Source organism: Mercenaria mercenaria, unplaced genomic scaffold (genome assembly GCF_021730395.1).
Source record: "Mercenaria mercenaria strain notata unplaced genomic scaffold, MADL_Memer_1 contig_1880, whole genome shotgun sequence".
NCBI classification, from domain to species: Eukaryota; Metazoa; Mollusca; class Bivalvia; order Venerida; family Veneridae; genus Mercenaria; species Mercenaria mercenaria.
The window spans coordinates 16,065-78,417 of record NW_026459894.1 but is presented as its reverse complement, the minus strand read 5'-3'; the positions used below and the strand labels follow the sequence as shown (position 1 = coordinate 78,417).

At 34.4% G+C, this 62,353-nt stretch overlaps 1 protein-coding gene and 1 long non-coding RNA gene across 3 annotated transcripts; one reads left to right on the top strand and one right to left on the bottom strand.

Annotated features, from left to right (window-relative positions):
- Nucleotides 1-9,843: 9,843 nt before the first annotated feature.
- On the bottom strand, nucleotides 9,844-12,880 carry LOC128551970 (uncharacterized). Its single transcript, XR_008368933.1, has 3 exons — nucleotides 12,514-12,880; nucleotides 11,543-11,641; nucleotides 9,844-9,952 (listed from the first exon to the last, which is right to left on the bottom strand). It is a non-coding gene; the product is annotated as an uncharacterized LOC128551970 (long non-coding RNA).
- A 14,613-nt stretch (nucleotides 12,881-27,493) lies between these two features.
- Nucleotides 27,494-47,342, top strand: LOC123534072 (uncharacterized). Of its 2 annotated transcripts, none has more exons than XM_045316121.2 (2): nucleotides 27,494-27,628; nucleotides 43,647-47,342. In XM_045316121.2, exon 2 carries the CDS (start codon nucleotides 44,176-44,178, stop codon nucleotides 45,028-45,030), a length of 855 nt encoding a protein of 284 aa, XP_045172056.1. In that variant the 5' UTR covers nucleotides 27,494-27,628; nucleotides 43,647-44,175; the 3' UTR covers nucleotides 45,031-47,342. The 2 variants fall into 2 exon arrangements, with proteins under 2 accessions (XP_045172056.1, XP_053388919.1); XM_053532944.1 differs by lacking the exon at nucleotides 27,494-27,628 and adding an exon at nucleotides 37,726-37,842.
- Nucleotides 47,343-62,353: the final 15,011 nt, after the last annotated feature.

The window sequence follows — 62,353 nt, the reverse complement described above, 5'->3', positions numbered from 1 at the left end:
CTAGTAACAACAACATAAAACAAAGACATGGCCCATACCATCTTCCAATCTAAAATAACCAGAAATTAACAGTCCCTCTTTTTGTGATGAATGTATTTTTGTTTTTTTTTTATGAAGATACAAATGTATAAATTAACATGCTTTCTTTCTGTTGTACAAGAGTACAATAATATATCTGTTTTGTGATAAATGTAACTTAGAACTGCATGTTTTAGCTTTTTTTAAATAAAATAAAATAAATTTTATTTAAATATCAACACTGACTATGCGTGGTTTATTTCAATAAAACCCATACTGACTTTAAAAAAACAAACATTTCGCGTCGGTATTAAAAAAAAAAAAAAAACAAAAAAAAAAAAAAACAAAAAAAAAAAAAAAAAAAAAAACATGTTTGAACTATTACGTCCCGTATTTTCTTACAGACTTCAAACCAAGAAGTCGGTTTTTAAAATATGAAAAAAAAACTTGTTTTCCGAGGAATCTACGGGCATTTATTGAAAAATGCCAACTACAACATTTATTGCAAACGAGATGTCAATTAATTTTGCAAATAATTTTACCGTTGTTAACAGGTTATTCATAGATACATTTTATCGTTTACCCCAAAAAAATCAGTGACGGGTACAAAAATCGTTCAAAATAAACCCGAACAAACCAGATGTCTGATGATGATCATAAATAATGAAACTTAGATCCATACGATAGTAAAGTTATATCTCTTTACAGAAATAACTTTATAAAATTCTGTCAAATTTTTCATTTATCTTAAATCTTATTGCGCATAAAAAATGTTATATAAGAGTCAAAAGAAAAAGTTTAGGTGGGGCAATGAAATTCATCACGAATGTGCAAATTTCCCGTGCGCTCACACAAAAAACGTCTTGCGCGCACGTATTTTATTTACCTTTTTGTTAATGAATTATTTTTATATTAAATACGAGCTAAATTCCCACCATAAATTTCCCACAAAAATACCATTAATTTAAAATATAAGGCGCAGTTTGTTTATGGAAATTTCCCCTGCCCTTTTGCCAAATTTCAAAACTCGTATAAAAACGTTTTGCGGGGAACGTATTTCCATTTTCCCTTTTTTAAATTTATTATTTATGTTATAAAACGGAATGAATTCTGCTAAAAAAAACACAAAAGTACGACTTACTAAAGAAATACGGGTGCATTTCTGCTATGGATATTTCCCGTGCGCTCGCCGTATTTCAATCTCGTTATAAATCGTTTTGGGCGGAATTTATTTCATTTTTTCCCTTTTGTATGTTAGTTATTTTTTTATATCATGATTGAATATTGTTAAACACCCAACAAAAATACCTTTAATTTAAAAAATACAGGTTTTTCCTTTTTTTGTTGTATTCCGGATTAATGTGTTGCCGTCTCACATTATCAAGTTACCAAATACCATTTTTATGGTGGCGAGATGGACAAAGTTTTTGTCCAACAAATTTACCATTTAATTAAGTGGGTTTTAGTACACTTTCTTCTAACGCGCGATGACAAGAAAAATTCTGACTTCGAAACATTTCACAAAATCAACCTGGACATCAGCATAGTGTATTTCAAAGAAACGCAGTAAAATACATTCCCTCAAATTTTGTACGAATATATAACATAGCTTGTAATTATTGGTGCTGGTTATGAAGCTTTCATCTAAATCTAATCGGACACAAAAATTTTTAATAAAAAGTCTCATAAATGTCATATAATGCGTTCAGTACAAATAGATATTAATCTTCCAATACTTAAGCGGCTTCGGTATCCGTAAAAACAGCAGGAACGGGATTGTATTCCTGCCTTCGTATTGTTTTCGTAATTTTTACTTAATTCGTTGTTCTTTGACATGACCCTTTACCCTTGTTTTAAGTCTATTTTCCAATTCAATGGACTTTCTGTATTTACTATACAATCTAGTCTATATTCGTTGTCCCTCTGGAAAGTTCAGAGATCGCTTGGATGTAGAAGTTCCATCCGTGTTAAAAGATCCTAGACTCGACAGTCCTTTGACCCCTGGTGAACTACCCTCCTGTAAAATTTCACAAAATGATTTTCGGAGTTCCACTTTTGAACGCGTGCGTTGCTAATTTCAAAAATCTGTAGTAATTTCGCTCTGTTAGGTCCACGTAGGTATTCTCATCATCAAGAAAACTTTTCCAGTACGAAAAGTCTCTGTAAAAATGGTATCTCCGATTTCAGGAAATGTTCGAATTCAGTATATCCCATTCCAAACAAATCAGCATAGTTGCAATCTATCAGAGCACATCTTTGCGTCCCGTGATATTCGTAATGCACTTTAATATCAACAGGATCACTTCCCACAAATTTTTGAAGAAGCCATACTGCTGATTTTCCTTTGCATAAAATGGGCAACTGCGACTTACAACTGACGCATTTTTTTTATCAAGTGACCCCCCCCCCTTTACTGAAATATCAAAATTTTACTCCTTATCTGATTGGACCGGCAATGTTCACAGGTACAGCTCTCAGTGACATGTTGGCAGATACCGAGATCATAAAGGGAAAACGGTTGTTTAAAGTTTCCGAAAGTGAACGAGTGCAAATTTACAAACGGGAAACATCTTCTTAACGGGTAATAATAAGAGATTAGTTCTTACGCTTTGTACTTCCTCACGTACTTTCTTGAATGCCCTTTAGATGTCGAAAGGTATTAACGGGAACAAGGACAAAATTCACACATTATTCAAGAGAGTTCTGGTTCTCGTGGTTAGACTTTTCCCCCATTACATGGGACTTTCTTTAAAATTTCCCCATATTTTTGCAAATTAAAACGTTCAGGGCAAACCTAATATGTATGAATTTTCTAAAACTATTAAGACGAATTTTTTTGGGTTTTTGAGGTAACATTATCTGACGACTGGAATTCGATATATCCTTCCCCCCTTTTTATTGAAGCAGTCTGAAAGACGTTATATCCCCACCGCGCTATGGGTAGTGAAAAGGTTGATAGCATTGAATATCAAGTATATTTTATAATAACCTTGACCTTGAACCCTATGGTTGACCCATGGGTTTTGCGAATTATCTCAATAAGGTGAACACTTGGCTAAATTGCAAGAAAATCCTTCAAGTGGCTTAGCGAAAAGGAAGGGGCAGGATATTGAACATTTTAGTTGTGATCTTGACCTTGAGCTGGCACTGTTGAATTTTGAATTTTGCACATCGTATTGATAAGTGAATATTACAGCCAAGTCCCTATTAAAATCCTTCAAGTTGTTAAGTAGATACAGAGCGGACACAAAACGGAAGGCTCAAAAATTGATCTTAGAGTTGTGCCTTTATCTTGAGCTGACATTTCTGACATGAGTTCTGCACATCGTCTTGATGAGGTGATCAATTGACCCAAATTTCATGAAAATCCTTCAAAGGGTTTAAGTAATAATGAGCGGACTCGATTGTTTCGGACCAAAGAAGTATAAAATACACAGAATGGCAACTGGCTGTAATCTCGCGTGACCTCGTGTCAGAGCGTGATTCGGCGTTATCTTACTAAAAACAAACATCGGGGAGCATGCAGTTACAATTGTACCTTTAAAACTACATTAAAATACATGTTAGCTTTTAAAACAAAATTAGTTTAATGAGAAATGGTCTTAAGACACGAAGTACAAAGGGGTTTTTTTGCCATCGAAAGAAGCGTGGTCATACGGTGATAATTATTTTAAACTGATGAATAATTGCTTTCGCATACAAAAAGGCGCGTGGAAAAGCGCCACTTCCGGTAACGAGATCTTTGTTTTTTTTTTTGTCACGGGAGGTTGGCGAGATTTGCTCTATATGCCTTTCAAGTTGCCAATCTATTTTTTTTAAAAGCTCTTTGTTCGGGCGGACTGACGGACGGAGACCATTCCTATAGCCCGCACAACCCCCAAACCCCCGCCACCACTCATGGTGGGAGGATTAAAAATGTCAACTAGCCATGGCTGCGTAGCTCTAGTGAGCAGTTTTGGAACCTACAAACAAAATAACTTAAAAGACATCGTGAAGGCGTTATTGCACAAAGCATCATTCACTTGATAAAATTTCCACTTTTGTACATGTATCTGGGGAAATTTAAGTAAAACATTTGAGATTAAAGAATCTTGAGTGTTTAATTGTCTTTTCCTTTAATTCATCTTATTCAGAAGGTAAAGTTGTTCTCGTTAAAATTAATACGCCAGATTCTAGATTTGATGAAACAAAAAGTTAAGGAATACTCATCTTTATATTTTTATATTCAAAATTGTTTATTATGCCAACACAAACAGATAATTTAAAAAATAAAAGGAAACACATATAAAATTCTCTTTTAAAAGACAAGCAATTTTATTATTATACAAATATGACAAAATGAATAACTTCTTAAAATCTATCTTTTAAATTTTCAGACCTTTAAAGATATGCATGCTCATTTAAGCAACATTGCAGAACCTTTTCGCGTATCATATACTTGTCCGAGATAAAAAAAAAGGGCCATCACATAAAGTTAGACCGACAGAAATTGTGCTGAATTGTCCCTTTTTTAAAATTGAAGGCACTGACCTCCAAAAAATTTTTCTTTCTTTACCTCGAGTAAAGCGTAACAAACGCTTTTCGATTTTCATCGTAAAATTAGTAAAAACAACTATTTCTCACATGTTTTCATGATAGTCTGTCAGAATTAAGTTTCAAAGCATTTTTCAAAACAGAGCATTAAATTTTCCCGATATCTAGCAAAAACAAGAGGGCCATGGCCCTTTTATATCGCTCAAAAAGTTTATCCCGGCCTACTGACCTAGTTTTTGACCCCACATGACCAAGAGTTGAACTTTGCCTAAAGATACGTCACAAACATATTGATAAATTTCATTAAGATTTGGTTACAACTGTGGCCTCTAGAGATTTTTACAAGCTTTTCCTTTGATTTGACCGGGTGACCTAGTTTCTGACCCCACATGACCCAGATTCGACCTTGACCTAGAAATGATTAAGACAAACATTCGACCCAGTTTCATAAAGATTAAGTTACAACTGTGGCCTACCGCCTCGGGAGCCTAGTGGTAGAGCGTCCGCTTTGAGTGCGGGGAGGTCGTGGGTTCAATCCCCACCGCGTCATAAACCCAAAAACGTAAAAATAGTACTAGAAGCTTTCTCGCTAGGCTTCAGCATTAAGGGGTAGTGCTAGACTGGTCAGCCCGGTGTCAGTATAATGTGACTGGTGGGTTTATCATGCCACGTTATACGGCGTGATATTCCAGTGAGGCAGCACTATAAAGTTAGGCAAATTTTGCTCCCTACTACCAAGTAGACACTGTCTTTATGTTTTTTGACCCCACATACCAGATTCAAAATTTGACCTAGAAATCATCAAATCAAACTTTCTGACTATGTTTCATAAATATTGGGACAAAAGCTGTGGCCTTTAGAGTGTTCACAAACTTTTTATTTGATTTGACCAGGTGACCTAGTTTATGATCCAACATGACCCAGTTTCCCAAACGACCTAGAGATCATCAAGACTAAAAATTCTAACAAAGTTCATAAAATGGGTCCCAAAATGTGGTCTCTAGAGTGTTTTACAAGGTTTCCATTGATTTTACGTACTGACCTATTTTTTGATCTAACATTTACCCAGATTCAATTTTTGACCTAAAGATAATCAAGACTAACATTCCCGACCAAGTTTCAAAAACATTGGTACAAAAAAGTTGCTTTTCCTTTGATCTGACCCCGGTATCTAGTTTTTGATCCCCACATACCAGTTTCAAACTTGACCTAGAGATCATCAAGACAAAAATTCTGACCAAGTTTTATAAAAGACTGGGTTAAAAATGTGGTCTCTAGAGTGTTAACCCAAACGTTTAATTTTGATCTAACCTACTGACCTAAGTTTTAACTCCACATGACCCAGTTTCAAACTTGACCTAGAGATTATCAGGATTAACATTCTGACCAAGTTTCATAAAGATTGGGTCATGAATGTGGCCTCTAGAGTGTTCACAAGGCAAATGTTTACGCAAGACGCACGCCGGTCATTCACAATAGCTCACCTTAAGCACTTTGTGCTCTGGTGAGCTAAAAAAATCTTCTTTTTTTTCGTTGTTGTCAAACGGTCTCGAACCCAGGGCCATGATTCAATATAATTTCACGGTCACACATTAAACCGGAATCCACCTAAAAACCGGAATACACCGGAATACACGTTGAATAACCGGAATACACCTGTATTTTTTAATTTAAAGGTATTTTTGAAGTGTTTTTGATATAAATCAATCATATATATCATAAATAATTAACATACGAAAGGAAAATAAAATACGTTCACGCAAAATGATTTTATATGAGACTGAAAATCGGCGACCGCGCGGGAAATTATCGTAACCGAAATACACCCGTATTTTATTAAAAAATGGTATTTCTGTAAGTTTTTTGATATAATTCAATCAAATATATCATAAATAATTAACATACGAAAGGAAAATAAAATACGTTCACGCAAAATGATTTATAAGAGAATGAAATTCGGCGACCGCGCGGGAAATTATCGTAACCGAAATACACCCGTATTTTATTAAAAAATGGTATTTCTGTAAGTTTTTTGATATAATTCAATCAAATATATCCTCAAGAATTAATATACGAAAGGAAAATAAAATATGTTCACGCAAAACGAATTTATAACTTAATTATTTACTTTATAAACGCAAAACGAATTTATACGAGATAGAAATTCGGCTAACGCACGGGAAATTTCCATAACTGAAATGCACTCGGCCTTTCTTTTTAAAGTAAATAGTATTTTAATATATGAACAATTTTTATAATTTTTATAAGATGTAGAACGATGCTTAATCAGATTAAACATGAATGAGAGAAGTTAATTCTGTATACGAGATTATAACTCTACGATCTTACGGAAATAATGTACGCTTACGAGAATGACCCTAATCTAGAGTATACATATCTCCAAGAAAAAAAGTTTATTTATTTATGATCATCATCTGGCCTAATCGGGGTTTTTTCTGAAAGATTTTTAAAACCGGTCAAATGCTTTTTAGGTAAATAATAAACGTTGTCATGCATTCATATTGACTGCAAGACCGATTCCAAATCGGCATATTTTTAGAAAAATTCGATGCACTGATTCTTTTTGATTCTAAATCATTTTAGTTGATCATTGTAATTAATCGTCCGTCATAAACAAATCCGTTACAATCAATTAAATTACCAGTAATTGCAACCGGGATGTAAATTAAAAAAGTAAATTCATAAAGCGAAAGTTGTTTGCAAATTAATTGACACCTCGTTTGCAATAGTTGGTAGTTTGTAATAAATGCCCTTAGATTTTTCTGAAAACAATTATCTTTTTATTTATGATTTAAAAACTTTTGGTTTGAAGTCCATGACGAAATACCGACATAATAAGTTCAAATGTGTTTCTTTTAATACCGACGCACGGCTGCTAATTGCTGTCTTGTAATCAAAAAGTGTTGACACGGCAGTCTTTGAATTGCCGACTGCTGTTGGTCACATGAAACTGCGGGTCTTTGATATGGTAAAAAGTTACCTTAAATGAGTATTAACACCCCCTGATAATTTCTCAGCTAAATCTGTATTTATACCTAGCATTTCTCCACGCAATTTACCATTTTGGTAAACCATACGTCTGTGTATAAAACTATAATTGTTCTTGTTGCTAAAATATTCAGAAATATGGATCTATGTACTTTATGTAATAAAACTTGTGAAACTAATAGAATCAAATGTGACTATTGTCAAAGGTGGACACACCACACTTGTTGTGGTATGTCCAAGGAGGATGCCAAATCTTGGTCTCCTGCCTCTTTGAAATTTGTGTGCAAATCATGTGGATTTAATGGCGACAAGTACGATGTCAGTGCTGCTCTAGTTCGGTAAGTTATTGTTTCATATATCTTTCAGCTTACTAAGGTAACAAATTGGATTACGCATGAAATGCTCCGTTATACCTATATAATGTTAACTGAAAAACTTTGAACCCCTCAAAAATAATTACCTGGGAGAGTTCGTAGCCATTTTACAATTACAGATATAATTATTTCTTCAAGATCTGTTACAAAAAACGTGTAGAAAAGAAAAATTCTAAAAGTTTAGAAATTATGGATGGAAATTGCACGTGCCCCTGCTCAAATTACACATTAACATTTTACCGATTAAGAATATTACCAAATTGATACAAGTTGGATATTTGAAATATAATTATGATAAAATATCGTGCGACTACGCACGCGAAATTGATTTTGTGGCATCATTTTTTGTTACAGTATTGGTATTGATCACGTGTCATTACCAAATATTATGCAATCAACAATACAATCGCGGTGATAAGACATAATAATTGATAACAAGTGTCAACCGGCAATCCAATCAACATGTTCATGAATACCCGTCAAAACGTAGTCGGGCAGGGGAGTTATATAACTTCGCCGGGTGTTGTACACACCGACTCTTTACAACATTTTATTATTATTATTATTATTTATTTATTATTTATTTACTATATTTTAATTTATTCATATTCAATACTTCACTCCATATTGATTTGTTAATTATGTAAATATTATGTACTGTAGAAATACTATTTCTGTTGAAAGTATGTTTGACGAAATAAAATGAAAATGTTACTTGTTAAATGTGTGAAATAAAAATGTTAAAAGAGGCAGTTTCTTTCTTCATTTGTAAAAAACTGACGAAATCAGTACAATGATACTTGTACTAATTATCATATGCTTCTTATGGTACTGTCCAACTTCATCACTTTGGATGATGGTGTAAGAACAAGGATTTTAACAACTCAGTATTTATGTAAGTATCATTATTTATTCATTCTTGGCGTTAAAATAATTCCCGTTATCTGAAATATGAAATTTAATTATAAATACATCTGCGCTCGCTTATATGATTACTCTATACTTCATAAAGGAATATTATATAATACCATTTAAAGACTATTTTGAAATAATTTAAACCAAAAGAATCAAAATTTTAAAGAAATTTACCTACCTAACTTAAAAGCTAACAAAATAATAACGATTGTAGTTCATCCACGAGTGCGCAAATTTCACGTGCGCTCAACACATTTTCAACTTCGTATGAAAACGTTTTGCGTGTTTTAATTTGCTTTTTTAAATTAATTATTCATTTTAGATATGACTGAATTCTGTCATAAACCCTAAAAATGCGATTTATTACAGAAATACTGGTGTATATTAGAGAATTTTAGGACATGGAAATTCATTCACGAATGCGCAAATTTGCAGTGCCCTCGCAGATTTTCAATCGTGTACAAGATGTAATGCGCAAAATTATTTTAATTTCCTCTTGAAAATAAATTATTTATGATATATATGTTTGAATTCAGTCATAAACCACTTCAAAAATACCATTTGTTGAAGAAATACGGGTGTATTTCGGTTAAGGTAATTTCCCGAGCGGTCGCCAGATTTCGATCTCGTATAAAATAGTTTTGCGTTAAAGTATTTTATTTTCCTTTTTTAATATTGTTATTTATATTACACAGGAATGATTTCTGCAAAAAATCTCTACGAAAATACCATTTATTAATAAAATACGGGTGTATTTCGGTTATGAAAATTTCCAGCGTGGTCGCCGATTTTCAGTCTCGTATAAAATCATTTTGCGTGAACGTATTTTATTTTCCTTTCGTATGTTAATTATTTATGATATATATGATTGATTTATATCAAAAACACTTCAAAAATACCTTTAAATTAAAAAATACAGGTGTATTCCGGTTATTCAACGTGTATTCCGGTGTATTCCGGTTTTTAGGTGGATTCCGGTTTAATGTGTGACCCTAATTTCACGTTGTTTTTATTTCATTTGTTTTCATAGCTTTTTTTTGTTATTTCTTGTACTCCTCAACATCTTTAGATTTGGGTAACCTCCAATTCTGTTGCCGTCTGCTCTGAAGAAGAAAATAACAGGAAGGAGAGTTAATCAGAAAGCGACAACACCAAGTTTAAAAAACTAACATGTCTTCATACTGAAAAAGGACAAACTTAAAGTCTCCCTCACATTGGCAATAACTCCAGAATAAATAACCGGATATAGAAGTCTCGATAATATGCAAATGTCCACTTCATGCTGATGGTGTATATGAAGATTCATTTCATTGGAGGAATAAAAAGAATAAATGGGACATGGTAATACGGAACTCATATCATAAAGAAACATGTTTTGCCGAACTGATTCCTTTATACCTGATATAAGTGACTTCGGTGTGTTCGTATCACATATAGTCATTAAGCCTCTACCTTTAATTCAGTTATGTTAGGAGCGGAGAACATCAAGTACCGATACAGAACCCAGAAACACTGTTGAGTGAATACATTTAATACAGACCCTAGCTTTATTCTATTTTTTCGAAAGTTAGAAAATGCATGCGGGCTCTTCTAATACAGTTCATGTTAAGAAACGAAGAACAGCAAGAACCGGTACAGAAGCAAGAAATAGTGATTAAAGTTACATGCCTCCAGCTTTATTTCATTTTTTTTCGAAAGTTAGAAAATGATTTCATTAAAAAAACACTTCCACAGTGACGCCGTTCATATTTCAGAAGATTTTGTTTCACAAAAACACTCTTTAGTGAATAAAATATATAGAAACTTGTGGCGCTAGAACTGAAATGTGATACAAATAGAAGAAATTAAGCTGTACATTTTTTTCATTAACATTAAAATGTTTCAATGGTTAATCATTTTTATTTTCTCAATACTAGTTAAACATGAGAGCCAAACTGTCACAATATACACCCGTCACAAAACATTACTTTTGACTTTTTGAGTACTATTCCTATTCAGCTGACTAGTTGTCAGTTTTCTAAATGTTGACGGATTCCAGAGCCTCGAGGACTATTCTGTTTGTTATTGAACTTGGCCAATATAACATGCCCATAAACATTATGCCTAAGTTTGATTAAGATTGGATATGATAAACGAGGGACACTGCCAATATTGCGATTTTCTTGTTAAAGGGCTATTATTCCAGAGTGCCTTAGAGTATTATTAGGTTATCGAATTTGTCTGAGATTTTATGCTCATTAACATTGTGGCAAGGTTGGTGAACATTGGATAAAAAGTACCTAAGTAACACTCAGTCTGTCAGATTTTTTTTTAGTTTAGTTTAAGTAAACCATCGGCCGTGATACAACAGACACAGGGATAATCCAGCTGACTGTCAAACTTTACCGAGTTATGATACCAAGATACACTGTAACGTTGGATAAGAACTGCTCAAGTTAGAAAGCGGACAACTTTAGTGATCACATAATACGTCCCGTTTCGAAGCGGGGGTATAAAATGATATTTTGATGTTATTCATCCTTCAGTACGGCCATTTTTAGTTTTTTTCTCCATAATAAAACTAAATGCTGTTAAAAATATTCATTAAAGCAATACTTAACAAACGCATACTTAACAAATGCAAAATGCTTAGAACGTTCGTTCTTTTAAGAATTATCTAAAGGCTTTAACATATTTATATAAAACATACACACCTTGTAGATATCAAAACACCAGCACTTTGTGATGAACTTTCAGGTACAGTATCCAAATGTCTCCACAGTTCACGTGAGACAAATGCTGACCACAGTGCTCTGAAGAAGAAAAAACCCTGTAAAATACATACCAGGTACTGCAAAACACCAAAATTCGAAGGCACAAAGAAAATTTGACAGATATTCATGGCAGGTTTCAGATAAGAAAATGTCATACAGTAGCGAAGTGTTAATCAAAATGTGCACACTGAATTTCTACATGTAATTGTGTATATTATATATTTTTATTAACACTAAAAAGACAGTGAAAATGTCCTTGTAATGCTAATCTGAAAATGCTGACTATTTTCTCTGAGACACTTTAGTAACATCCTTTGTCCTCACAAAGTTTCTTTCAAATCAAGCAGTTTCTCCCCAAAACTCACTCATTTAGTTCAATACTTATAGTAGGGATCATAGCACAAATCTACTGATTTTGGGTTTTTGAGTTCGATCCCCAGGCGGGGCGTATGTTCTCCGTGACGATTTGATAAATGACGTGTCTGATATCATTCGTCCCCCATTTCTGATTCATGTGGGGAAGTTGGCAGTTACTTGTGGAGAACAGGTTTGTACTGGTACAGAATCCAGGAACTGGTTAGGTTAACTGTCCGCTGTTACTCTGAAAAATGGCGTTGCAAACGAACATACACTTAAATATTTTGCACAAATCTTTTTCGGAATTTCGTCTGAAACTCTGCAACCAAGTGGAGGAAGGAGATGGGAGAGGGAAGGAGGTAGGACACGGGTTATCTAGCACTGGATCGGGCTTGCCACTCCGCTACCCCAAACCTCCCCTACGTAAACTCTCCAGAGAATGTAATGAATATTTGTGTTTAATCAGCCCCATATCATGACAATACGTTGGGTGAGGTCATACTTTTGTTTACATTTGAAATTAACTGAATTATAATAGCTATAAGTGTACTCACATTTCTCAAAATGTTCAATATCATGTCTCCTTTGAATAAGCAATAGTAGTCCAACTAATTTGACGCGATCCTAGGAAATATTGTGATATTTTTCATATGGGCAATATCCCCATTTAGATTGCCCGTCAGCGTCACAAATATAAAACAATACATGTATGAACGTGTAATTATTTCGACTAGTACTCAGGTGATGACATAATTCTGTTCTGTAGGCTATTTATAGCGCGCTATTTATATATCCGATTAAAGGTAGAGTCTCGAAAAATATACTCATTTTACTTGGATTCAAATAGGAATATATGGTGTTTAGTGCGGTTACCGGACGTGTAGTCTTAACACTCTCGGTACAGTTCGTGTGTTTCCGTAAAAGGGGTTATCTCCACCTTGTATCATAGCTCGGTGTTTTTTCTTAACAAATTTGGTGCAGGTAAATCGTATACACTGAGTACAGGGTGCGGTAACTAAAAGTGTGCAGGTATTTAATACCCGCACGCTAGTTACCGCACTGTTGGATAGGAAAGTATGCCAGCATGTCTGGAACAGTAGACAGCGATGTGCATCTTATTGATTTTCTGCTCTCGCATTGGTTTATTTTACCTGGGCTTTACACATTTGTAAAGCAAGGAATTCAAGTACTCACTGAACTGCTGTATATGGCAATGTGGAACGCCTGCAACTACCATTGTATCATAGCTCGGTGTTTTTTCTTAACAAATTTGGTGCAGGTAAATCGTATAGGCTGATCACTACCAAATAGAATGTAAGCCTCCGCAGGTCTAGTCACAAGTAGTCCAAATATAAATAGTACTAATCTTTTTTCCTTTCCTAGTGCATTTTCTCGGCAGCAACGTGCTTACTTTTACCCTACCGCGTTTCAGTATGTATCACTTTGCATTCTTTTGAAATCAGCATGTTCCTATTGCATGCTAGATAAAAATGGCGGCGTAAGAATTTAATGTCACGAAAAGAGAAATTGAAAGAAGCGAAAAGTAGTAAATTCAGCGGGTTGTATTTAACGAACTGTAGTTTTCTTATATAAAAGTTAACACCCCATTTTCTTTTTGTTTTTCTAAAGTAGCGATCTAGTTCTTTATGGGAATATAAGTCTCTGAAAATCTGATATGCTAGAAAATGTCGAAAAACCGTTATGAAGTGAGGGAATTTTATATGAAATAAAGAACAGCTGGATTTAGTGGTGTTCAGCCTATAAGGGGCAATACATGGTATTTTCTGAAACCCCTCGAAAATGAATGGAAATGCCATTAATCTATTCTATATGATGTAAAACGGTAACAAATGGCTAAAAACGCTTAAATTTCTTGTGTTTTTGGAATTAAGATCAAATTTTCGACCAGGTGGCACTATTTTGGTTCGTTTTAAGACCTAGTAAATGTCTATTCTCGATTTTAGCACTTCAGTTGCCTAAATAATATTGAAATTAGCATGTTTCTGAATGAAAATGACAAACATCGTAACGATTAAATGGATGTTAAATGTAAATTCCACGAATAAGGTAAAATAAATTGAAATATTGCCTGCACAGGCCTAAATTTTGCATATTTTTAGGGATGGGGGTGACCTGTAATGAATTGTCATTTCTCTACATGTTCTCAATATTTTGCACCAAAACTAAGCAGAATCATTGTAAAATAGGTGTACCTTGAAAATGAATGCGAATTCATGGAAAAATCAAACAAAAATTTTCTCTTATAGGCTGATCACTACCAAATAGAATGTAAGCCTCCGCAGGCCTAGTCACAAGTAGTCCAAATATAAATAGTACTAATCTTTTTTCCTTTCCTAGTGCATTTTCTCGGCAGCAACGTGCTTACTTTTACCCTACCGCGTTTCAGTATGTATCACTTTGCATTCTTTTGAAATCAGCATGTTCCTATTGCATGCTAGATAAAAATGGCGGCGTAAGAATTTAATGTCACGAAAAGAGAAATTGAAAGAAGCGAAAAGTAGTAAATTCAGCGGGTTGTATTTAACGAACTGTAGTTTTCTTTTATAAAAGTTAACACCCCATTTTCTTTTTGTTTTTCTAAAGTAGCGATCTAGTTCTTTATGGGAATATAAGTCTCTGAAAATCTGATATGCTAGAAAATGTCGAAAAACCGTTATGAAGTGAGGGAATTTTATATGAAATAAAGAACAGCTGGATTTAGTGGTGTTCAGCCTATACACTGACTACAGGGTGCGGTAACTAAAAGTGTGCAGGTATTTAATACCCGCACGCTAGTTACCGCACTGTTGGATAGGAAAGTATGCCAACGTGTCTGGAACAGTAGACAGCGAAGGGTATTTTATTGATTTTCTGCTCTCACATTGGTTTATTTTACCTGGGCTTTACACATTTGTAAAGCAAGGATTTTAAGTACTCACTGAACTGCTGTATATGGCAATGAGGAACGCCTACAACTACCATATATGGAAGGCTATGATACAAAACAGAAAGAACATTAAAACTCTCGGGTAAACGATTTATACTCGGGGGGCTACGCCCCCTCGTACAAATCGTTTACCCTTGAGTTTCAATGCTCTTTCTATTACTATATGGATGGCTATGATACAAAACAGAAAGAACATTAAAACTCTCGGGTAAACGATTTATACTCGGGGGCTACGCCCCCTCGTACAAATCGTTTACCCTCGAGTTTCAATGCTCTTTCTATTACTGAACAAGAATTTAAGAATGCACTGAAATTATTTCATAACCCAGCTCCTTGCAATCACATAGTTAAGGAACCGCTTAAGTTGTTTTCACCAAGAAGTATACACCATTGACGCTCCAAGAAGGCACGATGTAAGTAACCACTAGTTGAGTATGATGAAGTAGTATGTCAGATTACAGCATGTCCGATAGCTAGATGTTATCTTCGTCAATAAGTATACAACATTGACGGTCCAAGAAGGCAAGATGTACGGAACCACTAGTCAGTATGATGAAGTAGTATATCCGATTACAGCATGTCCGAAAGCGAGACGAATATATGAAGCAGGCAAAATCAAATCAAACTGAATATCAAATAAAGGCATGTACATGTAAGAATGCAAGATGGGATTCCGAATGTCAAAATCAAGCAGTCAACTTGTCAGACAGAGACACGTGTATGCAAAAAGGCAATATGCAATTTTTGCCTTAATATTGTTCCAAAGAAATCTAAGCAAACAGTTTGAATTGGAAAGTTAGCTTAGCAATGAAACGGAATTATTCTGACGGAAGCCTTATTTCAAAAACATTACAGCATTATAGATACAAGAGCTTACTTAACCATGAAGTACGTTTAGTTTCTTGAAAACCATAATTCATTTCTTACTATTTAGTTCATAGCATAAAATTTTAAATAATTTAGTTCGTAACATATCTACATGAATTCATTTGCTTGACCAGATTAATAATAAGACATGTTTAGTTCTTGAAACAACTATTTTTAAACACCAACATTCATTTCAAACAAATCATTAAGCTGGCATAACATATCAATCTGTGGTATATGCGGTTCGTCTAAAATTTCAAATATTTGTTGTTGTTTTTTTTTAAATAAATCAGAGCAAACATTTGTTCAGTCGGCTAATCTATGAGACAAGTTTAGTTTCTTGAAAACAATAATTCAATCTTTACTGTTTATCTAAAAATAGTAAGGTATAGAATAATTTGTGATCATAAATGAAAACACATGAAGGTTCAAAAATACAAAAGTAAAAATGAGCTAAAGTTTGTTCTGCCAGCTTAACAATGAGACATGTTTAGTTTCTTGAAACAAATATGGCAAAAACCATTATTCATTTTTTTATAATCTGTTAAACTGGCATAACAAATTAATTTATGGTAAATGAATTGGTCATAAATTTTCAAATAGACAGCTTGTTACAAAAATGAACAAAATAATAAAAATGTAAGCTAAGAAATTAATTTGTTATACATGCACTTCATATAAAATGTCAAATACATGTATATAGTTCTGTACAAATATAAATAAGAGTTGGATTATGTTCAGCTGGCTTACACGTATCTATTTATTGAAATAGTAAGAAATGAAATAATGCGGGATACATGAATTCATATAAAATTTAAAATGAACAGTTCTATACAGTAAAAAAAATAAATAAACAGAGCTAAAATTTGTTCGGCACGCATAGTTTCTTGGAACAAATATGGTAGACACCCATCATTCATTTCTTACAATTTGTTAGGCTGGCTCATCAAATTAATTTATGGTACACGCTTTTCTCATAATCTCATAAAATCTCAAATAAACAGCCTGTTACAAAAAAGAAGAAAAGACGACCAATTTAACAAAATAATTCGTTATAGTACTTCATATAAAATTTCAAATATATAGTTCTGTACAAATATAGATAAGAGTTACATGTATGTTCAGTTGACGTACCAGTAATAATTATGTATAGAAATAGTATGAAATGAATGAATTCCTGATAAAAGAATTCATATAAAATTTCAAACAAGGCAGTCTGAAAGACAGCTATATCCCCCGCCGCTGTTGGTCAGACACTGCTATTAATTTTTCCATAGGCTTACATTGTAAGAAATGCCTCTGACCCACTCAAAACTTTTGTTGACACATGAGGTGCCATTTACCCTGTCAAATAGCCTTCCAGATACCAAAAAATAACATTTTTACATGGGCATGCCCGATCCATTTTTTTCTATTTCCATTCAAAGACAACCACCCTCAACTGTGCATGGAATTTAGTGGTGAATTCCAACAAGTACTTACTTCACTAAATTGCTAATTTCAGAGTTAAATATATAGTCAGGCAGCTATAAAATACTTCAAAATGCACAGAAAACATTACATTTCAAAATTTTAAGGATTTTGTCATGATTCAAGGCAACACATTTTTAACCAATCAGCTGAAGTCTCATTGAATGCTATGGGTTTCCCTACACATGTTTCAACCAATACAAAGCCGGCAAATAATAACAACATTTGACCTGTTATGGATAGTAAAAGAGTTGATAGTATTGGGTGGAAGCATTGATATTGTTAAATATATTTTATTCTCCATTTATGAGAAAATCAATGAATTTGGAAATACTTCAAGGGGTTTAGGAGATACAGAGTAAACACAAAATGGAAGGCTCAAACATTTGAGCTTTAATTGTGACCTTGACCTTGAGCCAACATGTCTGACTCATGGGTTCTCACATTGTCTTGATGAGGTGATCATTTGACACAAGTTTCATGAAAATCCTTCAAGGGGTTTAGGAGATACAGAGCTCATACCTTTGACCTTGGGTTGTGACCTAGACCTTGAGTCAACACGGCTGACATATGAGGTTTGAACGTTGTCTTGATGAGGTGATCATTTTACTAAAGTATCATGAAAATCCTTCAAGGACTTTAGGAGTTACAGAGCGGACACAAAATGGAAGGCTCAACCCGTTGACCTTGTGTTGTGACCTTGACTTTGAGTCAACACGGTTGACATACACGTTCTGCAAATTGTCTTAATGAGGTGATCCTTTGACTCAAGTATCATGGAAATCCTTTAAGAGGTTTAGGAGATACGGAGCGGACACAAAATGTTACGGACAGACGGAAGGACGGAAGGACGGATACCATTCCTCTAACCCCCCAACACTCGTGGAGTGGGATTAATAAACAGTTCTATACAGCGACCAGATTAACAATTAGACACATAGCTTCTTATAAACAAATATGGTAAACACCCATCATTCATTTCTTACAATTTGTTAAGCCGGCATAAGCTATGGGTATTAATTCCCAAATACGCCTTTACAAAATCAAAACACGTTTAACCATGACCTTAAACAGAGGCTCCAAATTTTGTAGTCTGGCTCCATGACAAAATTTAAGTATCTTTGCATAACACATACCATTTCTGTTAATCTTAAGAACTCTAGCACTGACAGAACTCGCAGATAAACCAATATGATTCATAAATATCTCATGTGATGATGTAAGAAAATTAAATGAAAATAAAATTCACCAAAAACACTCAAATAGACCCAGTCAGCTGTAACAAAATGTCAAAGGTTCATAGCCTTCTAAAGGGAAAATACAGTCCCTGGCTCGCGGATTTTTCAATGTCCGCGCTTTCCCGCGATTCGACCCTAGCGCGGACACTTTTATGAGCCGCGGGGATGCGCGTTTTTTCCTGCATCCCCGTAATATATTTTACAGCTTCCAACGCGACCAAAAGCAATAAATCGATTGCGGTGTATTGCGAAGACAAATCGCAGCGCATCGCGGTGATGTGCCGGTGGTTCGCGGTGAATTGCGGTGGGTCGCCGCGATTTACAGGTAAGGAAATGGCGATATAAATGACAATATACTGTGTAGAATGCATATAAAAAGAAAGGAAATTTAACATAAATTATTTAGAGGAAAAATAAAAAAGTAAATGGCTTTTCATCATCTTCAATAATAATAATTTCAAACATATTTTGCATAGATTATTTCAGTTACACATATTTTCATAATATAAAATTTATCTACTAACAAGATTTGATAGCATTAATCTTTATATAACGAATGCATTCTTTGTCTTACTAGTTATAATATCATGTTAAGTTTGTTTTGCGTGTTTTGTTGTGGCCGTATTATGTAAAAAGTAAATGTCTGCATATAGTGAAAACTTAGTTTTTTTCAGTATCATAATAATAAAATAATGAAAAAGTGTCATATCAGAGTAATCGAATTTTTTTTTATTTATATAAAAATCTTACAGAAGGATGGTTATTTTCTTATCATAAACGTACAATCATGCATAGCTACTGAAATATAACACAACAGGATAAAATCAGATTATTGAGTTTCACCTGTACAAGAAATGTCAAAACTGACGATAGTAAATATGAATGAATATGGAAGATAATCGCATATATATCAAAGAATCTCTCTTAGATTAATGTTATGTATGCAGTTGCCTTAAACTCCAATATGTATAAAATCAATAATTAAATTCACAATAATTGTGCAAAAGCAAACCAAAATTATTTCAAAATTTACATTTTACAATTAAGAAATTATTATTAACTAAATTTTAAGGCAGTACTTAAATATTACAAGATGAAATAATCTTTAAAAGTTTAAAAGATAAAGCAAGTTTTGAAATAAAGGGATGTAAAATACAAAAATGCCTAACATTTTTTTCTTTTCTTGTTATTGCAATAAAATAAAATTTAAGAAGATAACCCTTAAATTTTGCGCATAAACTCTTCGTTTTGTATAATGAAGTACTTTAAATAATAAACAAAATTATAAGTAAACGAAAAGTTTCTTTATGTGCCAGGTACTGCTTTCAAAACATGTAAGCTACATGCAGGCGTTAAATTGTCAAATTTTAGCCGAATACGTGGTTGATAGATTAATTGAGCAATAATATTATAATATTTAAGTAAGTGTAAATTCTGCTAGTTTGTCATATATAGTTTATCTTCAAATTTGCAGAATCGCTAAAGAATACATATAGCTACATTGCTAGAGCACTTTTAGAAAGATAATATCATTAAAATAACCAAAATCACTTAGAAACGGTCGAATTTTGATAAAAACAACCGCAAAATTTCATACAGCGCGATCGTAAATATCTGTTACATGCAATAAGTAAAGTAACTAATACCGATATAATCATTAAATTCAGACTTTGGACTATAAAGTACAAAAAACAGAACGGAAAAACATTAAAAAATGACAAAATGACAGCATTTTAAAAAATATAGTAAAACGGTATCGGTAAAGCACATTGAATATTTACGAGAGTATAAAATAAGCATATTTATCGATATGACATATTTATGCAGTAGGCGTGGCGTGTAATCTATAAATAACCCGTGTACTGTCAACAATCGGACGTATATAAAGACTATGTTTTAAACGTGTTTTTAAAGTTTTAATGTTTTTAAAGTTTTAATATTAATTAAATAAAGCTTAAGAGTATAGATGTAGTTCATGGTCAGTGGCAGTTTTTCTCAGGCGCTTCAGGAGTGTTAGTAAGGTAGTCGCGGCTCTTACCCTGGATGTCAAAATTTAACAAATTTAAATATATATTTCATAACCTATTTATTATTTCGGAAATTATGACACAGTTTAGGGGGGTATAACATTTAAAAACAATATAATAACAATAAATACTCCAGCCAAAAACCAGACATGTTCAAAAATAACACCCGTGCCTTGAATTAAGGTCCCTTTTTAACTATATCATATGAACCTAATTCTTTGGAATCGATTCAGGCGCCGACCTGTATCTGGCAACGGGTCTCAAAATTCCAATCTCGCTGGGCCTACGATTGATTAGTTAGATTGGAAACAGTCATAACTACGCAGCGCAGCGTAAACAAATAAGAATGAATAAAACAAAACAAAACAAGCTAGTTTGTCAGTGTACTGTTACATTGTACATGTATTAGGCCGGCGGCTACGTGTTTTATCCTTCGCAGTGACGAGATATTTCAATGTTGTTTTAACGCGTGTCAATAGATAAGGGGTTAATTGACAACTTTTGCCGATATATAATCACGTAAGAAAATTGTTACACGTGGTATGAAATGCACATTTTTACTTATATTATATTTGTTAAACATTTGAAGTATGCTTTTTTTTTGTTTTAATTATCATCAACAATAATTCTTCATACGCTATATGTTTTATAGACTGGATCTTATATATTACCAGTGTAAAGATTTAACTGTGTTCAAATTTAGCTTGATATAATATTTAATAAACAGTTATTTAATATTGGTTGAATTAGTATACATAAGACTCTATTAAATGTTAAGTCCAAAGACACTACTGAACAATTTTTATCAATTCGTAATGTATGATTTGTTTATTTGTAGCTAAAAGATTAACACCGCAGTCCGTTCAGTATATTAATATGAACATAAATAAATACTACTTTTATATATCGAGTATAATTGTAGCAAACTAATTAAAAGGAAATAAACTAGATTTGAATTAAAGGTGCCGCTTTATCTTAATTCCTATTATAGTCAACGTTTTCGTGATTAAGGTAAAATTATCATTTAAAGATTATTTTAAATATTAATGCATTTAAGTAATTAAAAGTGTATGATAAAAGTAAAATTTTATAAACTTTAAGATACATTCATTAGATTTTTTTAGCCATTTGCAATAAACGCGGTTGCTAATAATTCGTAAAATCATTCGTTAAGTGTATAAATATGTGCCTTAGCCAGCCTTACCTGGATTTCGCGGTGACTGCCGGGGATTCACCACGATCCATCGCAATTCAGCGCGAACCGCTGAGATTTTTCATTGCGAGTCGCCGTGGACACTTTATCTATAATAATTGATTGCGAGGTCTTATAAAATCATCGCGATTTATCACAGTCTTCAGTAGTGATTCAATGAGAAAAATCATCGCGATTTTCTACTCAGGGTAAATATTTGTGCCGGTGGTAACGCGGAAAAAGCAAAATCCGCGAGCCAGGGACTGTAAGACCATTGCAGAAATTGAACCGGATTCATTCGATGAATATTTAGCAAATTTTATACTGTCAGTACGAAAATCCACTGTTAATGATTATAAACCATGCACTATTCGCAGCTGATAGATACTAAGAATTCAAACATTAATTATTTCTGAGCACACAAATGCATTCCAGTTCAACAGAGATGCACTGTATGCAAAACTAAAATCAATAAAGCACCTTGGAAAAGGAAATAATTCGATGATATCTAGCCTTATATCTGACCGTTAGATTTACCTGCTACTTAGAAAAAAATCCTTAATTACGGTGTTCCGTTTGGACAATCGTGACTTTTTATTTAATACTAAACCGCGATGCACAATAGTACGATGACGAAAACGCGATGGCGCGATGGCAAGATGATGAAACAACGATGGTACGATGGTGAAAACGCGATGGCACGATGATGAAACCGCGATGATGCGATGGTACGATGGTGAAATGTCGATGTAATATCGCGTTTTCATCATCGTACCATCGCGTTTTCACCATCGTATCATCGTACCATCGCGTTATTACCATCGTACCATCGCATTTTCACCATCGTACCATCGCCTTCCGGTGGTCATGCGCAGTGGTACAGTATATGTGTCAGTAAAATACAGGCTTGATACAATCTCATTTTCACATTGCACTATGTACCTTCTACATCCTAACAAGAATAAACCCAGCTTTTTATTTACTTTCATGCATACATAAAATACAAAGGACGTGGCCTTGAAGATTTTACACTTTTAATGAACTGAGCACTGAACATTTTGTAAAGCATTTTGCAAAACAGCAGAATCTAAATGGTAAATTTCGTCTCACAAAATACATTGAGATACATTCTATTCTATCTATTGTTGACAAAAATACAAGTGCACGGGACTACGCATTTCTAACCGGAAGGCGATGGTACGATGGTGAAAACGCGATGGTACGATGGTGAAAACGTGATGGTACGATGGTGAAACCACGATGGTACGATGATGATAACGCAATGGCACGATGGTGAAAACGCGATGGTACGATGGTGAAAACGCGATGGTGCGATGGTGAAACCATGATGGTACGATGATGATAACGCGATGGCACGATGGTGAAAACGCGATGGTACGATGGTAAAAACGCGATGGCACGATGGTAGGATTATGAAAACGCGATGGCACGATGGTACGATGGTGAAAACGCGATGGCACGATGGTACGATTATGAAAACGCGATGGCACGATGGTGCGATGATGAAAACGCGATGGTACGATGACGAAAACGCGATATTACATCGACATTTCACCATCGTACCATCGCACCATCGCGATTTCATCATCGTGCCATCGCGTTTTCACTATCGTACCATCGTTGTTTCATCATCGTGCCATCGCGCCATCGCATTTTCGTCATCGTACCATCGTGCATCGCGGTTTAGCATTAAATAAAAAGTCACGATTGTCCAAACGGAACACCGTACTTGATGGAAAAATTGCAAAAGTATCTCGCAACACATTCTGGTAAACAAATGCATCCTGCTTGGCTTCAGAGGAACCAAGGAAAGTTATGATTTGAGGTATAAATAGCCTTATTCCAAATAAAAACAATAATGTTCAATATTTCTGTAGTTGAAAAACAGATCTTTGTGGATCAATGACAAAATGCTCCCACTGAGATTTGAACTCAGAATTCCTCTTAATCGAGCATATAAAGCGTAACGGTCGTGGACGGTTGCATGCATTTCCACTACCGTCCATGAACAGGCTCAATCAAACCGAGCCTGCAACAGTGTTTATCGTGTTGAGCGACCTGTGAAGTTTCCACTTTTTCTATATTAAAAATGTTAGGCCAAATATTCTAATTTAAAAATTTGATCAACATGAAAAAGATCTGTGTATAAAAGATTTATCGGGAGTACATTTTGTGTGTAAGATCAATTAAAATTAAATTTCTACGAGGGAACGCCAAATATAATATTTTAACGAGTGGCATAGCACTGAGTGAAAATATATGAATGTGATAAATTATAGTGTACATAGTGATATTTTGATCGTAAATAGTAAATAAATTTTCTTAATAGTTAATGTTCTAACTACATATTTCACATTTCTATAACAAAGGCCATAATAAAATAATTGCTACATGTTCGTCCTCTACCTCCTATCAGACATTTTTCATTTCCTGCAAAAGTGTTTGAATTCTTTTCAAAATGATCATTCAAGATAAGAATTATTTGTCTTTCATTTATCTATGTTGCTGTTTTACTATCCGCTGATTCAAGGAAGTTGACCTGTGATGGCATTGGGCAATTTCAAGTTTCGTATTCTCGTCTGTTATTTTCACATTCTTTGGCTGTAACTGTAACTCATACAAGTAATGTTTTCGGAGAAAAGCCGGAAAATACCGAAATCAAATACGGAGAAAACATTATTGAACGAGAGTTACCGGCTTCTATTACGGGGTCCGCTACGTTTATTACCATATAATATATTTAACTATATTATTCAAACTTTTTCATTGGAGAAGAAATACTAAGTGAAAGTTCGAAGACGGATTTAATTTTGAAAACCAAACAAAACAATAGCTAAGTTTGAATCATAGAGTTAAATAGTTGAGGCTTTCAATAACATTTGACCCAAAGAAAATATAAAATTGTAAAATACATGCATTTCAGCTATTATAAGTAAACACTTACAAAAGTAACAAATGTGTTATTTTTACTCTCATTCAAAATCCATACCTCTTGTCCCATTTTATCCATAGTGTGTCACAGTGCCTTAAAACAGCTGTACTGAAAATATGAGATAAAACTGCATTTTCTTATTTAAATGATCACCAAGGAGTTAATGTTTAGGCAACATGTAAGACAATTCTCTTTTATTGAATGCATATAGACCCCTTCAAAAATACTGCTAACATATACTTTCAAGCATAAATCCTACATCAAGGTGCTGTTTTCATTCCAACAACAATATCAGTGTTTTGTTCAGCATTATCAACACATTTTCTAATCCTAGGGGATTACTGAAAGTTACTTAAGCATTTAATAGACACTATATGAACACTAGCTGATATAAACATAGAAATTACACACTATTGACACTGTTATTAGAGTATTTAGGGTAGGGCTGTCATTGATTGGGTCTTTGTCATATCGACGATACCGATATAACGGAAGACAGATATCGACGATACATCGATATATCGATTATTAAGTTAGAGTAACAAACTAACAACCTATTTGTTCATGTACATGCTATATACCTTCTTGTTAATGTTATTTTTAGTTTAATTGCCTGCTTTTCATGTGTTTTATTTGTATTTATGTATTTCCCCATACAGGTAATGCCGACTAGTTGGAAATTTTAGACTCCAACGGTACAAGTTTAGACATGACCTTTATTGACAACTTCCGTTACTTAGGGCGCATTTTTGCAGGCAGAAAAGTTGTTTTAGAGGGTCTGAGTGTTTATCTGGATAGTTTTTTTTGCTCTGTGTAAAATATCGATTTTTAAAAATGGGAATCGATAATCGATCGACCAAAAAATATCGTTGATACATCGATATCGTTTCCATCGATGACAGCCCTAATTTAGGGCCAAGATACCTCTGCTGCAATTTCTTTTCATCTGTATTTGGCAACAGATCCATAGATATAACCATTTTACCCGTTGAAAGACAACAAATCATTTACAAATGATGCAACTGTAAGCAAAGAGAGGCATAATATTGCCAGGAATATCAAATCTACTGTTGAGAGAATTTCTGTACTCTCAAATATATGGATGTCAACCATCTCTAAAATGTTTAGGTTATTTTTACACATATTTTGTCCATTAATGGTATTTAAATACATATTTTAAAACAGATTTTTGCAATTAAGATTGCCTGACAAACTACTCTTGCATGCATGAAAATAATATTGTATAGCCCAAAATACTACACTTAAACTGTTAAAAGCAGAAATATAAGAATTATGAATAATTACAGGGAGATAAATAACTTCAAATATGTATTGATTTCTCAATTCTGATAACTCCCCGGCTCAAATTTAGCATTTTTCTGACAACCTGACTAACAATAACACTGATTTACATCGTGCTGACAAGCAAATAAAATAGGTATCGACTTACCATTAAAGAATTTGTTCAAATGACAAATACTTCTCCTGCTCTATCCAACAAGACAACACACAGCAGACTATTGTTTGATCCTTAGAATGCCTATATAATGTAACTGAAGAATGACCACTTGAACAATACAAGTAAAATAACTTTATTTTGTAATATACCCTCCAACTGAACCACACAAACAGCACACAATTTACTGAATAAGTTATTCTAGAGCAATGTTTGTCTAGCTGAGCCTTTACATAAAATACATGTGTCCTTTCATGTATTTTTGACAAAATATTGTGAGCAGCAAGCTTACAGGTATTTTAAATATTCTACTTTGAATGTTATTCCTGCTTTCAATTGAGCTTTTGAACAACTGAATCAGTGAAAAGATTTGAAATAAGTGAAACATTATCTTTGGTCACACAAAAGGAGAAATAATAATGACATGGAGACTTTCATTACTTCAAGGAAAAAATAAAACATGTGTATATATATAAAATTGAAGGTTGTAGGGGCAAACTTAAATTATAAGCCTACCAATAACTGAATATTTTTAGTCTCATACCTCTACATTTCTTTATCAATAAGCACTTTGGCAGTCAGTACATGGCTTTCCTACAATCTTGTTCTTTAAACTGTGCTTACTGACAGAGAATCAAATCAAAAACAGAAATATAAAATAAAGCAAATCATAGGTACCCAGTCTTGGTCATAAATTGTCTGCCCTTGGAACTCGGTAAATACTGAAAACAATCTATTTTCAAGGGCAGATAATCAAGATCAAGCCTGGGTACCTATGATTTTTTATACATATTTTCGTTTTAAACTTGATTCTGAGTCAGTACACAGTTTAAAGAAATTCTGTCTGTAGGAAAAGTTTTGCCTATATACATATAGAAAACTGTCCGATGTGTCTTTAAATAGCAAAATCTGTTTTTGCTGTATTTGTTATTTCAGTTAATTCACAATTGAAATGAAACCTTCTATATGTCAGACTCTGCTATTGATTTTTCCATAGGCGTACATCGTAAGAAATGACTCTGTAAAACCCCTCAAAACTTTCGTTGACACATATGATGCCATTTTCCCTGTCAAATAGTCTTCCAGACACCAAACTAATATTTTTATATGGGCATGCCCGATCTATTTTTATTTCTATTTCTGTTCAAAGACAACCACCCTCAACTGTGCATGGAATCTAGTGGTGAATTTTCAACTAGTACTTACTTCACTAAATTGCTTATTTCAGAATTAAATATATAACAAGGCAGCTGCAAAATACTTTATACTGCACAGAAAACATAACATTTCAAGATTTTAAAGATATTTTCATGATTCAACGCAACTCAATTTTAAACCAATCAGCTGATGCCTCATTGAATGTTACGAGTTTCCCTCCGCTTTTATTCCAACCAATCCAAAGCCGGCTTTCAATAACAACATTTGATCATAAGAAGTAGTAGTTAAGAAGACATTTGTTAAACAACTCGACAATGGATTGTTACTTTTGAAAGGATGGGAACAGACAAACATAGCTAAGGTAACCTTCGTAACACTTATATCAATCTGCTTTTGATAAAATTCAATTCAGAATGTGTTTCATTGCAAGATTATACTTTAATTGACCCCATTAAAACTTTTCAAGATCTATAAAACACAAAATATTGTGTAATTTCTTTCTAGTTTATTTTCCGTGACCAAAAATAAAACTACCAGCAGACACAGCTTTGAAACGGCATTAACGATAGTCAACTCTTCAACATTTCTTCCGTCGCCCTACGTCCGTCGAACCTGCCTCACTGGCCTGCGCGACTGCAGTGACTGCGTCCCTCTCCCGTCTAGTCCAATAGCCTGCTTGTCTAGAAAGACTTGTCAAAATGCATAACATGTGCAATAGATTACCTTATCACGATAAGGATCAGCCATTAGAAGTAACATATTTAAAACCCATTATTATTTCGATCAACTTACCGTTATTATTATTAAAGAGGCTGACCTCCCGGTTTTGGTTAAAATGAATTTTCTTTCAAAATGAAGTTCTGTCATGTTATGAACATTAGAATATGAGTTTTTTGTTTCTTAACTACTTTTAAAAAAATCCAAATCAAGAAAATAAGGATGATCGCGTCTGGAATCGAAACCGGACCGCCGCGGCAATAAAGAGTTACCAATACCGCTATGGAGGATTTAGTGTCTAATGTACGGTGTTCCGTTTGGACAATCGTGACATTTTATTTAATACTAAACCGCGATGCACGATGGTACGATGACGAAAATACGATAGCGCGATGGCACGATGATGAAACAACGATGGTACGATGGTGAAAACGCGATGGCACGATGGTGAAATCGCGATGGTACGACGGTGAAATGTCGATGTAATATCGCGTTTTCATCATCGTACCATCGCGTTTTCACCATCGAACCATCGTGCCATCGCGTTTTCATCATCCTACCATCGTACCATCGCGTTTTCACCAATGTACCATCGCGTTTTCGCCATCGTGCAATCGCGTTATCATCATCGTATCATCGTGGTTTCACCATCGTACCATTGCTTTTTTACCATCGTATCATCGCGTTTTCACCATCGTGCCATCGCGTTATCATCATCGTACCATCGTGGTTTCACCATCGTACCATCGCGTTTTCACCATCGTACCATCGCTTTCCGGTTAAAAATGCGTAGTCCCGTGCACTTGTACTTTTGTTAGCAATAGATGAATGTATCTCAATGTATTTTGTGAGAAGAAATTGACCATTTAGATTCTGCTGTTTTGCAAAATGTTTTACAAAATGTTCAGTGCTCAGTTCATTAAAACTGTAAAATCTTCAAGGTCACGTCCTTTGTATTTTATGTATGCATTAAAGTAAATAAAAAGCTGGGGGTAATAGTCACATGGTATTATTCAAACTCAGCTTATTCTTGTTAGGATGTAGAAGGTACATAGTGCAATGTGAAAATGAGATTGTATCAAGCCTGTATTTTACTGACACATATACTGTACCAATGTGCATGACCACCGGAAGGCGATGGTACGATGGTGAAAATGCGATGGTACGAGGGTGATAACGCAATGGTACGATGGTGAAAATGCGATGGTACGATGATGAAAACGCGATGGCACGATGGTGAAAACGCGATGTTACGATGATGAAAACAATGGTACGATGGTGAAAATGCGATGGTACGATGATGAAAACACGATGGCACGATGGTGAAAACGCGATGTTACGATGATGAAAACGCGATGGTACGGTGATACGATGGTGAAAACGCGATGGTACGATGATGAAAACGCGATATTACATCGACATTTCACCATCGTACTATCGCACCATCGCGATTTCATCATCGTGCCATCGCGTTTTCGCCATCGTACCATCGTTGTTTTATCATCGTGCCATCGCGCCATCACCATTGTACCATTGTCCAAACGGAACACCGTACTAATGCCACTTAAATATAGATATTTATAATCTATGCAGTTTCCGCCGCGTAAACCGTTACAAACGCCTTTCGATTTTCATCGTGAGAAGTAGTAAAAACAACTAATTCTCATGTGTTTCCGTAACATACAGTCTGTCAGTTATTAAGTTTCAAAGCATTTAAAAAATATAGCATTAATTTCCAGATATGTAAAAAATCTCTTTTTTTGTAGTCGAACGATCTGGAGGCCAATACCTTTAAAAGATACATTGAATTCGTTGCATAGTACCTTAAACTGAATTAGTTACATAATAATTAAAATTGAATAAGTTCCGGAGTGTGTAACGTTGAATTAGTTCCACAGTGAACTGCATTGAATTAGTTCCATATCACCTAACGCTAAAGTAAACCCATAAGACCTAAAGTTGAAAAGGTTGCATTAGTTCCATTGTACATAATATTGATTTAGTTCCATATAACTTAACGTTAAATAAGTTACATGGCACGTAATTTTGAATAGGTTCCATGGTGCGTAACGTTGAATTAGTTCCATAATACGTAATGTTGAGTTAGTTCCGAAGTATCTCACATTAGATTTTTCCGTTGTACATAACAGTTAGTTCCATAATACCTCATACTGAATTAGTTTCATAACACGTAACGCTGAACTAGTTTCATAGTACTTAACGTTTAACAAATTCCATATTACCTATCTTATAATAAGTTCTAAAGTATTTAACGTTTGGTTAGTTCCGAAGTACCTAACATTGAATCAGTTCCATAGCACTTAACGTTGAATATTCAGTTTCATAGTACATACCGTTGAATAAGTTCCCTTGTACATAACCTTGAATTAATTTCATAATCTTTTACGTTGAATTAGTTCCATAGTACTTTAAGTTGAATCATTTCCATAATTCATAACATTATATAAGTTCAAAATTACCTGAAACTAAATAGGTTCCTTAGTGCTTAACGTAATCCAAACTTCCTGAAGTTGAATAAAATTTATAGTACCATTGCACAAAATTGTTGAATTAGCTCTATAGTACTTAAGGTTGAGTTAATTCCATGGCACTAAACATTAAATTAAGTCGATAGTATGTAACGTTGTGATAGTGCCGAAGTACCTCACATTGAATCAGTTTCACAGTAACTCAAATTGAATTAGTTCCATTATACTTCACGTGTATAAGTTTCATGACAAGTAAAGGTTAATTAGTTTTATAGTACGTAATATTAAACTAGTTGCATAGCACCTAAATTTCAATTAGTTCCGTAGAACTTAATGTTGAATTAGTTCCATAGTATATAGCTTTGGATTAGCTCACTTGTGCACAACGTTGAATTACCCAAACAACATCTCATATTGGTCCAGTATCGCCCAATATTGCTTTCTCTCTTGGCCCAAGATGAGAAAACTATTATGGCCCCAAATAGTACCTGCAACCGGGATTTAAGTGGTTTCATGTTGGTTATAAAGTGGGTACCATGTTGGCTCCTTTAGGGCCCCAGATCTTATGTCTCATGTGGTGTTCTTCTTGGTCCCATATTGTATAAATATTGACTGTTCAGGGGCTTTCTTTGATTGTCTGTGACCTATTTTCACTGATATTGTCAAAAGGTTCTGTGAACACTGGTAGCTGCCAATATAGTTGTTCCTGGTTCATGATGGACATTGTTTGATTCTCTCCCGATCCTCTAAGACATTTTGTCACAGCTTCTTTGTCAAGGCATTCTGTAAAGTACAAAATGTAGTGTCAGTCTGAGAACATGTTGATAAAAAATTATAGCTATTTACAAAATATCATATATATTATATATTCTTTTTATTTTTCTAAGAAAATAAATGACAAAACTATAAGGCAAGAAAGATTGCACCTGTCTTAGAGCAAGGATTTCTACAGAACGAGAAAAAGCGTTACCATGCTATGAAAATATAAAGAAATGCCTTTTTAGGCTTTGCATATATATCGTATTTTGCCTTGACGTATTCCAGATATAGCTCATACGGCCCTATATAGGCTTGCCAACACGGATCGTGAAAATGCATGAAAAAATCAATATATTGGTCAAATAATCTTGCGATATAAATATTGTTTTGATTTCTCATATTTGTTAAAATTAAAATACAAACAAGGCGTACAAGAACAGATAATACTTTTAAGATTAGATTCAATACTGTTGCTCAGCTAAGATCTTGTATTTGGTTCCCAGAGAAAATACTTACAATATGGGTCCCATATGGGACACATATAGTTCATTTTTTTCAGATACAGCCTTAATAGGCCCCGTATAGGCGTGCGTGCTGGGTAGTTCTATAGTACCTTACGTTGAATTAGATTTATAATAAACAACGTTGAATTATTTCCCTTGTAAATAACGTCTAATTAGTTTCACAGTACATGTGACACAATCAAACATTATTATAGTTCAAAAGTACCGGAAATTACACAAAATCCAAAGCACCTAGTACGATAAATTTAATCCATAGTACCTAAACATTTTTGAATAGATCTGTAGTACACAACGTTGAATATGTTCTATTGCACATAATGTTGAATAACTTCCATACTATCCCACGTTGAGTTAGGTTCATTGTATCTTGCACTGAATTAGTTCCGTGGTATATTACACGTTGAATTATAATCATAGTGTATAGGTTGAATTAATATTGGACTGAGCTTCCGTGGGTGTTTGTGTAATTTGGGGATAAAAAACAGGCAAATGAACTTTACTTTTTTTCAAATTAGTATTGTACTGAGCTTCCATTTGTGTTTGTGTAAGTTTGGGATAAGACAAAGGCAAATGAACGCGACCATATTCATCATCATTCAGTTATGTTTCTAACTTTTCACACACACACACAAAAACCCATTAAAGTTCGTAAGTATAATTAACAAAAGATTATTTATTTACAAACAAACATGTCCCTCTTCAAAATATAAGGATCTTGTCTCTGTAATCTGTACAGTTTGTGAATTTGAATATTATCTTTCTGCTTTTATAGAGGATGCCGAAGATATTTGTGCTATTTATGAATCGGATACCATTAAAATATATTACTCGGGCTGTGCCCTTGTTATATAGTTCCTTCGCATGTGAACTCTGATTTTATACAATGAGAAATCACTGAATGAGATGTATTATTTCTATCATTAGAAAAATATTATAGAATAAATGTTACTCAAGGGATTTCGTAACAGTATTTGACGTGGAGAATATGTGATTTTTAATCTCTCGCGTAGCTAATTGGAGAAAATGCAGATCTTCGGATCGCGGGGACATGAGTTCGAGCCTCGGGCGAGGCGTATGTCCTCCGTGACGATTTGTTAAAAGACATAACGTCTAAAACCATTGCTCCTCCACCGCTAATTCATATAGGGAAGTTGGCAATTACTTGCGGAGAACATGTACAAAATCCAGGGACACTTTTTAGGTTAACTGGAAATACTGTTGTAAAAAACGGCGATACATCTAAAATCAAATAAACAAATATGTGTCTTTCCTTTCATCAGAAAATGTAGTAAAATAAACTAAAAAAACATGAACAAGATATTACATGTCAGATTCATGCTTGAATATGTTTTTACTCTTCTCAAACATATCAACGGCATTTAGTCGAGGAAGATCATTGAAGGGGAACTGTGACCATTTGTCATTTACTATGTCTCCCACACCACTGTGTGGTGGGAGACATATTGATTTACTCCATTCTGTTTGTCTGTCACAAAGCTTGTCCGCACTCTAAATCGAACATTTTCCATCGGATCTTCATCAAACTTCAACAAAATATGTCTGTCAATAAGTGCTCGGCCAAGTTTGATAACTAGCCAAATCAGCCAAGGCACTTCAGAATTATAGCCCTTGAATTGCCAAAAACCACTCAGATTTCTTGCGCATATGTGACCCCAAACCGGCGCCTATGGGGGCCCTTTTGATGTCAAGAAAGCGCATGCACATGTGGATTAAGTAAACAGTACATGTTGTATATAAAGACTGACTTACTATTTAGATGATTAGGCAGTTGTGGGAGACATGAGCTTTTCTCAAAAGCTTCTCTAGTGATTTTGTGAAATCGCCTTAAGTGTTGCTGTTGTAAAATATATAATTTCCTGAAATGTACACAAGGACAAATTAAATTATAATCTTATCACATATGCACTGATATCCGCTAAGTAAAGATGAGCTCTTATTACTTGCGGAAGTCTAACCACTTTACGTAGATATATTAAGAACTACTCAAGCAGTTCTTAAGTGTTTACGTATACACTGATAATACTAATTCTTGTTATCAAACTTATCCGCTTAGCTAAAGAGGAAGAGCGTAGATCTACGTATCGCTTAGTTGTGAGATACGATTTACGGATCGTGATTTCAAGCCCTATTCTCTGAAACGTTTTGAATCATACATCATCGACTTTGGACTTCTGTGTTGATAATATTTTGTAAAAGAGGTTAGTACTGGTGCAAAACCCAAGCACACTAGTTATGCTAACTGTCCATCGTGACATATCTGAAATACTATTGAAAAACGTCGATAACACTTCATCAGATATGTATAACTTACTAAAACATACTAGTATTACAATATGCATCAATAATTTGAGATAAATGTACCGAGTACGAAAAGACTACAATGTGATGCTGCAAGAATAGGTATGTTTCAATTGATAAACTCAACAATTTTTTTTTGGTTTCCCTTTCATACTGAAGAATTATGAAAGGAAAAAAAAAGATTCTAGTGCATAAGTGTTAACAGGGTCAATTGCTCAAACATTTGAACTACTTATTTTTAAGAAAGAAAGAAAAAAAAACACATATGTGGAAATATATTTTAGATCAGTGCAACCGTTTGCATTAAAACTATGGGCTGAACAAGACCATACTTTACATGATATGGACAAGTTCATCACGCACGCATCCATGCGTAATGACTGAAGTAACTTACACGCTGACTTATATAAAACATTTACGAGATAATTCAACCTGCGGTTGTGGGTATGTTAATGAAAATGCCGAACATTTTTTGGATGTCGCTTCTTTACATATCAAAGAGTAGCATTCTTTAGAAGTACCAGACAATTTCTTTTGTTTAATGATAACAAATTTACTTATTAATTGGAGTTAAATTTGTAACGATACAGTAACTACGTGATTATTTTAAGGTCAAACTTATATAAAAAATCTAAAACGCTTCTAGTGGCAGTGTCTTGGCAGGTACTGTCCATTTTATACATATTATTTTTTACCAGTTCCGATGGGTGGTGGGGCTCCTTGGGGGCAGATACGTTTTTGTGGTGGGCAGTCGAATAATTGAAAGCATTGCATTCATTGTTCTCTCTTATTTTATTTCTCTCTCATTTCTTTTCGCTCTTTAATTCTTTTTCTCGAATGCTGACTCTTTCTTAAATCTACTTATTTTCTTTTCTCTTAGTGTATATTTGTATGTATTTTTTTCCCATTATGAATGTAAATTTCATTTTGTACCATGATTGACATGTTATTTAAAGACATATTTTTTTCCGCAACTTTTTTCAAAATTCTGATTATATGAGATCATGTGGAATGATCCGTTCGCTGCTGTTGGTATGACTTGTGGCCCAATATATTTGTAAGTGTTGAAGTATTACTCTTATCGTTATTGTATGACTTTTAAAACTAACAATAAAATATTATTCAACTAGATTGTAACAGCTGACGCAAGATATATTCAATATCATTTTAGAAACATTCCGTATGCACGACTCAGAATAAATGATATGTATGGGATTTTTTTTATAAAGGGCAGAATGATTAATTTTAATCCAGTACAATACGTTGTATCATTGCGCTAAACATGTGTAATTAGAAAGATTTTTTTGTATATGATAATCATAAGATAAATAAACCAAAGCCTTGAAATGTCTGATGGTTGTGGGTTTTTGGTAGATTTATTTTCTGTTTAAATGCCAGTCTATGAATATACATGAATGAGATACAAATACAACTTTAATGTGCCTCATATCTAAAATGAACTCAGTCTGACTCAGCTTGTGATGTAACCATGGGCTGGAATACCTTATCATTGATAGATCTTATATAATCTAATTGGTCAGTGTGAGTGGATACAGGTTGAATAAGAACTGCTTGTTCATTGATAATTCATCCGCATTGTTCATGAATTGGACTATTTTGTGTAGCACATGAACATCCTTTGGATGTGACTCGGAATAAAATAAAGATGCTATGATTGTCAGAAATACACTTTAACTTTGATAGCGGGATAAACCCGCAACCAAATATGTTTACACTCTGAGGTTCACAAAGGACATCTTTGTAACCTTCTTACAAGTAATATCATATAGATATTAAATATTCAGTTTTAATTCCTTTTCGACACTGGTTTCATTCTAGCATCTATTTCTTGTAATGATAATGCTATATTTGGATTAACTCGAAGTTTAGCTGTTATACATACAATTGAAACTCGATATCTCGTCCATGCTAACTCAAATTTCCGGTTATCTGGACGGCATTTTCAAGACCTGTCCCGAAAACATGTGCTCAAACCATTATTTTAAGTCGAGTTCCGGCCATCTCGAAGAAACACGTTCGATCCCTTAGAATTGGTGATACCGACTTTCAGTTTGCATTCATAAATAGGGCTCACTGAAGAATATTTGAGCCGTGCCATGAGAAAACCAACATAGTGGCTTTGCGACCAGCATGGATCCAGACCAGTCTGCGCATCCGCGCAGTCTGGATCCATGGTGTTCACTATCAGTTTCTCTAATTGCAATAGGCTTTGAAAGCGAATAGCGTGGATCCTGACCAGACTGCGTGGATTCATGCTGGTCGCAAACCCACTATGTTGGTTTTTTCGGCTCATTTTAATTTATGCCTTTTTTGTAATCAAATTTATATCCCAAAAATGCCTAAGTTAATAAGCATGATATTTTGTGTTTGTGTTTTACATAACAGTATACTTTCATACTAAATAACTAGTAAGAATATTGACACTTTAACATTCCCTTTACTTGTCTGTGTTCCTGTGGCAAACAAACTAAAACTAACTTCTGACCAATATACAATGCTCTATTATTCGTTTTTATAGGTCTATTGCGCCGCAAAATGGTAGCAACGCATTTTGGTGGTCACTACCAGAATTCGGCCGAGTTTTGGTAGTTACTACCGAAATGCGTTACACTCATCGCAATATGGTAGTTTACAAAAATAAAGTACCAAAATGTGTTGTATACATCCAACGCAAAATGGTATTAATAATAATCTCATGATTTACAAAAAGAATATTTGGACAACATTATTTCATTTCAAAGACATCCATGATGTAATTTAGTCGCTCATCTGACCTTGACCTTTGGACCTTGAAAATATAACGGCCCTATATTCAGTCAAGCAGGACCATTCAATTGGAAGCTCGTACAACAATCTCACATTGATTTTGATGAAGTCGTTTCTATGTTTTATCGTAATAAAATGTAAATCAAATATTGAATCCCGTTTGATAATACTGAACACAATGTTAATAACAAAAACTACTTCATACCAAAAACACATCACCTTGCTCGGGCTTGAACTCACAACCCTTCAAAAATTGTATAGTTAATTTAATATACTGTAACATAATTCTGTATTTGCGCTATTTCACGAATCATTCTGAGTGAGTGAACGCTTTTCTTTCGAATGAACTCTTGTTTTTTTTTTCTATTTAATTCAAATGAAAATCACTATAAATAAAACACAATAGTAAGTATAACTATACGTGTGTATAATTCACTTTACATTTAGTAATTACTTTCTACTTTCGTTGCTGTCGATGTGACATTCATATATCGGCGCTATTGACCCATTTAGATCGATGTGTCGCGAAACCCTTAAACAATTAAAATCGCTGTTTCGTAAAATAGACATAGCATCCAGGAAAACCGACATGATGTCTATTGGGCATTTACAGTTCTAATCTCTGACAAAAACATCAAAACATGCCTCTAACATTTCATTGAAGAAAAATTAACTTCTGACGTAATTATCTTTTTAGCTAATATTGTTTTGTACCTGTAAATATATATCAAAATGATTGTCTTATCACGCCGACACTAAGCCCCAGTAGCACATCTTTGCAGGATATGGAAAATGTGTATCATATGTTAAACGTACTGATAAATTTGTGCTAGCACTTATACAACGGTATTTTCTACTATTTTAGAACGCAGCTAATATGATGATCGTGATATGACATGATAGTCTGTCTTTTCATCTTGGTAAAGAGATTGTGATAGAGCCGCGTCAAGTAAGGACACAATAGGTCGTGCTTAAATCAGGTACGAGTCGATTGTTATTGCAAAGGGTGACTGAAAATAAACAAACTCTTCTAGTACTTACTTGAAGTTATGTTGATCCTTTTTGGGTATCAGCCTGTTTGTTTTGTGCCAAGAAAGTCAATTGCAAATATTAGTTGTTCAAAGAGACCAATGCTTTGTGGGTAAAAAATGTAACCTTATCTTAACCATTCAAATACTTCTAAATTCGGGAATAATCACAAAATATGCTAATGCCTATAATATCGATATTGTAAACAATATTTTGAATAACATGTTACTAACTACATAACTTGACAAATACAAAATAATCACACAAACTTCAGAAATTAGAGCTTTTGTTGATGAAAAGAATACATTGCAACTCAGGTTTTTGACGGAAAGATTATTGTAGAAGAGCTTTCCTCTACAGCTATATAATTTAGAAAAATGGTATTTACAGGATCAGTAACAGTTACAGTATCTATTGCACATTTTCCGCGTTGGGTGATTCTGGGTCCTTCCGCGGAAAGCAAAAGTGACAAGTTGAACATGTCGCAGATAATCCCGTTCTCAACTCGTCAGAATCTTACGTGTTCGATCCTTATATGTAAGCAAACACACAAACCTGCAGCTGTTCGTTTGTATTTACAACTTGCAGTCGGTGTATTATGCATTCAACATTAAGAAATACTGAACTAAAAGAACCATTTAAAACTCATCACAATCAGAGAATAACCAGCCAATAATAACATTATAGCAAACGTTCTCTACTTAAGGTGAATATATTAAACATACTTAAGGTGAATATATTAAACAAACTTTGCAAATAATCGCCATGGTTAGCCGTTAAAAATGTGAACGAAACATTATAAAAAAAGGTAGGGGTTTATTTGCATGAATGCTAATCATTAAATTGAATTAAGTGCGAATCGATACGAATGCTGAGCAGGCAAAAATTGGTATAATGTTTATGTGTAGCAGAGAATTACAGGCTACATAAATATCGAAATTGGCATTTATACATCACTTTTAGGTAGTTTAAAGCACATACAAAAACTACACCACAGTTGGAATATGATGATACTCGTATATTTTAATGGTAAAGCCTACACGAAACAATATATATTCAATAAGAAATAAAGTTGAAATAAAGTGGTTGGGGTACGACATTGTCTAACAGTTTGGTATTTTGTCGTCATTACTCTATTTTCCGATCGCATGGGATTCTCGTACTGTACACACTCAAAAGCCAACTTCTGCGATAAATATTTAGAGAAAAACATTCGCATTTATATATGTAGACAAATAATGATATATATGGCATTGTATACCTTAATTATTACGGAGGAAGCTTCATTTCTGAGTAACAGTCTCAACACACAGAAACAAAAACACCAAAATAAAAATCTAAATCTAACGACGGAGAATTTAGTTTTTTTTGAAAATTAATCGATTAAGCCCACGCCCACATTTTACAATTTACGTCGTGTTTCAAAGTTATCTGCGGTAGACTCTCGAAACTCCTCACCGTTAAAGAGCCGGATATATTTATCTAAGACCCTAAACTATGCACAGAATTCACCATTTATGTTTACCCATGTGCCATCCTCCCATTGATACTTCGTTTTGAAGAATTCAACATTTTCGTGCTTTAAATAATTTCGGCGGAATATCCCCCGACAACACTATCACATATAAGAAGCGTTGTTTGAGGACCCTTTCACACGCTCAGAAATCTACATGTTTGTTGTTTCTATAAACTATATCTCGGTAGGGGAACTTCGAACTCTCTCCTCCACCATTTTTATAGGAGACATTCCCTCCTCTTATCTCTCTCTTTTGTGCGTAACAAAAAAAAGGAGCATAGCCCCTGATGTAGAAAAAGACAAACAACAACAAAAAACAACGTTAATTTGTACCCTTTCAACGTATTTTGTCGCTACCAAAACTCGGCCGATTTTTTGACGTGACTACCAAAATGCGTTGCTACCATTTTGAGGTGTAATAGATGTTCAGCTCTGCTCTTTTAAGATTTTAGAACACTTCTTCGTGTATTTTTGAACACCTGGTGTATTTGTATTATCCCGAGTATCGCGTTAGACAAAACATTGTACTGGACAAAATTGCATATGTGTAGTTGTTTACCTTTACCCTGCCAAATTTCTATAATGGACTGGTCCATCATTCAATTTGGATAATACCATTTATTATTTGAAGGAGTGTTCAATAAGAATTTACTGACTGAATAGCCAACAGTGCAGACCATGATCGGATGTGCAGGCTGATCTTGGTCTGCACTGGTCCCAAAGGCAGAATTACTGGCTGCCAGCTGAAGAAAGGTTAAAATATGTGCTACAATAAATGTATAGTAAGTGCAGAATTATTTTAAAATGGCACGCATCAATCAATTAAGAAAAGACTTTCAAAGTATCGAAGATACTATCTCATCTATACATATTTGATTATAGTTATCGATTATTTCGTAGAATGTCCATATGAGCAATCCGACTGGTTTTATGTATAAAATTTAGGGATGGGAACGAATATTCGAATATTCGAAAATCGGTCGAATATTCGAATATGAAAATCAAATTCGAATATTCGTAAATTATTGTATATATCTTTTTTTTCAAAATAAGTATCATTGATTTTGGGCAATATGAGCATGCTAATTCTACAGAATAAAATCATGTCATGTTTGTTTATCGCGTATCAAAAGATGTCCAGTTAACAAGAAAATATCAATGCATAATTGGCAGGGGCCATCGTTACGGATTAACAGTTTGTAACAGGCGTCAATGTGTCAGATGCATGTCAAAAGATGTCCAATTTACAAGAAAATTGCAATGCATAATTACCTGGGGTCATCGCTACGGATTAACAGTTTGTATTAGGCGTAAATGTGATATCTTTTTTATCTTTTGTTCATTTTTATTGGCGCCTGTTTTATGTAACAGAACAGAACAGAACAGAACAGAGTAACAAGTTGTAGATTTTTTTTTCGAAAACAATACCACACTTGTAGATATTGTGGATCTTTTCACAATATTTTGTACGACGTTTCAGACTATCCGCAGAATCGGTTTTCATCCGCCATCGGCCGTATTCGAATTAAATTTTGAAGTACTTCAAGAAATAACATATGACTGATGCATAAGTTCATGTTGAAGGAGGTTTAAGTCTGCCTTACTTGCTTTTTACACGACGATTTTTACACGCCGATTGAAAATTTTCAAAATGGCGGCGGTAATACAACATCGCGTCACGTGTTTAAATGGGACGACCTGCTATTTTTAGATAAAATTGCGACGGTCTAAATTATAATCGTTATGATTTTTTGTATCATTTTGAAGCTAAAACACTGAATTCTTTAAATCTGTTCATGATTATACTGACTGAAGCGTGGAATAAAACGCTAGGATCGGGTTACCCGAAACAAACATTTTTTGGTCTTATTACGTACGATGATCTACGCTTTAAACAAATGAATACGTTGTGTATATGCCAATCACTTAATAAGAATTTAAAGCTTCCATTAAAACAAACCGAATATTCGAATATATTCGAATATGGCAAACCGAATATTCGAATATTTATTTCAGTATTCGTTCCCATCCCTAATAAAATTACTTTCACAATTCATGTTATTGTAAAGATAAATCTATTCAAAAACGACCCGTTTCATAACTTTTCTCCCAGACAACTTATTATTGTTGATATAGGTCTGCAAGTAGACTCTAAACTTCTACCATCTTTTTTTTAAAAGTGGCATTAATGTTTCATCAGTTTTGGCTATGATGTCAAGTAGACCTGCGTTAGTTTCGTCGACATCATTAACTTTGATATATACAATAAATACAAAATCTAAGCGAAATTCAACACTGACAAATAAGGATCCACACAATAATACTTGATGCATATCAAGACCTTGACATACTTGAAACTTCATCATCTAGCATCATTTCTGCAATATTGCTATACATTTTCTGCTGTTTTAGCCCTTTCTTCTATGCGTTCTAAATTTATATACCTTTTTATCATTTGCCAACAGTTAATGTACTTTATGTTTATTCATAAAGTCTGAATTTAGGTAGCAATGTTTTTACATGATTATCATTAGTATGATTAGATAACATCCTCTTAAGATATGTATCATTAAAGAAGTGCTTCAATAATGGCATATAAATCGGAAAGGCAATTTCAGCTTCATCTTTCATATTATTACATGTAGATGCATGTCTGACAACTTTCTGCTTTTTTTTCCATACAATGGTATGGTAGCTTGATTAAACAATAGTCACTTAAGCTGTAATTTCCTGTGAACTACTTATGCAGTATATATTAACCATCTTTAATACGTACACTAAAATTTCACCCAATTTCCGAAATTATTTTTAAAAGTACTTACAAGACTTAGTTGATATAGTTGTATTTGAATTTGAATAAATAGATAAAATACAACTTTCTTTTTATAGATTATTTAATATCAATTCCTCTTTACAAATAAAACATTTACTATTTTCTTACAACTTCGATTCTTCTAAGATAATAAGGTATTCAAAATCCTTGAATAACAAAGTTGCTTCCTTCCTTTTATTGGACTGAAACTGAGAAGTGGTTCAACTTTTTATAACCGATTTCTGGAGATTACAAGGCTATCATTGATGACAGTTTTCACTGATCAGAAGTAGATTAATCCGCTGTTCAATTTCCGCACTACTTTTATTGAGTATTTACGAGTACACCGACCGCTACATAATTTCTGTTCATAACTTTATCATGACATCTCCGTACATAAGGGGCTCTAACTGACCAATCAGAGAGCTGCATTTTCAAGTACCTGCCAGTTTCCACTTGGGTATAACGAAGTATATTTACAATGAAAATATAGTAACTTTAGAATTTAATATCACACTATTTTAGCAATTAAATTTAGATTATTCACTGCCCCAGATGATGCTTCAAACAACAAAACTTTGAAGTTTCTTTGAAATATTATATGGATTTAATACCTTTATTTTAGTTTAAAGTTTGAGATTTTACACCTGGAGTCTATGATAAAGTTCGAGTAAAATGTAATCAATACCCAAGTGAAACTAGTATCATTCCGCAGTGTTTTGGACATGTTAAAATTATGAATGTGAAAGTTCCTGAAAATGCAAGTATCATATAAATGTTATGATGTACCCACATGTATATCATACCATGCTATCCTCATATTAGAAATTGATTAAGTACATCATTACAAGTATATTATTAAAGTGTGTATAGGCCTAACTAAAGTAAATGAACCAGCGTGGGAGCCATCTGGTCTAGCGTAATGGCGGACAGGTTTTTGAACACAAGGTTTTCACTTGACATGGCAACAAAAGTCTAAATTAAAGCTAGTTTCTGTTTAAATTTTTTTGTGTATGTATTTTTGACATTTTGGTAGGAAAAATGGGAGAGCAGGTTGTATTTGGTGAAATGAAGCTCAATTTTGGTATGAACAGTACTTCCAGGTCACAGCAGTGTGATTTTGATGTGATTTTACAGTAAGCAAATGTGACAAGAGAAATCTTTCTTAGAAGATTCATGACCCCTACTTTTCTCTTCATTTTATATCAGTTTAATCATAACTCTTTAAAGTAGGTAAGGATTAGTTCTCTGAAATGGGTCTATAGCTATGTTTGGTAGCTCTTTAAAAATATCAGTTTTATATAGAATATATAGGGAAAACTATTTACCTGTCTGTGACCTTATACGTAATAGCATGATTAATGAGGGTGAAAAATAACGTCTTACGCATTCTTGTCATAATTTATCTGATTAAATTTATTTTCCAGGGATATGGCATTACAACTTGTATAAGATGGGCAGCAGTTTCACAAAAATAGAAAACCGTTATCACAAAACGGTGAGAATCATTATCACCCATCCTTGCGGAAGAAACACATTGTTTCATTTGGCTACGAACTGCAGTAGGATTATCGTATCAGAGAGAGGAAATATATCATTGAGTGTTTCTGATACCGACGACGACGACAAAGACCCTCACTCAGCTTTAACAGTTGGGGCAGGTACCTATGTGTGGATAGGGAGCGACTGTTTTGACAAACCAGACATATTTCGCTGTGTTAAACCATCAATAATTAAGCAAATTATAATGTCAAATGATTGCAACTGCCCAACCTGTAAAGCAGACAGAATACAATAGAAGAAAACAGACGCAACCACTGTGTGGATACAGAGCGACTGTTTAAAAAAAAACAGACATATTTCACTTTGTAAGACCACCAACACTTTAGGGCCGTATAAAGTAAAATAACTACAATTACACAACTTGTAAAACAGATAAAAGTAAACAAACGCAAAATGAGGCTTGAGAAAGAAATAAAGGAAGTCTTAGGTAATACTATAGGAAGTGAAGTTTCCGGTATGCAAACAGAAGTAGAAAAAGGTACAAAAGAAATGGCTGCTATTTTTATGAAGTTTGTGAAAGACATTGAAAATACATGTGAACGGAGGAATATCCTAGACAGCCAACCTGAGATCGGGCCGGAAGCAGATACTATTTATCAGTTGGTAGAAAAACAACATCTTACATGTCAAACTTTAATGACAAAATGCACACTGAAAGTCACTGATGGCCAAGTTTGTGATTGCAATGCTCTTGACATTAAACAACAAGAACTAGTCTTGTTTGAGCTTGAACGATATCTGAAAGATGGAGTCAAATTATTGACAACAGTTTTCAAGGCTTTAAAATGGTCTCACAAATGTATCTTTCTCATTTGTGCATCGGTTTTCATTTACCACTTTATATACAATTCTCACAAACGACGGAAAGAAGCGACAAAAAAAGGTCTAAATGTCGTAGCTGGACTTATTGCTGCGTTTGCAGGGTCCAAATTAGGAGCACTGATTGGTGCTGTCGGAGGACCAATTGGTGTTGTTGTTGGCTTTATTCTTGGTGGAATGATTGGAAGAGTAATAGGGAGATACTGTGGAAAGGGAATTTTCAAAATAGTGTCTATGATTTTCTTTCCAAAATCTATTGGTGGTCAAGGTCAGCCTCCTATTAAAGGGACAAAATATAGTTATGGTCAGCCGCGTATTCCAGGCGCAGGAGCAATTAAAGACAAAACAAAACTACACGGCATACTACCGAAAGGTCAGCCTAAAATAACTGGTGCAGAAGCAGCTAAAGGTTTGCCAAAACTCTGGTAGATATAAAAATTCTTAATGAAAGGACCAGTAGAGAAAATAAATTGCCGATTGTTAATGATTTGTGAAAAATGTTTATGTTCAATATAATTAGTTATAAGGACTTTTTATAAATATAACTAATTTAGAACTTTTAATTGCACATATGCTAGAAACGGTACCTGTAAATATAAATATATTGTAGTTTGTTACTTTTTTTATTTTTTTAGTATATACAGTACACATTATAATTATATAAACGATCTTTTCCATGGACCATTATATCTAAATTCACCATTGATACGTAGCAACATTGTTTTTAGCTCCACAGTTAACTAAGATCGCGGGATCAAAACATTGATAAACCTTTACTCTAGTAACTTTCTCAAATAAAATCTTTTCTTTTCGCGAACCGCCTAATTCCAAACGTTTTCATAATGCCTAAACGTAGTTTCAAAAGATTATCCTCCCCGTGAATAGGGAGACACTATAGCAAAAAAAAGAAAAAAAAAAACAAACAAAAAAAAACAAAAAAACATGTTAGTGATTAATGAACTTTTCTCATAACGCTTTCAATGGAATTTTTTGCTCTTACACTGAAACAAATACATTTTCTTTTCCTTTATGTATTTTTAATAGAGGCTACTTGTACATAAATTGCATTCATTTTACCCACGCAATCACATCATCACGCCATCATGTTGTGACGTTAAAAATTCTTTTAGAAAGATATTTCGATCTTACACTGAAATAAAAGTATCCTTTAAATCAGTGTTAATTGCTGCTCATTAACGGCGTATATTTCAAAATCACCTTGACTAAATAATTACAACAACCTTTTACGAAACAATTTAGCAATCAAGACTATGTTCATTTTGGACAATTATTTACTGCTGCACACAGGCTTAACGCAAAACGGTGGTAACTTCTAGAAAGTAAAGAATGAGTTACAACTGTTTTTCGTTAAGCCCGCGTGCAGCAGTGTTAATCCGATTAAAGCCCTAGGTCACCTGTAAACAAGGCAGGAAAACGGCCGACACGTGTAATGGTGTGATACTTTTGCACTAATTGATTTGATGAAGAGGGCAAAGGGCGCTATTAAAAAAGGCAAGTCGCTGAGGAAAAGGGTCAGGGCGCCGCGCCAAGCTATTTAAGGCTAGTTGGAACACTATCTGATTATTTATATCGTCACATTTTTAGCTTGTCTATTTTTAAAAAAAAAAAACTACGATGTAAAGTCGTCACGTGATCGTCGGCGTCGGTTATCGGCGTTGGTTAAAATTGTGTTAAGGTCCACATTTTCTGAAACCAAATACATCTACAGCTTTGAAACTTTTCACACTTGTTTATCATTATTATGTGACTAAATAGGCCTAGAAAATTACTCTGGTGTAAGCATTTTGTCAAAATTATGGCCTTTCATGTACTTCGAAAACTTGATTTTCTTAGTTAAAATGTTAGTTTAAGTCAACTTTTTCAAATGCAAAGAAACAACATTACTTTGAAATATATTTGCTTTAGTGCTTCGCTGAGAAAGTTGAAATTATGGTAGGCGTTATGGTACTTTCTCAATAATTTGTTATCACTTGATAAACATTTATGTTTAACAAATGCTACATACATGTATGACCATTGAATTTACTTATAAGTTTTTCTATATTTGTTCCCATGAATTATCTTGTCTTCCTAGGTATTCTATGTTAAGCGCAGGCGATTTTGCGTTCTATTCAGGTTAAACATCATGTCGAAAAATTTTGTTATCTTTCATATTGTACATTTGATTTAAATCAGTGTTAATTAGAAGACATGTTATACAGGCTAATGTAAATACCATGAGAGTGTGCCTTTTCAAGACGTATGTGTATGTTTTATATTTGTGTTTGAGTCATTTATTATTCATGGAAACGATGTACTAAAACAATATACTGTATTTTTGCCATGTTTCAGTGCTTAATATCAGTTTTCTAACGCGACTACCAAGAAAAATGAAACACTTTGAACAACATTTTTGTTCTGTGGATAAACTGATAGCTCCCTTTCTTACTAAAGTCTGAAATCAAATCTATTTGTTGCGTGACTTTTTAAATATAATTTAAAGAGCATATATGTGTCATAAGCATTTATTGTTATAATGTCAACGTTTTCTTTTATATTCAAGTTATACATACTGAGTCTTTGATATTGCCTGGATATTGAAATCACAGAGTCCATCCAATGAACCTGTTTAATAGATGTCTGTTAAGGTCGATGGGTTTCGGTGAAGGGTATGGCACATTTCATCACCACTCAAAAATAAAAGTGAGACAACTAGGTCTGCTGTTATTTTTTTACTTATTCTTCAAAGAAGTGCTTTGCAGATGAAACAAATCAATATATTGTGAAGCATGGCCTCGTTTCAAACCTCTAATGGAAATAAATTTCTTACATGCCAATTGATTACTTTGCATGAAATTGTTAAACTGGGTTAAATAGGTAAATGACCCCGAGTACAGTTATTTTTTAGACATGTATAATTTTTGAACTTCGTAAGGAATAACTGCTATTATAAACAATATCAGCCTATCCTGCAGTAATCATTCAGTTATCACCTTTCTTAAATGTTTACTGTAACCTTTTCATTCTGGCAAGTTTCCTTGTTGAGATATTTTAGATAATTACTGCATTGTCACATGTAAATTTACTTTTGTCCGCCATGTTTGTTGTCATTTCCGGTTTGCAGCGGTTAGTCTCGAGTCAAAGTGAAATCAATATTTTTTTTAGTATTTTGATGTATTATTCCTATCTAAATGTACCCCACATGTATTATTTATAAATTTGCTATCTGATCACTGAATTATTAGAATTAAGTATTAATGGGGTTTATTATATATTATTTATTATATATTAATCACTAATCGCCTCATTTGCATACCAAAATACCGTGTATCTAATTTGCATACAATAATACCAGCGTTCTTGTGCATTAGATCCCCACTTTGCCTCTGTCTCCACTGTAGACTAGACACGATTGTCTTAGCTCTCAAAATTTCATGTTAGTAAATTTCAGATAACTTTTCATTATTCATGATAAATTAATTACTTGAATGGTTCAGAAGAAATAGAACATAGAGTTCATAATCGAGAACATTGTTTGTTTACATTTATTTGTTTTGCTCTGGTCACATTTTTCGGCGATTTGGTGGCGTTGATTTGACTTTGAACGGGAATTGTTAGTACAATTTTTCGGCCTGATTCCTTGTCTTAAAAATTGTTAAGGCCCCTTTTACCAAATAAAATTCATTTAAGCCGAAAGGATTGGAGTTTTTACTGAATTTTAGTAATAGACTTTGTTGGTTATTTGTCAAGTTTGGCCGCTACAAGGCTTAACCGCTACCAGACTGTTTACGCTACCTATAACCAGTTACCCTACTTAATAAAATACCCTGAAAATCCTTAGCAGTCTTTAAAAGTAGATTGCTGCTGTAGGCTTGCAGGACTCTGATTTGTGACCCAAGTGACCCCTCAGAGAAGGCCCGCGGGTACTACAGAATTTGGTGGCAGCTTAGCAGGATACAGAACCACACATCCGAAATAGAACTGCAACATACCAGTGACCTTTTGTATTTACTACCAGTGCCATCAATAAAAGAGCCTGATATACACATTTGTAAACTTGACCTAGATATATACTACAGTAAATTTTCAAAACCACCACAGTATACTGAGAAGTTGACAACTTGATTTAATTGAAGCCAGTGCCTTCTGATTGATTTGTGAAGACTGCAGCCTTATCTATTTTGAAATACAACATTGTACATGTTTAATCCAATATAAAAAAGTTAGATTTCAGTTCAGGTTATGTAATAGATAGCAATTAAGGTTGTTACCAAGCCTTGGTGAGTAAAAAAAGTCAGTGGTTCAGTAGTAGTATAAGTTTAAGTACAAAGCTAGTTTATCCACCGGAGTCTTGATTTGTTGTGAAAGTCGCCTCCAGACTTTGTAAGCTTGCATTTGGTAAAGTCGTTACCAGACTTTGGTAAGATATTTTTTTCTGAAATGGTTTTGGTGGCATGTTGAGCTTGGTGTACCTTGTTTTGATACACTTTAAAGAGCCGTATTTATTAAATAAGTTTAGTCTGCCATTCCATTGAGAAAGTCATTGCCAGGCTGTAGTAGTTCGAAACTGTACCAGGTTTCTTTTTACACCATTCTGCCGTTACCAGGCATAGGTATTTTATCCCATAATCAGTGTTGTTTAAAAATTGACCCGTGTTTCCTTGCCAGAGATGTAAGACAGTCATTACCAGACTGATATATATAAAATTGTTTTCAGCACAGTCTATCTGTTTCCAAGTTAGACAGTATCTATTGTATACATATAAAGTTGCAAACCTGATTTAGTACCCATCAAATAGACTAGACAAAGTCCGATAATACCAAAATTGATAGATTTTGTTAAATAAATATTAAAGTAACATTATTTTATACTGTGTTGGTTGACAGTTTTCAAGTTTACAGTCAAAACCAAGACATGGAACTTTCAATGGACCCAGCTGACATACCATGTACTAAGTCATTGCCTGACCAGGGTACTAATACCCAGACACTGATTCAAGTACATAGTCCCACTAGACCAACTTCTGTCACAACTGACAGAGCACCTACCTTGGGGACAGGGGCACTGTCAAACCCTCGGACTGTGGTGATATGTCTGCAGATAAGTTAGCGTCAACGGGGACAAATGACCAGTTTGTGCTTGGTACACCTTCCGGTGAGGTGACCTGGCGCAGGCGTTCAGGGGTGGACAATGGAGTTTCTAATGACCAAGGACTTATCAACCTTGGCGGGTACTACACCGGATCAAGTGGAGAAGCCAGGGCCCCGGGGGTCAGGAACAAAGCCTTGAAAGGTGGAACTGATGGTATGGGGGTGGGTATGGGGGAAACATGGATTTTTGTACTAATGCTAATTATTGTGGATTAGTTCCTTTAAACGCGAATAGGACCTTGGCCGATGGTATTATAGACAAGTGTCAGGTACCTAGGGGATATACTGGTAGGGGACTGGAACAAATGGAAAACTTTTACTCTGATGGGCAGTCAGAAGCTGCCCAACTGGGTGTTTCCGGGTATAGGAAGAGGGAGCCGTGGGCTTTAGGAGCAAGCAGATACCGGTATCCTGGACCCTCCATGCCCGAGAGGTGGTGTAGCCTGGAAAGATCTGGCATGATTCCAGGGGATAACGGAGATGTTGGAAGGGAATTGTCAGCAGACATAGCACCTACACCTAGACCAGTACCAATCATAGGTCAAAAAGAATATTCAACTCATCAGGGACAACATTAAACCCCCCATATTTGATGGCACAAGTGACCTTTATTCCTATTTAACACAATTTGATATGACCAGTGACATAAATTATCTGTTTCCTTGAGAGGCACTGCGGCCGAAATATTGATTGATATTTCTCCAGAAAGGCGTAGAGACTATGATTAATTGTTGGTAGCCTGATTGACAGGTTTCAACCACAAAACCAAAGAAGACTCCATGTTGCCAAATTAAGAGTCCGCATCAAAAAACGAAATGATTCACTAGATGAACTGGCTAATAACATCAAAAAGATGGTTAGATTAGCCTATTCTGATCTTAAAATGAAATGTAGGGAAGATATGGCCCTAGAGTGTTTTGCTGAGGTCCTTAATGATGACCAGTTGCATAGAGATTTGATAGTAGGAGGTCCTAAAACCATGTCTGAGGACCTTAGATTAGTCACTGAGGCTGAACTTTGTTATTCTAGAAGAAGTAGTTCATATTCTAGAATGGTACATAATGAACCAAGTGACCCTTTACTCAGAAGAGCTGAAGCATTAGGAAACGTTCTGATGCACAGACCAATCACAGGATTGCAAAAATTGATGATGTCCCAAGAGAAAAAAACAAATTATTCAGTTCCTCATAGTGGTGACTTCTATGATAAACCCAAGACTAGACTAGCAGATGTGTGTTACTATTGTAATGCACCAGGCCATATTAAGAGAGATTGTCCTCTACTTAAGGACCCACACAATCTCCTATTAAATAAATACCATAACCCGCAGTACAGAAATTCAATGCCACAAACCAATGAAAGGGCACAAAGTCAAAACAGAAATTACCAGGGTCCAAGTTCAAGAAACCAGGGAAACGACCATTGGCTGAGGGTGGGGTCCAGCCTTCAGCTAAATCAGAACCTATTACAAATAATGATGCAAGGGAGATAAATCCGAAAATTGCACATAAGCAGTTCAATACTTATTTCTTGCCCTTGTAAATGAAAAAAGGAAATTTCTTTGTTTGCACTTTTAGATTCAGGGGGTGCAGTTAGTATTTTAAAGCTTGAAAACTGGTACTTAATACCTGAAAAAGACAGGCCCCCACGTAAACCAACACAGCTTTCAAAGCTGCTGATGAAGGTACTATTTCAAATCAAGGCTTTGCAGCCTTAAAAATAGAGCTAAATGGGATGATATTTGACATGATTTTTAGTAGCAGAAATTGATACCCAATGCATTTTATGTTGGGACTTTATGCATTTGCATAATGTAAATTTATCCATGTGGACAGGGGAAGTTCACTGCCAAGGGCAGATAATAAAATGTTTTATTTATTCATTTTATTTATTTTGTTGGGTTTAACGTCGCACCGACACAATCATAGGTCATATGGCGACTTTCCAGCTTTGATGGTGGAGGAAGACCCCAGGTGCCCCTCCGTGCATTATTTTCAAGAGCATCAGTTACCAAACATATATAGGATTCATGCAACTGAAACTTTTAAATTGCCTCTAGCTAGTGAAACAATTGTGATGGGAGTATTTGACAAAGTAATTCCTCATTTTCAAGATTGCTTTCTGATAGTGTTATTGTAGCCAAAGCTTTAAATGATACAGGCCAAGGTACTGTACCTATTAGGCTTATACATTTAAATGAGAAACCAACCTATTACAATATATAAACACATGAATGTTGCAACCTGTACACTTGTAACTCCAGTTGAACAAACACAAAGGGTAAACTGTGTGACGGTTTTAAAAGCAAACAGATGTACCTATACTACCAAATTATGTTAAGCCAATTACGGATGAATACAGAGAAAACCTGAACCCAGAAGAGCAAAACCATATAGAAAAGTTACTGTATGAATATCAGCATATTTTTAGCAAGTCAAAATCAGACCTGGGAAACATAGACATTATTAAGCATAAAATAAATACCTCCAATTAAACAGCAGCCAAGAGGACTTCCCCAGAAAGTACAAAAAGAAGTTAACAAAGAAGTTGATAGACTGCTTGAGGCTGGTCTTATTGAAAAGAGTAATGGACCTTGGGCCGCACCTATAGTACCTGTGCGCAAGCCTGAAAACTCCATCAGACTGGCTATTGACTACAGAAAATTAAACGCGGTCACATTAAAAGACAGCTATCCCTTACCCAGGATACAGGATTGCTTAGACTGTCTAAAAGGAGCCAAGTATTACAGTTCCTAAGATTGCTCTTCAGGTTTTCACCAAGTTCACATGTATCACAATGATATGGACAAAACCAGTTTTGTGTGCCAAACGGGCTAGTACCGTTTAAAAGTTCTAAGCTTTGGACTTACAAATGATGTAGCCACTTTCCAAGTACTTATGGAATATATTATGTCAGGTCTTCAATACTAAGCTGTATTAATATATGTTGATGACATATTAGTGTTCATTTCAGATTTTGAAACACATCTTTCCCAGTAAGAAGAGGTCTTCAAAAGACTTGAAAAAGCAAAGCTTAAAGTTATGCCAAAGAAAGTCAATTAATTTCAGGTCCAGTTACACTTCCTTGGCCAAATTGTTGATCAAAATGGTATATTACCAACTGATGAAAAAGTCAAAATTGTAAGAGAATGGCCTATACCAAAAAACGCCGAACAGTTATCTTCTTTTTTGGGCCTTCTTCCATATTACCGACGTTCAATTAAAGGATTCGCGAAAGTAGCCCATCCTTAACATCAACTTACACACAAAGATTCCAAGATCATTTGGACTGGCGAGTGCAAAAAAGCTTTCAATAAGTTAAAACTAGCATTAACAGAAGCACCAGTATAAGGATACCCTAATTCACATGATTTGTACATATTACATACAAACTGTAGTTCATACTGTCTTGGAAATGTTTTACAACAGAAATAACGTGACACTGTACGGGTCATAGCTTATTACAGTCTAACCATAAACCCCCCTGAAAGACAGTACTGTGTTATACGCAGAGAGTTATTAGCCATTGTAGAGTCAATGGAACAGTATCATATTTACTTATATGGGGTTCATTTTTTAATCAGAACAGACCATTCAGCACTTTCAGGGGCTTTAAAATTTCAAACCCATATGAGACAAATGAGTAGGTGGATAAACATCTTAAGTTTATATGACTTTGAAGTTGAACACAGGAGTGGTGTTTGCCAAGGCAATGCAGATGCAGTATCCCGTTGACCATGTGGTACATGTAGATATTGCGAAAAACTAAAAACCGTAGACCAAGATAAAGAGTTAGAGTCGAAACAGTGCACAGGTTCTCGTGTGGGTGCTGTTGGCTCAACCCATCCGGCGATCAAGTTACAGAAGAGACCTTGGATGAGAAAAATATTGCAAAGATGACAGTGTTGATGTTACAGACTTCCACACGAGGGCCCTGGATGGTGGTCTGTCTGTAAATGCAGTAGAAAGAGCGGGCGAGAATTCCAATTGGACCTCTGATCCCCTGATGAATTCTGTAAGTTTAATTGATGAATTGCCAGAGGTGGATCGACACAACATGTAGATCCTGACATAGGAAACATTATAGAAAAACTATCTCAGAATAACAGACCTACAAGTGAAACAAATTTACATTTAAGCAGTGACTTTAAGACATATTGATCTCAATGGCCAAGCTTAATTATACATGGTAATGCCTTGTACAGAGTACATACACATAAATTGAGGAGGAGCAATTCCAGATATTAGTGCCATAGGCTGTAAGAGAAACAGTTCTGAAATACATACATGACAAGAAAACTGCAGGACATATAGTGGAAAAGAAATCATACCAAAGATTAAAACTGAATTTAAACTGGGTTAACTGTAAACAAGAACCAATCATTGTAGAAAATGTATTAAATGTCAAGGTCGAAAGATGACTTAAAGAGCCTCAAAAGCACCATTAAAGTCAAATTTTACTGGTATACCTTTAGAGAAGGTTGGAATGGACTAGATTGGTCCTTTATCATTAACTCACAGGGGAAATAAGTACATTTTGTCTGTACAGTGTTACTTTACCAAGTGGGTAGAAATGTACCCATTACCAGATATGAAAATTGATACCATAGCCAAGATGTTAATAAATGAATTTATATGTAGATATGGTCTAATGACTAAAATAGTGACTGACCAAGGCCGTCAATTTGAATCAAATTTATTTCCGGAGTTATGTAAAAGGCTGGACATTGTTAAACTTAGGTCATCAGGCTTTCACCCAGAGACATTTGGTCTTATAGAAAGAATGAACCGCAGTATTGAAGACATGTTAAGTAAATACATAACAGTAAACCAGAAAGACTGGGATGATTGGATACCAGTATTACTTTTAGCATATAGATCATCAGTTTATGCCAGTACTAAAAAACACCTAAAAAGGCAAATTAGATCTTTCAAGTGAAGATTATGTCAAGAAGGTTCAACAGTACCTTAGAAAATGCCATGAGCAACCACGTCAAGCAACGCTGACAGCAGCAAAACAACAGAAACATGAATATGATATCCGTTTAGATTTGATCACTTACAAGGAAAATGACCTAGTATGGGCCAAGGTGTTTACCAAAAAGAAAGGACTTAGCCCAAAACTCAGTTTTAGGTGGTTGGGACCCTTTAGAGTAGTAAAAGTGATTTATACTCTTGTATTAGAGATTAAAATGTCAAAGACTGGGAAAGTCTTAAATGTACACCATAGCAGGTTAAAACCCTACAATACCTGAAGTGTACCTTTCATTACAGATAAAAAATGTTTGCCAATTACAAATGTATTAATATGACCAATTGTATTATATCAGTTGTGACAGATTTTTTGTCATATTACCATGACCACTATATGTACATATATATTTTGTAGTTTGTTTCATATAAGATATTGTTAATAATTATTAGTATTTCAGTACAGCTGTCTTGGTAACAGAGACACTGACTACCAGTGAAGATGTCATTTTTCATTTGTTTTATTGTATTGCTTATCGTACGTCGCACGCTATTTTGCACGTAGGCGATTTCGAGATACATGTTGATGTGTATGCAGCTATTTAAATTATGAGTAACTGACGTCCATGTATGTTTTTACTACAATGACTAAAAGATTTGAATTACATTTATCCCCGTTTAATTTTTAGAGAATTTATAATCGTAAAATACATGAAAAATCGAATTATCATCAACAAAAATGACGAAAAATGTAACGTTACGCGTAACAAGATGTTAGTACGGCAGTCGGTTTTTTGACGATAAATCTGTCGATTTTAAAGATTTCTGAACAAAATAACCAGCAGACGACATTAAATTTTGCCGCGCATCATTCAATGCGTTTATTTTACGTCATTTCCGTATTTACTCGCTTTAACAAAACCTTGACGGCTTTTCCTACAAGCGTTACGCTCGTTATCCTGGTACGTATTTATTCAATTATATTGTAATAATTTATCGGAAAAAATACCAAAACTTATACTATCATAAAATGCATACATTAACAATTATGTACATGTTTAAAGCAATAATCATTAATAAGTATTAAACGACTACGGTATATTTTAAAAAATTACATACTGAAAATGTTACGTCAAAAAGTCCATTTCAAAAGTGAGTTTCCCCATTATATGCGAGTTATTATTGAAAGCTGGCATTCATCTTTATAGATGGCTAAAAGTGCATTGTATGGACTTTCTAAAGATATCTGACTTATCTTGTTAGTATAAAACTTTCATGAGCCATCATTCTGTGAAAAAATTACATCGTTTACAGTAAAGCTGCAAATATTAGATTGCATAACGTTACGTCGTATAATTTCACTTTGCTGTACATAAAAACGCAACGTTTTTTGTTGATTTTATTAGCTCGATTTCTATTAAATAACTTTAAAGTATTTGGTTAATTTTACAAACTTGTGACGCATATTATAGATCTTTATTATCTTTCTTCTATATTTTCAGTATCTTCGAAATAATTTATTCTGAACATTGTGTCTAGCAGTAAACTTAAAGTGTGAACGTCTCATCCATGATAAATGGAACATATCACTTTTACATTTAAATCTAAGGTCCAGTCCAAAAACAAATGTTCTGTAAGAAAATTTAAAGTTGTACTTGACCTATAAAGAAAGAGAAAATTGCATGGCAAGCGTCATTTTATTTGATGTGCCACGAAAATGGAAGTATTTTTAAATTACTTTCTCAACGAATTTATATTACATATTCCTTCAGACCTACCATCTATGATCTAATCAAATGTTCTGTTTCCCGTTTAGTTTTTCGTGAAACCAGTGTTTTAAGTGGTAATTTACACTCGAGGCATTGTAATACCGTGATAAAATGAAGGCGATCAGTTAGCCTACGAAGTTTAAATAAATAAAAGTAATACTTTTTATCTACACTTAAGTAAGGACAATTTCATTTTGCATTTTAGCTCGGAGTTGATTTTACATGATTTTATCATATCATATACGCATATACATATATGTATCACATACAGCTTTCAAAAGTAGAACAGTCACTCTTGGATAATTTTCTAATATATATAAATCAAAGAGGGTAATACTTTTATGTTCTAATGAGCACACAAAAAGAATAAAAATCATTAGGCACAGTCATGGTGTCTTAATTGATAAATTTCAAATGAAAAGAAGTCTGCTTCGTCCCCAGTCCCTCACTCACATGGTCACACAATAACTACTCCCTCGCTCCCTCACGTAGGTCATTTTGCTGTAGCAGTAATTCTGTCAAAAATGTGCTTCCGCAGTGTAGCGTAGTCGAAAAGATCCCTAATAAATGGAGCTTTTTTCATTTTAGCGCATTTGCGCGTAATCCTGGGAACAAAAAAAAATTGGCAATTTTTAACTTACGGAATGTATTTTACATGAAATAAGATACCTTTCATTAATGGTTTTTTTGTTGTTGTTTTTTTTGTTTTTATTTTATTTATTTTTTTAATTACCCCAAAACGAAAGTATGGTGTTTATTCTGCGGATCGCTTTCTGAAATGCGGCAATATGAGGGTACTTATCTTCAGTTGACTTGTATTCCACTGCATACTTATCAACACCCTTTTTTCTTTTTCGTTTTTCTTAAAGCAAACGCATGAATGTCTTGTTGGAAATAGGTCTATCACGGAGTGAAAAACTAGAAACTGTATCAAAAAGGACCTGAAGCAGCTGAATTGTATTTCAAATTTCTTTCATTGGTATATAACCTAGATTAATGTATGTTTTGACATACTTATCTTTATATATCATTCCATTGTAGTATATTTCGTTTGCTAATATAAAATTCGAAAAAGTTCGTACACAGCTTAGTGTCCGAATCTAATTATAGCCGTCCATTTTTTAGTGTTTCTTTTTTTCGCTCTATTTTTCCCGAATAAATGTGCAAATTGTGTATTATTTACTGCGGTAATAATAATAGGTATAAATGAATATACGTAACAAATAATGAAAAGCAACATTCAATCGACCATTCAATCCATCCGTGTGTCTATTTGCAGTCGAATGGCCGATGAGTATGCAAGAATTCATGACCAGCCGGTAATTATTTACTCGATCATTCATTTAGTCAGCCTGAAAGATTTGTTCCTTCAGTATGTCCGTTTATCTGTCTGTCTTACTAGAGATTATGTCGGTCAGTATCTATACGTAGTTGATATTCAAATGTTATGAATTTTGTCAATGATTACTCTATCTTATTGATGTTTACACAGTCAAATGAAGTGTGAGTTCAGTCGTCCAGTATTTCATTCTATCTCCATCTTATTAAAAATTTAAAAGTGAAACAATACTTCAAACTTAATCATTTTAATAATGCCAGACGTACTATACTTCAGCAGTAAAATAAATAAAGATAAGCATAGGGAAAAAATAATAAACACGTACTCGAATTCTATGGCCTCAAACTGCGGTGTTTTAGTCATCACATTCTCTCTAAAAGATATTAAGCGATATCGCAAAGTTACTATGGCGATCAGCAAATTAATTAAGGCGGTATGACGATATGGCAATGCACTAATTTATCGAAATCATCAGACTTAGATACCGAACTATGTTTTTCCTGCTTGTAATGCGCGGTCTTTAATAAAAAACAAAATTTAATCGATAACGCCGTTAGTTATTAATTTATTATGATAGTGCACACAATGTCTGTACGCATATAGATCTATTTAAGTATGTCCTAAGCACTGAGATTATTAAACTTTGTTTCTTTTTTTACATTTTATTTCATTTTGAGCACGAAACATTTTTCATTTGTAGTGTCGCACATGATGTGAATAAAAAAGGTGTTATTTGAACAGTACTTAAGCTGGTTGTAGGGAACTGGTTATAAACAATTTCTTTATGAAATAATAAGTTCCCAATCGTTGTTTAACGTAGGATAACACGTATTTTGATTTCTTATGCATAAGAATATATGAGCCGCGCGACGAGAAAAACAAACATAGTGCGTTTGCGACCAGCATGGATCCAGACCAGCATCAGGATCCATTCTGTTCGCTAACAGTTTCTCTAATTCCAATAGACTTTGAAAGCGAAGAGTATGGGTCCCGACCAGACTGAGCGGAGGTGCAGGCTGTCTGGATCCATGCTGGTTGCAAACGCACTATGCTGGTTTTCTCATGGCACAGCTCATATTGAGTGATATATTGTTTCGCGTAAGAAGGAAAAATCGGGTTATTCTATGATAAATCACACTTGCAAATTTGTTATTTCGATTCTAACAAGACATACTAGTATGAACAGTGTTAGAAAAGAAATGGTAACTACGTTTTACGACCGTGCTACGCACCTGGATCGGATGACGTCACTGCACGCGCAGTATTATCGTAAAATAACCGTTGTCTGATTTTCTTCTATTTGTGGGGTTATTTGTTGGTCGTTTTAGAATTAATTTTTCGGTGTTGTTTTAATCAAAAGTCAGAGTACAAAACTGAATTTAGCATGAAAAAAGTTAAATCCACAGGACCTGTTATATTCTTAAATGCATAATGTAATTTTCTAAAATTAACTGCTTTACGATTTAATGAAAATATTTTTTTCAAATATTCTCGTGCGACAGCCCTGCCTCTTTGTAGGTTATAATCGTCCTGATCACTGTTGATGGTAGGTTTGTTAACGTCCGGAGGATGATATAAATGTTTGCGATCAACACGGTACAACATGATAAAATTAATTGCAGTCTAAAATGCGTATATATTTAATTTGAAGAAACGGGCGGTAATAATTAATGATAAAAAACAACACTGATTATAACAACAACAATGTGTTCAAAGCAATAGTTGTAAATTAAGATACCATTAAAGAATATGCAGAGTTATCTTAACGCATTTTTGCTATTTATTTTCTCAATTAGTAAGTGGACGTCAAATTGACGTCAAAATGACGTTACGCATTTGTGCAAAATAGCGTGCGACGTACGATATATGATTTAACCACTGATTTGTATTTAAACTCCAAAAAAGAAACCAGTCAGACCAGTCAGACGCAATAGATTTCCTTTACCAGACTAACCACTATACCGTCACAGATTTTGTACCGAGATGCGTAATACAGTTATTAAGACGTGTCATGCCGTGTAGCCATTCCGTGTGGCATATACCGATTTACATCTATGTGCCTAAAGCATTTTTACTAAACATACACGTGCATTCTACTGCTGATATTAATAACTGTTTACTTAAACAACCAGTGACTTAATAATCAGATGTACAATTGAAAAACTGACTCTTTTTTAGCAAGATTTTAACCTTAAATACAGAAGAGAAAAAAAAAACAAGACACTGACCTGCAGCAATTGTAAAATATAATACAAAAGGTACAAGTAGAACGATAGCAAAAGTCAACATCACAGTTTTGCTTAAATTATTTTATTTACAAAGATTGACTAGTAGTTTAAAATGTTCTTTCCATTGTAATCTTTTTCAGAATGTCAAAGAGAACTTCTTCTGGTACTGTTCTTAATTCCAGTACGGCTTTCCACTGCAAGTCATGTGGTCTTTATTATAATACTGAGGTACAACTCATCAGACACAAAGATGACCGCCACGGTCTCCAAGTGATGTGTTCTCTGTGAACGAGGAAATAATATGTTCTTCTAAAGAAGAGACCAGATGTTCAACGGAGGCACTTGGTTGCAAGTTTCTTTGAAAAGTGTGACACTCCTGCCTTTACAAATGCCATGAAATCACCAGTTCAGCTACCAGTAAACAATATTTAATCTATTCAACAGACTTCACTTCCAGGTAATTCCTTTGTACAACCTGAATCTACTTCTATCATTGATGACACATATGTTCCTGACACTCTGGAAAGATTTTTATCTGAACAAGCGCTAACACCCCAGAAGTCACCTGCATTACTACATACACCTAACCATGATACAGTCTCCACACCCATTCTAAATTACAACACACCTACCAGACACACCCTAAATAATCTCAGTCTTGACTGAACCTTTCAAAACCCACAACTATCCATGCCAATTCGATACAAGACGCCATCACCACTGCCAGAAGTAAACATCACTCCGCAAGATTTTTCCACCAACATACCAACAACTAAATAACCAGACACATCATTGCCATCTACAGACGACATTCCACCAACAGAACCACGATCACCAGCAACTATGACTATTCCACTACACAACACACATCCAGACCAACAAATACACGAGGCAGATCACTATCCTATTTCAAAGCCAGATACCACTCACGTAATCTCGGGGTTGGGCGTCCAGAGGACCCCTGAGTTCCCGCTAAGAAGGATGAAAGTGCCAGCTAGGAAATCCTTAGATCCAAGACTGCTATTCAGGGATGCACCTTCGGATTTCTTGGCGGAATCCATGGCTCGTCTGGCCGCCCATCAACGAAAGGATATCCAGAAACATGCAAAACCAGAAAATATAAACATCAACTTTGAACAGCAGAACTTTACAATAACAAGAACAGAACAAATACATCTACAGGATGGACGAATACTGACCATGAAGACCACCTGCACCCTAGATGACAATATTAAAGTCAGCCGATGTACACAGACCCAGACGGAAAAGACAGAAGAAGAAATTCAGGTTTTAATGTGTAATAATGTATATTACTGCAACGTTTAGTTGTTGTTTTTATTTTTTTGTATTAATGAATATTTATATTAAAGCTGATTTAAGAAATAAACGTTTTTTTTTCATCTGTGCAGGTTGTTAGGTTTTCATGGTCAGAACCGTCCAGTATTTTTTTCAATTCTTAATGTAATTTGCAGTAATCTCACATATATTCTTCTTAGTAATATTTATATATTATATTCTCTGGTACTTCTAACTTCTTAAAATGCTTAATAGTAAATTCCTGTCCATGCCTATCACGTCTTCATGTCTATAGTGTAATTTCATGTCATTTTACGTGCTTTGCATCTATTATTTGAAAAGTAAATTGTTGGAAAAATGCCCAGTTCTTTAAAGTTGTATCTTTCCTTGTACTGCTGCATATACAGTCTGTAATGGTGTCTATATTTGGACATCATCTGTAACTCTTTGTAGTTGCTCTATAGATATAATGTGGAGGTAAATTTGAAACCATGAAACTTGTATTACAGTGTCCGATTTCACACTGTTGTATTATTATTATTTCAATGTCTGTATGGCTAACTGCCAGTGGCATTTCAGTTATTCAAGGTCTGCATGTCTAACTTCCAATGGCATTTCAGTTATTCAAGGTCTGTATGGCTAAATGACTGTGGCATTTCAGTAATTCAAGGTCTGTATGTCTAACTTCCAGTGGCATTTCAGTTATTCAAGGTCTGCATGTCTAACTTCCAGTGGCATTTCAGTTATTCAAGGTCTGTATGGCTAACTGACTGTGGCATTTCAGTAATTCAAGGTCTGTATGTCTAACTTCCAGTGGCATTTCAGTTATTCAAGGTCTGTATGGCTAACTGACTGTGGCATTTCAGTAATTCAAGGTCTGTATGGCTAACTGACATTGGCATTTCAGTTATAAACTTTTGTCTTGTAGCCTATCTGTTAAATTTGTGTATCGTACCAGTTGCCATAGAATGCTAAATGTATGACTGTATGTCATTAAGT

Excerpts from the sequence above, each read along its gene's own strand:
- LOC123534072 (XM_045316121.2), top strand. The coding sequence starts at position 44,176 with ATGAGGCTTGAGAAAGAAATAAAGGAAGTCTTAGGTAATACTATAGGA.